The 63,883-nt window shown below is 47.0% G+C and overlaps 1 protein-coding gene across 2 annotated transcripts; it reads right to left on the bottom strand.

The window, feature by feature from the left end:
- Positions 1-10,907: 10,907 nt before the first annotated feature.
- CACNG2 (calcium voltage-gated channel auxiliary subunit gamma 2) lies at positions 10,908-63,682 on the bottom strand. Of its 2 annotated transcripts, XM_069856910.1 has the most exons (5): positions 63,372-63,682; positions 62,684-62,829; positions 15,862-15,945; positions 11,970-12,110; positions 10,908-11,494 (listed from the first exon to the last, which is right to left on the bottom strand). In XM_069856910.1, the coding sequence occupies exons 2-5, from the start codon at positions 62,823-62,825 to the stop codon at positions 10,959-10,961; spliced, it is 903 nt and encodes a 300-aa protein (XP_069713011.1). In that variant the 5' UTR covers positions 62,826-62,829; positions 63,372-63,682; the 3' UTR covers positions 10,908-10,958. The 2 variants fall into 2 exon arrangements, with proteins under 2 accessions (XP_069713011.1, XP_069713003.1); XM_069856902.1 differs by lacking the exon at positions 63,372-63,682 and having other exon boundaries at positions 62,684-63,365.
- Positions 63,683-63,883: the final 201 nt, after the last annotated feature.

Here is a 63,883-nt window from a genome sequence, read left to right as displayed (position 1 = left end):
CTTACAAAACAACAAACACACCATATGCCTGTGCCGCATGCTTTGGCTCTGCTGCCCCGCACTCCTTGACAAACCCAGAAACCAAGGGGAACAGTCTTCAGCCTTAACATCTTCTCCAGCAGAGAAGCCTGAGGTTTGCACACATCTTCAGGCCAGATTCTTCTTCCAAAGTCATCATCAGCTTATTTAAAGCAGCAAAACTCACCACTGGCTCCTGGGCTCTTGTTGGAACCACCTTTGGCCATAAATGAACCGACTCCTGCCACGGGCTGGGATTTACAAGCTGGGAAGGCGTCCGTCCTTTCCTGACCTTCCTCTTTGGATTCCATCTTTCCTGTCTCACTTTTCTCTGCCTTCTCAGTCTGCCATTCTCCCAAACCAGGTGCTTTGCTCTGACTGGTAGCCTCCTTTCCAGCTCCTTCATCCCTCTCCAGAGTTCACTGAAGGCTAAACTACAAATCTGTCTTCCTTGAGTGGCAGTAGTTGGTCACCTTTTTCAGGGAAATGCATGATCCGGTTTTCAGGAACCCTGGAAAAATGGACACGGAGCAACTTTAGTCTGCATGTGCTGTGAATCTGATTTTTAATTTGCTGTCTGTGCAGTCTAGCAGGGTTGGAAGCAGGTGGCTCCTCACAGATTTGCTGCTTGCATTCAGACCAGCTATGTCCGAACAGTAAGGTCCATGTAGGGAATGTGCTGAGTTTATTGTTCTTAGTAGCAGATAGTGCTTCCACTCCGAGGCTTTCTCCCTCTTTCTCCTCCTGCCGTGCTGAGCACTCCCCATAGCTGCTGGGCTAGTTCTGCTCATCCGCAAGGACAAACAGAAACCTGGCAAGGGCAGACTTCGCCTTCTTAAACCACGTTGCTCCTGCAGGCTGGGCTCAGAGCCTGGCCTTGCATTGTTTGTTCCTTTCACACTACCAGGAAAAGTCACACCCCAAAATTGTTTTTCTCTGAGTTAGTGCTGCCTCTTGCCTGCCTTTGACCATTTTTATCACCAGTGTCTGATCTGTCCCAAGGCATCTGTATCTTTGACCATCAGGGCTTGAACCACGTGTATCATCAAAGAAGTAGCACGTACCATGCTCCATCCTCATCCTTAGCTGCTGAACAGCCCTTTCTAGAGCTGTAGGAGGAGTCTGGGTCCAGCTGTCTCCCTGCAAACTATCAGCAAGATTGCCTCCTTTGATCTGCATTCAGTGCTGGATTTTATCCCAGCAGCCAACAGGCTAATTCCACAAGTTTATTCTACAAAGCTCAATTAGAGCAGCTGGAGCCGGCAGCGTCCCTGCTGGCTCCAAGCCTGCAGAAGGAAGGGAAGGCTGATGCAGTGCCTGGGGTATGAGCTTGGTAGTCCACAGGCTGAGCTATAAATCCCCACTCTGCGGCTGTCCTCTGGCCCACCCTGGAAAGCCTCCCCAGTGTCAGCTTGGTACCTCCATGCCATGCAAGAAGGAACAGTGTCTCCCTGCTTCACCGGAGGAGAAATACGTTTGACATAGAAGCTATCATGGTGATAGGGAACAATGTCAGCAAAGGCAGAAGCAGATCACAGCTACTGCATCTGGGAAACACTGCTCAGACCGAGCCAGCCCAGCAGCGGGGAAGACAATTGGGCCCTGGATGATGGAGGGTGGGGGGTGTGCCATGCCCTCCTGCCACCGAGTTGGCAGTTTGCCTTTCAGCTGCCAGAGCTCCACTCCGTGCCCTCCAGAATCCAAGTTATATTCAGTGCTATCCTGAAAAGGATCCCAGTGTGTATGAGAGCAGAACTGCAGGCAACATGGTCTTTCGTTACAAGGGCCCTTGCCCAGTGCAGAACCGTCCGCAGTTATTACGTGTCCGACTGAACATGAGCCAGCAGTGGCCCAGGTGGCCAAGAAGGCCAATGGCATCTTGGCTTGTATCAGAAACGGCGTGACCAGCAGGTCCAGGAAGGTTATTCTCCCTCTGTACTCGGCACTGGTGAGACCGCTCCTTGAATCCTGTGTTCAGTTCTGGGCCCCTCACCACAAGAAGGATGTTGAGGCTCTGGAGAGAGTCCAGAGAAGAGCAACAAAGCTGGTGAAGGGGCTGGAGAACAGGCCTTATGAGGAACGTCTGAGAGAGCTGGGGTTGTTTAGCCTGGAGAAGAGGAGGCTGAGGGGAGACCTCATTGCTCTCTACAACTACCTGAAAGGAGGTTGTGGAGAGGAGGGTGATGGCCTCTTCTCCCAAGTGACAGGGGACAGGACAAGAGGGAATGGCCTCATTCTCTCCGCCGGGGAGATTTAGGCTGGACATTAGGAAAAAATATTTCACGGAAGGGGTCATTGGGCACTGGCAGAGGCTGCCCAGGGAGGTGGTTGAGTCACCTTCCCTGGAGGTGTTTAAGGGACGGGTGGACGAGGTGCTAAGGGGCATGGTTTAGTGTTTGATAGGAATGGTTGGACTCGATGATCCGGTGGGTCTCTTCCAACCTGGTTATTCTATGATTCTATGATTCTATTTCCTTCAACATCAGCAGTGTTACAGTAACCTCTGTGAAAAATCAGAATTTTCTGGGGCTAAACATGCTCTCCGAATATTCCTGCCTGGCTGGTCCCTCCTCTAGAAAGCTTATTTTTCATGTGAGCCAGGCAAAGGAAGTATAAGCAGGACATCAGGAGGCAGAAAGAGAGTCTGAGTGTTTTCTGCTAGGGAGCAGAGTTGAAACAGGCTTGTGCAAGACCTAGTTATCAAGCCAGCAAGGAGTCGAATGCAGATGCGATGTATAACATGTTGTTCCCCTCCTAGGGACTCTCAGGAAAGTCCCCGCAAAAGAGAATAGGGGCAAGGGACATGCAGCAGTACAGCAAGCCTGTGGTTGCCTTTCCCTTCCCTGTCCCTTGGTAAATCAGAGACAGGGCTGGCCGACACGCTTGGATGGGGACAAATGTGCCTCTTGGGGTACAGGGAGTGCGGAGCCTCGGGGCTATTCCTTCCTCTCCTCTTGAGCAGATTTCAGTGCCATCTGCTCTCTTCTGTCTTTGGAGGAGTCAGCCGGGTGCTTTTGTCCCTTCTGGCAAAGCCATGCTGCGTATGTCCCCCACCGGGCACCAGGCACCCCGAGGGAGCCAGGAGGGATGCTCACTCAGTCTTGTTCCAGAAAGCTCCCACTGCAACAGTCCAAGGTCTTTCTTTTTCTCCTCTTCCCTGTCTGCTGCCTATCTCTCTGGATGAGGCATTTCCCAAGGTCGCAGCTGAATCCCAAGGTTGGGTCTGGACTTAGTTGTAGCCTCTGCAGGAAGGAATGGGGAGGGGTTGGGAAGGGACCTCCCATACACTGGTAATTCCCCAAAAGAGCCCATGAGCAGCAGCAAACCCTTAGGGAAGAGCAGCAGGGGCAGAAGGAGGAATGGGACCAGTCATAGGGCTCTGTGGGATTGCCCTTTTCTCTGCACACGTGAAGCATCTCCCCTCTAACCACTCCTGGACAGTCCCTGGCCAGGCACCAGACGGAGACTGGAGGAGCTGAAAAATTTAATGGAGAAGAGGCGAGGAGGCTTGCTTTTGGCTGGAAGCTTCCTGGGACGTTCTGCCTCGAATCTTGCAGCCACACCAGGCTCAGGGTAAGAGCTTTGTGTCTGTCCTCTCCTCCTAAAATCATACCTGCCCCTGGGCTGGCTGCAGCCTGTACCGGGTGGGAGCGAGACAAACCCCCATGTCCAGGTGAGTTACATTGCCCTCTCCAAGCTTTCCTGCTGGAAGGAGAGGGGCAGTGAGGGCAAGCAGGTAGTGAGGGAGCCACGGCAGGCTGAAGATGGTCCCTGGCTACCCCTGTGCACCAGTGGGACACTAAGTAAGGGTCCCACTACCGCATCTCTTGCAGGAGCTGTGTGGCTGCTCGGGCTCCTGCACAGTGTGGCTTTGAGACTTTGCTGCTGTGCCGAGCTTGTCCCACGGGATGGCACTGCCTGCTCAGGAACAGGCAGCCAGTCTGGTGCTCCTGGCAGGCATAAATTCAGCAAATTAAACGGTGATGGCAGATTCTGATTGACAGGTCCCTAGAGAGCAAAGTCCCTTGTTTTTTCCATCCCTGAGGGAATCAGGAGCAGCAGGAGAAGCAGCAGCAATGAAAACCCTTTCCCAAGCCCAGTGCTTTGCCCTTGTGGATCTGTTTTTTGGGACTCAGCCCATACCCATATATCTTGACCCCTTTGCTGAAGGCTGACAGTGCTGGGCCAGCCAGCTCCTTCACTGTGGACTTTCCGCAATGTCAAGAGCCGACTGCTGCAGAGGATGCCAAGGCCACCTCGTCTGAGCTGTCATTGCACACATGAGCTGTTACACCCGTGTGGCTCTGCACCCCGGGGTGCGAGGCCCGGAGGTTTCAATAAAGGGCAAGCAAAATGAGGCCAGCAGGGTTTGGCGTCATTCACATGTTATTCCTCTCCACAGTGTAAAACTGGCGCAAATGACAACGCTCTGCCAGAGTGGTTCACGTCTGCAGTGGCTCTGCCAGAGCCAAGTGGAAGCCTCTGCTGCTGTGTCCCTGGGAAGCAGTGTGGCCGATCAGGGTCCTGGCTTCTCCTGTGGACTCGTGCAGCCCCATGCCCAACAGGTCTCCAGCACTCCATTCCCAGCTAGTGGTTGATGGCTTGTGTCAGGGTATCCACCATGGATGCTGGGGCATTAAAGGCATCTGGCGCACTGGTGTAGGCAGGAATCCCTGACAAAATGCCTTTTTAGGAACGTATCCTGTGTGAAAGTTCCCTATCTCCTCTCAAGGGCTGTTTCCCCTCTCTAGGGGGCAATTTGGCTGCACAGTTACTCTGGAGCTCTGCAGAGCACCAAAACACAGTGCTAGTGTGCTCAGTTTGGTCAGGACTTCTTGTAACTGCCATGCCTGGGAGAGGAGCAGCATGTTTTGCAGTCCCCATGTCTCTGTGCCCAGCTTAGTGAGAGGTATCTTTATTCTTGAAGGGAAAAATCAGACTGGTGACATTTAATTCATACTCCCTTAATCTGTGTGCGTCCTTGGCTACTCTTAAAATTTACCCTCTCTCTGCCTCCCGTCCCTACCAAAAATGTTGCCTATTCTTTCTGTCTTTCCACAGAGTGTCCAGAAGGGCCTGGGGAGTGGAGAAGCCTTCAGCAGCTGGAGCACATCCAGGGAGGAGATGCCAAGTCATCTGGAGCCACCTCTACCCTTGGACAGATCTCTAGGACATTCAGCTGGCTTGCCTTTCGCCAGCCTTGCTCACCTAGTAGCTTTCATTAGGTACCTCTCCTCATAGATGCCCTTTCTCCATCAGCTATCCTTCCCAAGCCTCTCCCCTTCCTTGGCTTCTGTGCTTGGGTTTGGAAAGGTGAGATACGTGTCTATCTTCCTGCCCTGTGTCAGTCCTCACATGAAAGCAAGACAGTAGGCTTGTGTGTTTGACGCTTGGCCTCTCTCTGTAGTCATTTGGCACCAATAATTATCTGCAGAGAAAAGTACGGGGCTCCATACCTGGGTCTTAATTTCCTCCCTCACCAAACCATTATTACTAATTACTGCTCCTAGGTGTTTAAACCATTTCAGTGATGCTGTTAAATGCCCAGTATTAATATAAGAGCCAAGTATCTGGGTTTCCCCACATGCAGAGCTTGCAGAGCATCTCCCACGGAAGCCAAACTCTGGCTGTGGTCCATACTGGAAAGGCAGCAGAGGAGCAGCAAGCACATGTTTATGATAGACTCACTAGCCCTAGGAGCTGGGCATTACTTAGCAGGAAATGTTCCCTCGCCCTGTATCACCCTCCAAAGGCAGCCTTCTCTTCAGCCACGCTGCCTCCACAGCAAGGGAAGACCTGACATCACTGCCGGCACTGGATGGCATCCCTTGGGCAAAGCATGCCCTCTTAAGCTTCATCCTCTGATGAAGTCATCCTAGGGGATAGCTCCACATGAGCAGGGCAGCATCCTCCCTGGCAGATGCCCTGCCTGCCTTCCACCCATCCTTGGCCAACATTTGAGAGTGTGTCCTCACATTTGCAGAGGAGGCTGTCAGAAACCAGCTCCATGCAGGTCCAGGCTCTGCTTTCCTCTCGCACCTGAAAGCAGCGAATGGCCATTGCTCCTGGGGCTGGGGTGTGATGTGGACCTGGATGGAGGCATCAGAAGAGACTTTGCCTGCTGTATCGCTGCTCCTGCGGTGCTGCAGAGGGCCTGCTGGCTCTCCTCACCCACTGCTGGGGCTTGGCACTGCGACAGGCAGGCTTTTCCAACCTGAATATTTTAACTCGCCTCTCAGTCATGAGGTGGGAGGTTGCTGGCATCCCCAGGACCTCATCTGCCTCAGTGTTGTGGAGGAGAAGACCCTGGTGCCTTGCCTGCTCCTGGTATACACAGGGCCCAACAGATTATGCTGCCAGAGCTGGGGAAGGTGCACAAGTGGCACAGAAAGCACTGAGACCCAGGAGGGGCACAGGCATTTTAGGGTCTCACATCCACCCAACTGGTCATGTGCCCTAGGAGAGAAGGGGAATGAGGTCTCCTGCCCATGCACAAGCCCTTTACTTTCAATGCCACTCCTTTAAGACATCACTTAATATGACAGATTAATTAGTTAATGTTTGTAAAGTACTTTGAACATGCAAAGTACTGTACAAATGCTGAGCGTTGCCATTAATTATTATGGCACGGAGGTTGGCCTTTTCTGAGCAGCATTCCCCATGCCTAATTTCAGGCCAGTGCTGTTTCCCGGTCTCTCCCTCTCTGCTCCAGGCAAGGCATTGCATGGGAAGTAGGGCTATGTCTCCCCAGTGCCTCCCTGGCATGGAGGGGATGAGGGAGCACCCTCTTGTCCCCAGCTTTGCAGCGGGCCAGGGTTGGCAACATCGCAGGGGGGACGGAGAAGATGCTGGGGAGTCTCTCCAGCTCATCCCACCCAGGCCTGAATGAGGGCACCCAGCATGGTTGGCAGCTTCAGAGCCAGGCAAAAGGATGAGGAGGGGGTGAGAAGGTTTGGGGGTTGGTGAGCTAGATAAGGGAGGAGGCTGGCTGCATCCAAGACATGCACGCGGTGGGGCTGGGAGCTCTCCTGCGTCCCTTGAAGCTGGAGCCTGGCCTGCTTTGCTGCCTCTCCCCTCCTCCTGCCCTCTTTCTCGGCGAGGCTGCTCCTGGGAAGGGTCCCTGGAGGAGGCGCAGAAATGGGGCAGCGGGTGCCCCCAATTACCTTGGTGATGAAGTGTCCCGCCGGCTGGCCCGCAAAAGGCACGTGCTGACAGGCACACCAGGGAGTCACAGAATGGGTGCGAGGTGGTACCAGGGGCCAAAAGGAAAAGGGTGAGCTGGAGGGAAACAGGCTTGAGGGGAAGCCGAGGAAGAGGGGACCCACAGGTGCTAGCTGGGGGATCTGGATGCTGATCACTGGTATTGACCTGTGCAAGGTGCAGTGGGTGGCAGGGAGGACTGTGGTGCTGTTGTTGCACCATTGGTGTCCACTGGAACCCCTGGAGCTGGGGGTGCCTTCACCCCACTGCCCCTCTGCTGCTGCTGAATTAACTCCACTGGTCCTACCTGCCCATTCAGCTTGTGGTCTTCCTTGCCCACCATGGGTCAGACATGGGCCACACATTGCAGGGTCTTTGTCACTCAAAAGTGACAAAGACTTTCCCCTGCCACCCCTCTGAACCAGTGGTGACAGAGTCTGGTGGGGGGTACTGGTACCCCTGTCCTGCCCATGTCACCCATTTCTGGGCCCACTGCTCTGGTTGTAAGTAACCCCCAGCTCCAGGCTCTGACGCTGAGCATTCCCACCAGGCAGCCACTGCCAACCCAGCTACTGAGGAAGTCACCGGAGATCCTGAGTGTCTAAACAAAACCCCCAAACTGCATTTGCCCCACTTTGTTTTCTCTTTCCTTTTTGAGCCCTTGAGCCTGTGCACATTCTGAGGTCACTGGTGGCTTTTGGCTTAACGCCATGAGAACGGCTGTTGTTGGTGGGAGATGGGCCCCCCCGCCTTGTGCTGGGGACCATTCTGGGAGGAACAGGACAGGAGGGTCAGTGCTGGGGAATAAACAGGGGCTGGAGAAGATGTTTCAGAGGGCAACAGGGAGAAAACAGCACAGATGACTTGAGTTTACCTGTGCTTACTTCAGAAAAAGTTGTGCAAACCCATCTCCTCATGCCTCTTCCTCTCCCCTCGTGTCACAAAGACTGGCGTGAGGGGATCAGTTGAAGCCAGGCCAGCCGATGAAGAGACAAAGCTGTCCACAATAACTGACTTTTGCTGAGTTTCCAGGTGCTCCTCTGGCACAGTGGGACAATAAATCCCCCCTCAATAAATCCACATAAACGAGGACCAAGTTACAAAAAAAAAATCTTTATTTCATGTACCAGGATTTTTTTTTTGTCATTTTCTCTTTTTAAAATTTTTTTTCTTTTTAACAGTCTGAAAAAAACCACGAAATAAAGAAAATGGAGGTTGGTTTCTTGTACTGGTTTGAGCTGGACATGAGCAATACCCTTGGAAAAATGCTGCCTCCCACGCATGCTCTCCTGCATGCTCCCATGTGCTCCCATTCCTGCCTGGCCCAGGGACATGCTTGGCCCTGTGAATGCTCCCCAGCTCCACATGACATCAGGCATACAAGAGTGGCTTGGGATGGAAACCCCAACCGCACCCTCCCTCTCCATCGAGGTCTGGGAAAGCGGCTTTAATTTACTCCTTGCGGGGCATGGCAGGGCCGGGGGATGTCCCTGTAAATTTCTTTTAAGGTCTTGTGGGACACAGGAGGGTTTGGACACGCAGCCAAGCCGCTCACATCCTCCTCTTGCCCTGTGGTGCCATTTTTGGGGGTGACCTCCTCCCACTGCTGCCCCCCACTCTGCTCTGGAGAAGGGAAGGGGGGTTAAAGCAGGGAGTGGGGCGAGCACAGGGAGGATCAGGCTGCTTTTAAGCAGAAACCCCACTGGGACCCAAAGCAGGGGACCGTGCAGCTTCTAAAACTGGAGCAGCAGGAATGGGAACGGAAGAAAAGTCTGAAAGTGGGTCTGAGCTGCCGAAGGGCTCAGCAGTGCCATCCTGCCTGGGGTACTGCCGCTTTCAGGGAGCAGCCCCAAAAGGGTCCCTGCCTGTGCCCCAGGCTGGCTGGCAGCTCACGGGGTGTCACAGAGGGTCCCCATGTGCCCCTGCTACCACCTCTCCTCCCACTGGCATCTGCAGCAGCCATTGTGGGGAGAATTAGGTTAAAAGCAGTTCCTGGCACCTCCGCATGGCAAGGAGAGAGGAGGCTGTGGCCAGGCCAGGGGTCAAGCTCACCTCGCTGCTACAGAGGAGAAAGCAGCACACCAGGAACCCCCGGAGACAGGGAACGAGGACAGAACCCAACAGGCGTGGAGATACCTGATGGCTTCGCACCTCTCCCTGCTGGCATGGCTGCTGGGAGTCGGGGGGCTCCGTGGGATGGGGGCTGAGGAGGTGAAGACAGGCTGCCTGTGCCCAGGAGGCACAGGAGCAATTTTAGAGGGTGGCTGAGTGGGCTTTGCCGTGACCCCACGTGGCTGCAGCCCCACTGGAGGGACCTAAGGGGGATTCAGGCAGATTTGGGGAACACACGGCCGTACTGGGGAGCCTCTGGAGCATTCACAGGACAGCACGCGTGTGCCTGGGCAGGCATGTGCGAGCAGGGGCACGCGTGTGCACAAGTGCTGCCCCCCCCACCTCCCCTTGCAACGCTGCCCTGGGCTTCGACCCCCCATGTCCCCCCCCTCCCAGCAGCAGCAGCACCCTGAAGGGATGGGAGCCCTGGTTCCCCTCCACCAGCCCCCCACCCTCTGCCTGCGCGTCCCACCCCGCTCCCCACTCTCTTTTCCTTCTTTATTTTTTTCACAGTTTAAAGCTGGAGAAAACAAAAATGAAAAGAAAAAAATACTATCTGTTTTTCTTGCAAGTAAATCCACTTATTATATTTACATTTATTTATAGCTGTTGTTTTATTAAAAAAATCGCCACTTTTTTTTTAAGAAACCTTTTTTTTGTCCTTTTTTTTTTTTGTCTCTGTGTGTGTGTCTTTATTTACTGTGTCTATTCGATTTTTGCACTGTCACCGTTAATCCCAGGGTCTCCAGGGCCAAGGAAGCAGGGGACACCCCTCCCTGGGACACTGCAGAGGGGTGACTCGGTATCAGCTCCTGTGCTCCCTGGGGACAGGAGTCACTCTCAACCCCTATAGTCCCGCAGGGGATAAGCGGATCCCCATGGATCCTTGGAGAATGGAGCAGATTCCAACAGAGCCTGGGGAACGGAGTGGGTCATGGTTGACCCTGACATGCCAGGATCCTCTGTAGTTGGCCCAAGGACACCAAAGTCGCTGCTGTCCAAGCCCCCATCCCCTGTCCCCAGAGGAGCCTGTGCTGGGTTAAAGGTAAGTGGGAAACAAACTGTAAAATTAAAGAATAAATCCTCCCAAAATCCAAAGAGCTGCCTCCTCCTCGCACTTGCTTTATTATCGTTTGTTATTTCTTGGTTCCCTTTTCTTTTTTTTAAAGTCTGTTTTTATTAAATGTTAAAATAATGGTACATGGGAAATCATGCATTTTCTTTTAAATTTATTTCTATTTTTTAAATCTCTCTTGGTTTTAAAGTTTTTCTTTTTTTTCCTTTTTTCTTTTTCTTTTTTTTTAAGAATTTTTTTCACTGTTGTCTCTTTCCTTGCATTTCCTTTTTGTTTGTTTGTTTGTTCACTCACTTGTTTGTTTGCTTATCTGCTTGTTCGTTGGTTGTTTTTTTGTTGTTGTTTTTTTTTGTTTGTTTGTTTTGTTGATTTTTTTTGTGGATTTTTTTTTTTTTTTTTGCGTTGGGAAGGTCCCCACCCCTTCATGGGGTGCTTCTACCTCCTCCTTCCCACCCCACTGCTGCCCCCTGCTCCCTTCCACCCTCCCCACCCCACAGCCCACCCTGTCTCCTCCTGCCCACTCCTGCCCCATTTTCAGCTCCTGGTGACGGCTTCATACCGGGGTGGTCCGGCGGTTGGCTGTGTTGGTGTGGATAGAGTCCTTGTTCTCTTTCTGGATACAGTTGTGAACCTGGAGGAAACTGTTATCCCTGTCGGAGTTGTAGGTGGCGGTGGGGGTAGTGGTTGCCTTCAGCGGGTCCCTGGTCAGGGTGTACATCGAGATCTCTGTTGATGGGAGGGTGTTGAACCCTTTGATCCCGACGGGAGAGGCATCCCTGGAGTGTGAAGGCTCAGTGGAGCGGGAGCTAGAGCGGCTGCGTCTCTGATAGCGGTACCGGTAGCTGGGGATGCGGGTGATGGCGGAGGACTGGAGGTAGTCCGTGGCACGAGCGTTGGCACGCAGCTGTTTGTGCCGGTCTATGAACATGTGAACAGCCAGCACTCCCACCATCTCGGCTATAATGAAGGACAGGGCCCCAAAGTAGAAGGACCAGCCATAGGAGTAGCTGTTCTTCTTGGAGTCACTCTTGGAGGGGTCTCCAGCGTTGGCTGATATGTATACAATGATGCCAATTATATTACTCAGACCTGCCAAGCAGCCGGTGGGAGAGAGAGAAGGAGATGTCAGGAGGGCTGAGCATGGCAGTGGGGGCTGTGGGGTTGAGCCCCTACCCCCAGGAAGTGGGGACAGGAGAGCCCCCAGTCACCCATCCCCTCCCAGTGTGCAACTTCCCTGGGGAAACCCAGGCAAGACCCTCCTCAAGGTCCTGACACATCCCTGGACCACACTCATTGCTGGTCTCTGTGTGGTGCCAGACATACGGAAACCCTCTTCCTCCAACAGCTTCAAAGCAGCAGGAAAGCCCCTGCCTACAGGGTGCTGCTACCTGGTGAGCAGGCAGGGTGAAGTGGGTTCCTTGGGGGACTGCTTTCACCCCGAATAAGACTCATCAGGGTTAGGAAACATCTACACAATGATGCTTCCATGGGGTGCCCCATCTGGTCAATCCCTCTACAGCCCAGACCCCATCTCCAGGGCATTACACCCCATGCATCCCTTTACCTGCAGACACGAAGAAGATGCCGGCACTAAGGATGATGTTGTGTCGGGTTTTGTAGAACTCGCTGGCTGCAATGCAGAGTCCACCCATGAAAAGCAGAATCACACTCAGGATCGGGAAAATACTAGAGGCTCTAACAGCCCCTGCGGAGGAGAGAGGGAGACAGGCAGAAAGAACAGTGCAGGTGTGAGAGAGAGGAAAAAGGGGCATGGAAATAGCACCGGGGTGAGGGGATAGGGGGACACGAGCACATTTTGTGGGTGGGGTGAAGAGGAGAGGCAGGGAGAAACGTGGTACCAGGGCAAAGTAATTCAAGGAGGAGGATTAAAGGTAGCAGGGGACGGAAGGAGGGAAGAGAGAAACAATGTGTGTCAGAAACAGAGTGGTCCCAAGCTGTTCTTCTGTGCCCCGGCCACTGACACTGCTGCAAAGCCGGCAGCCTGGCATGGGGAGGCAAAGGGGCTGCGGGGCTGGTAGCTGAGCTGGGAGCCTGCCTGTGCTGCCCGTTTCCCCTCAGGCTCTCTTTTCCTCCACTTTTGGGAGGACTATGGGCTGGAGGGGGAGCCACAGCACCATCCGGCTTCTCCTCCTGTAGGGCACTGCTGCTCAAGCCTGCTTTTCAAAAAGCAGCAACCCAAATGCTTCCTGCAGAGCTGCTGAATCTCAAATCCTACTGAAAGGGCACAAGCATCTCAAGGAGAGATTTGTGGTGTTTTAGGTCTGGGAGGGAGCTCCTAGTGCCATGCACTGTTCTGCCGCTGCAGTGAGGTCTGAGAAGTGAAACTCCCAGCCCTACATGCCAAAATGCAAGGCTTATCCTACTGATTAAATGACTGGGCTCCTTCCAGAGGGCAGTGATGGGTTCAGATGTGCCAGCTCCCACACACGCACACTCTCCATCGGTCGATATAGTAAGAGCTCAGCCAGCAGAGGGCAATGGCAGAGGTGCACGTATATGCTCTATGCTCATGCAAAACATAACCCAAAGCTTCTGGAGGGAGGCTCGTATTCACGCATAGGAAAACCAGCACTGTGTATGTGCACACTCATGCACACATGCATGCACGCACACGCTGCTCGGGTACCAATGGTCTGCCTGACTTTGTGTTGCCAATATTCGTATTTTTAACTAGGAAGGCCTTCCCTCCTCTTTTTTTTTCCTGCCTCCTCAGAAAATAAGCTGTTAAAGTGTGAAATGAAGCCTTACTTGATAAAGAAAGATATCAGATGAGCTAGTGCAATTCTGCTTGTGGAGCAAAGATCTGGAAGGGGAGATGAAAGCTAATTCCTCCTTGCCCACAAGAATGAACCCTACTGAAGCAATCACAGAACTTCTTCCTAAGTGAGCAGAGCCTGTGCTTCAAAGACCCTGTTGTCATCAGGGTCTTACCAGGCACATGCAATCGGCTCTTTGAGAAGGAGTCCTAGCCCACTGCCTCTGCATGGGGAATGCAAAAGGCAGGGAGAAACCTCACTTGCTTGCTTTCCAGTTCTGCCTGGCTGTGTTTCAGGGAACAGGATGGTGATAATAACCATCTTAATAGCTTCTGGAAAGCAAGGCAGGATTTGACAATGTGAAGCTTAAATGACAGTAAGCAAACATCAAGCAGACATCTGCGATTTAGGGGGTTTCTAGAGGGATGCTCTGTCAGTCCCGCTGCCTGGTCCTGACCACACTGGTTTTATCTGGATCTTAATTCTGAAATTCGTATCTGTTGGGACAACACAAAGTTGCCAGCTGACGCAGGGAGCTGTGGGCATTATGTGACGAGGGAGGACAGCAGTCTCGCTCAGCCCTTGTCTTCTGCCCCTCAGGAGGACCATGCAAGGAAAAGAGGGGCAGAATATAATCTGGTCTTCCTGGATCTAAAGCCTTTGACCTAAAGGGTCACAATGGTGTTTGGAAGCTTCCTTGTATCGTCTGCCTACATTTTAGCTCAAGTGTCTCCTAGCAAAGAAACATGAGGATGCTTCTGTGTCCTCTCTGACAGCAGGCATTCGATTTCAAGAAGCCTAAGACACTTTATATAGATGGCTGCCAGAAATAAAACCCTTCTAGCCAGACCATGGACACTGCCCCACAACTGTCCTGGTCCCCTGAATGAGGGAATCACCTAGTCTACTACTAATAAACTATTTCCTGGCTGTTCTTACTGGCACCGCCAGGCGTTGCCCATGCAGAGGGACTCAGGTTTGGCAGAAGTCCTGGGAAGAATCTGTTCAGTGGGGTCCCTCTCCAGTCAGGCCTAAACCAGCAGAAATCCCACTTCCCTCAGGATTGACCCAAGTAGTCCTTTATTGACTTGCCAAATCCCTCTTTGAACCTGATTCTTTCTTAAAAAGGGCTTTACCCTGGGGACACCATTAGATCCTGATGTTAGGCCAATTTTTGTCTTCAGATCTTGTTCCCTCTGAGGGAACAGACCTGTCCTTCTTGAAATGTTCATCCCCTTCCCCCAACAATTCTTTCTGCAGTGTAGCTGATGCAAGCAGCTTCCTCTCTCCCAAACAACTCCGCAAGAACTGGTTTGCCCTCAGAGGGAGCCTGCACAGTAGCTGTGCCAAAATGGATCAAACCCCAGTCTTCAGCAGTGCCTTTGGGGTGGCCACACAGCGATTAAGGGATCGATGCTGCAGAAAGGTATCTGAAAGAAGCAATCTCCCTGGGTTATTTGCAATTTACAGTGGATGAAGAACTGTTTGAGAAACCAAGAGGAAGCAGCATAAGATCTGCCTCTTTTCACATACAAATGAGCTTCAAAGAGCCTAAATTATCTCTCTCATCTCTGCCGCAGGGCTGGGTCTCCACATCTGGCTTGGAGCATGCCCAGATGACGAGTAATTCTGAAAGACTCCTGGCCTTTGGAGGCCTCTGATGCTTAACCTTGGGAGGTCAAAAGCTCTTACCTCATTTTTCTGAAGGGAGAAGATCTCTTCTTACCATGTCAAAATGCATTGGGCTTGTGGAGGGAGGGCAAGATAGCAAGGTGGGGACCTTAGAGGAGGAGTGATCACTATTCAGCTGTGATAAAAGAGGAGCGAGCTCTTGGTTCTGGGACGTGTGGAAATGCTCACTTACGATCAGAGGGCAACACATGATGTGGATCTTCTCTGCTGGCTGGGTTGCTGTCCCATGCACAAAGAGGTGTGAGCTTTGCCCGCACATCCCAGGCTGGACTTGGAGCTCAGGTTGTTTCCTTAGGGAGATGCTGTGTGCCTGGGGTACAGCACCTCTCCTGGGAGCTCTGGGTGAGCACCAGGTCCTTTCTTCAAAGGGCTCTGACTGTTCCTACTTCTGTTTCTCATTCCCATCACTAAATCACTAAACCCAGCAAAGATCAGATCTGCAGCCTCTGTAGGCAAGTGGAGTTTGGGGAGGGCTGAAGACAGAAATAGGTGCTCATCATACACAGCCCAGCGACTTTCTTAAATCTAATGCAAACTGAATATAAATTTCACCTGCTTTAGGAGGACACACACACTCATACACACTCACACTGCCCCAGCTTGCCCCCAGTCCTGACCTTATGCCCACTTATCAAATCTCTAACAGTTTTGAATTAAGCCCTGGGGTTTATATTGTAATTAATTGCTGTCAATAAAAAATACCACCATTTGTTCACTGGTATGGTTGGACTTGATGATCCCAAAAGTCTTTTCCAACCTAGGGATTCTATGATTCTAAGTTCGAAACTTGCACTGTTTTATGGGCAGGACCACAGGGAGGTGAGACTGGAGCCGTTTTTTGTGGGGTGGCGAGGCTGTGGGGTTGCTTCCTCTGGCCTGCTGAGCCTCACGGGTCCCAGTGTCTCCACCACCCTACCTTCAGAAAGCAAAAAGCACCCGACGCTAGCACCTATGAGCTGTTGCGAGGAGAAGAGCCTGCAGACTTACGGAGGAAATATTCTGCTGTATCGGCTTCATAATCTGCATCCTCAGGGAAGTGATCGATTTGCTTACACAGACCTTTAAAATTCCCTAGGAACAAGAGAAAAAAAAAGAACAAATGAGAACACCACAACCTGCCTTGCAGGAGCAACTGCCCTCTGTGTTGCTTTTGATGCCCGCCCTGCTTTCTTTCCAGGCAGCACACCGGCTAGTGTACGGATGCCCATTAAACACCCAGGTATTTCTCCTCACAAGCTCACACAGGTATCTCCCTCTTATCGGTGCAGGAACACAGGATTCAGCCTGACAACCACCTAACTCAGCACTCCTCACTCCACAATGGAGAGTAACAGAGGCTCTGGCTGGCAGGTATGACTCCTGCCACAGACAGACAGGAGAATGCTGCCCATCTGCGGAGGAGGTGTGATAAGAAGAGGAGTCAGAGACTGGGTTGGGCTGTGAAACACAGGATCAGGACCTATTCCCTTAACATCAACCAGTGTAACTGTGGGTGTTTGTGTGTTTATGGAAAAGTCCACTTTCCACTCATGTTTCACCCGGTATGACCTTGGAGGATTCCAGCAGTGCTGCATGTGTCTGGGTGACCAGGTTTGGGTGGAAAAGCATTTGTTTCTCTCAGCTGTGAATTCACTGCCTGTTCATCTTAGGAACAGGATACATCCCGTTGTTCTGGTGCAGTATGAGAAGAACAACAGCTCCTAATCTGCTTTCTCTGTATGGCTGCTTGGGTTTGCATACTTTTATCAAGCCTCCTCTTGTATCCTCACACAAGCTAAGGCTGCAAGAAGTTTGGTGCCAGCATGTGGATGCAGCTCAGCAGCAAAACACCCTTTGCGCTGGGGGAGCAAAGTCTTCCACCAGAAGTGAAGGAGGCTAAGCTGGTCACCCTCAGTTTTGTCAGGCTGCTTTACGTACAGGGCCTCCTGCCAGCTTTAGTCATGGAGCACTCTCTTTCACACACACCACAACTGCAAAAGCCATCCCAGCAGGAGGCCAGAGACATCTTCCCAGTCTTTCATCATCTGGGATGTCTACCAGACTCTTATTTTCATCATTCACGTCAATCTGCTCTTGAAATCAGGAATACCACTTCAGAGAGGGAATCCTCAAGCCATCATCATGGCCACTGGTTGACGAGTATCTCCAAGGATCGAGTTGTTCATGCTCATACAGAGGTGACCATGTAGAAAGCAACTACCTCCCTCAAACTTTTTCTCCTGCTTTCTTACATTTCCTGCTGGACTCTTGCAATGTCTGGCCACCAACACAGAATTGATGGGCATAATCTGTCCAGAAAGGAGGAATGAGGTGTCCACATGAGGTGTGTGGCTGGGTATGGTGATCCCATGGGTCCATCTCCAGAGAGATTAGCTACCAAAGGGGCTCAGGCTGACTGAGCCCTCAGCAGGGGAGTTTGCAGCCTGAATCTAGAGTGACAAGTGCTGTGGCAACCTGGGAAAGCCATTTGCCACCCTGACCCTGAGCCCAACCATGGGATCTGCTGGGGGTGCAGAGCAAGGGCCAATGAAGCTACCACATGTGCGGCTGTTGCCTGCAGGATGGGTTGCTTGTGAGGAGCCCAGTGCTCCTCCAGGTCAATGCTTCCCAGGCTGAGACCTGCAGGGACCATATCAAGTCTCTGAGTCACATCTTGGAAGGTTTATTCCAGATGGATTCTAATGATCTTTTGGGTATTTGGGGACAGCTGGAAGAAGGACCAAGCTCAAAGGACTTTCCCCTGAGTTTCCTCGCAAGACCAGGCCTTGCTGAACCAGGGTTTGGGGTGCTTTGGGCGACAGCACTGAGCAAATAGCTGTAGGAGGCAGGTAGGTGGGTTCCTTTAGGTTAAGCCCCAACCTCAACTCCTTCTGCATCCAGTCAGCTCATGGCTGATGCTTCTGAGATACCAGTTGCCTTTAACTACTAGTTCAAAGAGCTTCCATGAAGAGGCTAGACACAGCAGAGAGGAGTGTGTGTGTGTGTGAACGTAAGAGGTAAGTAATAGGAGAACAAAGTAGGAACAAAGCCTCTCCAGGTACCTCTGAAGTGTTATTCCTACATTGAAACTGTGGGTTATGAAAGGAAGTTATTAATCACCCATCTTCAATCCAGTTACCTTATTCAAGAAGTGTCTGCTTCTTAGCCATGGCTCTTCTGGAAGGCAAGCTTCATAGCCAAGCAAATTCCCTTGTCACACTCCTACCCTCATACTTGTCCACTGTGAGAAAGGCAGACACAGGACGAAGCGGGTCCTTTCCCTTGCTTGCCCCGACTGCCTGAGGCCACCTGCCCATGACAGACAGTAGCTCATCAGCCTGGTCCTTTGGCTATGGTCACTGCTGTGCAGTGCTCTCTGAGACACCAAGGATGTCTCCAGCCTTTGATTTCAGCTTCTTGCCCAGCAGATCTTGAGCACTGAGTGCATCCTGCCTCTACATGCTAGGGGAGCAGGCAAAGCCTGCCTGCACCTGTAAGGCTCCCAGCACAAAGTCAGAGCCCTCCAGCTAGAATCAGCCAGAGCCCCATCTGGGCGCGTAGGGAAGGAGACCCTCTCACTCTGTGCCATCCTTTCCTTTCTTTCTTTTTTTCTCCCTCTCCCCTGCTCTGTTTCTTGCTGTATTTCAGCCTGTTTAATTCCTATGTGATGAATCAAACCGCTTGGGAAAGGTGCTGCATCTTGAGCAGGGTATCTTTTATATGGACTTCTGTGAGATAGCTAGTTAGAGGTTCAGCCACTTAGGCAGGGTGAGGGGACATGCAGGCTCTTTGAAAATCTTCTCCTGGTGCTCGATGTCCAAAAGCTCTTGCTGATGTGGCTCAGCAGGGTACTTGGCCCTTGGACTTGGTGGCCAGCCGTGGCTTGCTTAAAGTGCTATGGCACTGAGGAGCTGCCCTTCACTGCAGGCTGACACACAGCACCAGGCTCATCCCCCTCCCTGGCTCAACCCTGCTGGTGTTCATGAGGGCAGGGTGGGCAGCACTGGTCCCACTTTAGCTTCTGCTTTGCCTATGCTCAGCACAGAGGGCTGTGATTCTTGATGCTGACTATTTGCCTGTTACCACACCCTCTCTTCCAGTGCCTCCTCTGGGCGATGGATGGGGAAGGGATGCAGAATTTAGGTCATTAATGCGGTAACTGAGAATATAAGAGAACAAGATTTAGTTTTCACTCTGCCACAGGCATGCTTTTAAAACCACTTCTTCTCTCTGCCTTAGAGTCCCACCCTCTAAAACGGGGGTGACAGCCTCTTCTGCCTCGTGCCATACGGGCAGGTGTTAAAGAGGGCATGGTGTGGGTGCTCTGGTGCCATTAGCTATGCAAGCACACAATAGGTGAGGAATGGATGGCAGTGGTTCAGAAGCCATCCTGGTGCAGGAAAGGCCTCGATGTCACTTCTTGCGCTAAGGTCACTCGGCAATCCTCTTGCAGACATCTGTGGCCTGCTGAGATGCTGCAGCAGCCTCTCAGGCACCTGTGCTGGTGGAAGTGCTGCAGCCACATGCAGGGAGGGGGATGGAGCAGCTCAGCAGTGCTGCCGAGGTCTGACACAACAGCCTCTTCCTGTGCCACACGTGCAGTTTGCGGAGCCAGGGAGGGAAGAGCCATACGCCACCCTATCATTAATACACTTGAATTCCCGAGCAAGAGCAAACTATTATTTGGAAGCGTATGTAGGGCTCTGAGACCCCCTCAAGGGAGTAAGAGCGTTGTCTCCTACGTACTTGTGTCCCTTTGCCCTTTCCATTCTTCCTGACTTAAGCTATTTCATGCTGTGAACCCTGAAACAGGCAGGTGTTGAGTGATATTGATTCTTCTGCTCACCTCCCTGAGAAACTTAAGCTATACGGTTCTCCCTCCTCTGCAGCTCTTCCAGTACGGCTCAGGGTCTTCCCTCATCATCTTTCTTGTGCTCACCCACTAGATCTTCCCCCTGTTTCTCAGTCTCTTTCATTTATTTCAGCTTCCTCACTCTCCCTGATGTATCAGCGTGGGCATCCTTCAAGCAGCTTGCTTTGGGATGTGCAGGCTCCAAAGGAGGAGAGGAGGAACACTGACTTATATTGGGACAGAAAAGCTGGGGGGATGCTTGCATCTGTGGAAAAATCACACAGCAGCCCCCAAGTCCCCTGGATATTACTGGAAGTACTTAGATGAGATCCTCACTGTTTGCTTGCTGCCTGCCCAAGCTTTGGAAAATGCAGTCTGGAGGAGCCAGGACTGGTGCAACAGGAAGCCCCCCAGTTCCTAGACCAGGACAGAAGTTGTCCAGCTGGGGTATTAAGAGCAGAAACAACCTGCCGTGCTGCCAAAAGGGACTGAATGTCTAAGAGGCATGAAAATCAACATTAACTGCACGTTCATCCCTCAGAGAGACCTCCTCCAATGCCGCTGGGTCATCGTTTGGGTACATGCTGTCTATCCAGGACAGCTGGCAGCCACCAGCTCTGCTGCAGCGAGAGTCAGACTGAGTTACCCCCGACGAGAACCTGGCTTGGTATTGTTGGTGATACGGTTTATTTTTGTGCCGCTTTGTGCAGCCCTGTCATCTCTTGCAGAAGTCTAGCTTGCCTGCAGAGTGCAATCCATCACAAAATAGTAGCTTCCAAAGAATGAAAAGCTACTCCCTTCCTGCATGGTAGGAACACTTTTAAATGGTCAGGACCGTACATCTGAAAACTGGGAGCCAGAGGCAGAGGAAAAGACATCCAAAAGGAGAGAAGCAGACAAAGAAGGATGAGAACAAAAAGACCTGTTTTCCCAGAATGATTTGTGATATTTCCATTTATGGAAAAAAGCAATCCACTGAAAGCTTTCCTTCAGTCTCACTCTCTAATTTAGCAGAGGTTTTGGCATGATGACTTCTAGAGAAATAAATAAAGTGGGCTGGATATATATATGTTGTCTCCAAAAGCTCAAAAAGATGGCTTGGTGTTGGCCAAGGATTTAGTATCTCTTTCCACCACACACTTGCTGTATCATTATAAACAAGTTGCTTAACTCCCCTCTTCCTTCACTGATGGTATTTCCCTGCCTCAGGGAAACGGTCTGAGGATATTTATATTAAAAATACAGGAGTGATCAGACACTGGATCATTTGGGTCAGATAATTCTCCCCACCTTCCAGTTCAAACAAATTAGTCTACTATTTGCTATCTACCCATAAAACAAATGTGAGAAACAGTGCAGGAAGGGTGGGTGGTCAGGCACAAATATTTCTTTTTGCTCCAGGACCCCATTTCTGAGCAGTGGTGAAGTGGGGCTCAGAGCCAGCCTCTGGAATGGGAAGACAAATTCCACAGCTATGTGGCAAATTGTTGGTCTGTCTTTTTCACACGTATTGGCAAAGGACTTCCAAAGTAGGAGAGGATGCCTGCTGTCCCTGTCAAAAAATGACACTAGTGACACTGAGTTGTTAATGCCCAACATGACATGACTTCAAAAGGAAGAAGTGAGGTTTCATGAAGCGCCAAGGGAGGCGCAGGAAAAGCCCTTTGAAGGCATTTTGATTGCTCTCTACCCTTCCAGCAATGAAGCACTCGAGAACACTCATTGTTTTGGGGGGATTTGGAGCTCATGAAGGGCTCAGTGACAGGGAGCACAGATACTGCTCATGGGCATCTGCTTTTACCCACCTGTGCTGACGTGCTCAGAAGAAAGGCTGGCCTTTCGAAAGTGCTCATTGTCCCTCTTGGGGAATCTTTCCACAGATAGCACCTTACAAAAATTAGGCCATATTTTCAAGTCCCTCAGTACACACTTTAAGTGTAGGGTTATACCAGCAAATGTAGCTGCTGGGCCACAAGGGCTGGTCTTTTGAGGGGCTGAGCAGGTGCTGTTTTAGCAGCTCTGCACAGTAACAGGGGATGTGCTGCTGGTGGCAATACTTTTTGACTCAGGTAGATAATTTTAAGACCAAGGAGTCCACAGCTCTCCCTAGGGTCAGAGGAACTTCCCAGTGCAAGGTGAAGCCCAGTGAGACAGCAAATGGTGCCTGCGGGCGTGAGCCTGGGACAACAGAGATCCCATGGGAACAAAAGACCATCTAGATATCTCACCATCTTCCCGTCCAAATGCAATGCACCTGCTTTAATGCGGTCTTCTTCGCCACAAACGTGCAGCAGTGCGCATGTTTAAAAACCCAGATAATACCCCAGCAACATGACCAGTGTGTTGCGTACATAATTCTCTCCCTAGGGAGATGATAGAAGAATAAACCACATGTGGCTGTTATCAAGCCCCATCACTTAATGTACCACTGGAAATCATTCAGATATTGTGGTGAAGAAGTCTGTAAAAGAACTGATGTAAAATAGAAATTGATCTTACAGTTATGAAAGAATATCCCCCCTGCCTACAAGGTACAACCACTACACCAGCTCTCCTCACCTTCTTATTAATAATCATAATTACAGCTTTTGCCAGGGATTAGTTGATACAGGGAGTTTACTGCAGTAAAAATGGTACAAACACTGTCTTACAGATCATTGCTGCCTTGATGAGCATGAAGGAAGTGGTATATCACAATGCATTAGGAATGACTACAGTAATAAAAAGTCCTGAGATGATCCAGTTCTGGGGAGATGAGTTTAGTCAGGAGATGATTAATAAAAAAAAATAGCAGATATAGATTGGCAGGGAGAAAGAAGTGGGAGAAGCCAGTATGGGGTAACATGGTGAAGGGGATAATGAGGTGAAAGGAGAGAGGTAGAGTGAACACCAATCGTGCACTGGGGAGAGAAGTCCCATCCAAGCCAATCCCACGTTCTGCCTTTTTCAGCCTTTACTCCTCGCTTGCTCTCTGCAGCCCTCCCTGACAGTCACCCCGTGAAAGAGAAGGGGCTGATGACAGAAAAAGACACCACATGTGCTGCTGGAGGTGGCTTTGGTTCCCCCCATAGAGCCTTGGCAGTGTGGGAGTGCAGAAGAGCCCCATCACTTCCTGGCATTACCCGCATGGTTCCCCTGCAGCGCTCCGCCTGCCTGGCGCTGCAGCTGCGGCGGAGAGCAGGGATTGCGCTGCATTACAGCCGGACCCTGCGCTTGCTCTCAGCCTTGAACTGCTTTGCATTTTTTCCTTGGAGGCGGCAGAACTCCTCTCCTTCCCACCCTGCTCCGTAACGCTGCTGCATGCTGTTAAGTAGCCGATAGACTCTGCCTCAGAGCTAGCTATAGCTATTCCTTGTATGTGGGTGGAGATGCAGCGGAAGCAAAACCTATTATTAAGATTATATGAAGATTTCCATTTATAAACACTCTCTTTTTACAGGGTTGTAACTTTTAAAAATATCCTCACTGTGGCTTGAATTTTCCCATGCTTTTTCACAGGCAGAGAGTGAGACTGGCTGGGAAAATTGGACAAAGGCTCTTGAACGCATTTTGATGCAAAACCAAATCCAGCACATTGAAGCTTTATAAGCTGAAACATTGCGGGTGGCTGGTTTTCAGGGATTGCTAGACATCTGTCCAAGTTACAAATGAAAAACCTTAACACAGCAATAATGAAAATTATTTTTAAAAAAATCCTTTTTGCGTATGTCCAGCACAAACATCTCCCCCGGTAAACAATTGCCTCTGTTTTCTAGACTTTACCAGAGGCAAACCTGAGATGAATTTCTTCTGAAAATGGTACTAAACACAAAAATGTATTAGGCTCATCTAAATAATCTAAAGCTGTGGATAACTTTGCTCCTTCTAATATTCTCTTTCTCACATTTCCATGCTGTGCTGGCATTCTGGAATTGAAAATAGTCTTATGCATACATATACAACAACTGCGTGCTATGATTTTGCGTATATATCAAAGAAATAATTTGCTTTTTCTAACTTATCTTTTCCTATGGGACTCAGTGAATGTGAAAGCATTGACAATATCTCTAATTCCTCAGTAGAGCAGTTAGAAGCTATTTATACAGTTGTTAGAGTGGTAGGAGAAATAGAAGAACTTTCAGGTGCATGAACCCAGTTGCAGAGTTTTCAAAGTATTTTGGCATATACTATTGCCTTTGCCTTGTGAGAAGAGGCAGAAATGAGCTAGGAACCAGAAAAGAAATGGAAGCAAGGGTTTATAAATAGTTGTGCTCAGATGCTGTAGCATGATATTGGGATTTAAACTGTAGGAGCACAACTTAAGTGCTGGAGCTACTTAAGTGCTGGGTGGAGGATGGAAAACTGATGGCAAAAGTCGATCAAGACATGGAAAGAAGTCCAAGCAAAACAGAAAGGGCAAGTGAAAGAAATCAAGATATTACAGAGGATTAAAACAAAAAATCTGGCAATTTGTAGCAAGAACATTTGTGTGTGTGTGTGTAACGAGTCAAATGTGACACTACAACTGTGAGCCGAGTGACTGGAAGGGTGATGCAATTATCTGCAGTGAGAGAGAAATGATGTGCATAAGGTGTGGGAGGAGAGGAGGTGCTTCACAGCTACCACAGGCAATCCCAACCCATGTCTGCACATCCAGATGTCAGAGAAAGGGAGATACTAATCTAAGCCTGGAGGGAAAGGGGTGCATGGGATGAAAAGAGTATTTAAGAGCTGTTGCTTCTCTTTTCTCCTTTTTTTTCCTATCCCTGCAAAAATAGTGTAACTAGGACAGGTTTTGCATATAGGTTTTCAACATCAAACTCTTAGAAATCAGAACATGTAAACAACATCCTAACTAGATGAAGACATAGTGACTAAACCATCTCAAACTTGACCTCAAAGACCCAGAGCTCAGCTGGCCTAGTCTGTCAGAATCAGGCAGAGGAAATCCACATGCCTGAAAATTTTTATTTCAGCTCATTCTATGTGGTTGCATTTTTCTCTTAAAATGTAACTGCATTGCTGATTTGTGAGCATGCATCAGAGGACAGATCCAGGCTCACTTGGTACAATAAGTCATGTTTTAGGTCAGTGATAAGGTGGTTGGAAGTTACCATGCACAACCATGGATTTACCTGGCAAGAAAAGAGAGAAAACCAGCCTTCGTTACACTGTGAAAAGTGGCCTGTGCTGTCTGGGACACAGCCATGAACTAAACAGACGTGGGTTGAGCCTGTATGTTGAGCCCGTACGTGGTTCAGACATGGGTTGAGCCCGTACCCCAGTGGGAATTTGGGCTTGGCTATTCCTAGACTCCAGATCTTGAATATTGTAATTGTAATGCTATGTTCACAAAGCTTTTTGAATGCAATTTCCTTAGTAATTTCTTAAATTACAGAGGAGGAGAAAAGGCAATTGAAATCTTTCATCTCCAACTCCACACTGCATTTGTCTCTGACATATCCAGCCAGATCTATAGGGAGACAGTGTCCTTAGTTAAACTGGTGTAAATCTAGTGTGACTCTGAGCTGCTACTTCAGCAGATATGGGCACAACTGAGAGAGGAATTAGGCTCGCAGCTGGTAATTAGCTTACGAAGTATGTGGTGTGCTTTAGGGTCCTTCAGAATGCAAAACGCTATATAGAAATTATTATTAGTTATTAATAATAAAAATACCCAAGAACCCCAGGGAAATAATCCAAAGAATAGAGCAAGTCAATGGCAGAGGCAGCTTTCAATCCATCCTCCCTCTTCTGCGCCTTTTAATTTTTCCTCCCCCTTCTTCTCTAAGGCTTAGACACGTGGAGGAAGGGAGAGACCCCCATCACATGTGTTTAGCAATTTGGCAGTCTCAGCAAGTCTCCTGTGTTCTCCCACACAACATCATCAGCCTGCAGCAGGAACTGTCAAATCTGTAACATAACTGACAGCCAGCAGTAGAAATTTTGGGGAATAGGAAGGCGTGGGAATAGCAAGGCGTGGGAATTCCTCAGCTTTCTTCCCATGGGAAAAGTGCAACCCCGACCTGGTGGTCCTCGGGGTCTTTCACCTCAGTGCCCTCCCTGCCAGTTGGGAAATGGCTGGGCAGGTAGGCACCGCTTGCTTTCTTTAATCATCTCTGGGTGAGAACTGGGGATCCGGCCACGGTCGCCCCAGTTGGAGTGAGTGGCTCCGCCGGGCATGCACAACCTGATTTGGCTATTCCAGCCTAGCAGATGAGTGTGAAGTTTATTCTAGGCGAGGAAATGGAATGAGGGAAGGGCTGGGTTTTCTCTAGCACTTTTCATACCCCAGGGAACCCAAAGCCCTTCATGCAACACTGAGAAAGATCCCCCAGCGTGGTGGCTCCGCAGACAAGCATGGCAGCCATTACGCGCTCACTGAGCTTGCACACACTTGCCCTCAGAGAGTGGAAGCGGCTTTACACAGGCAGGGAATATTGGTTATTCCTTACTCTCTTCAGCAAGCATGCTGGGATTTTTTGCTGTCCCTTCAGGCAGCCCCACCAGAGGTGGCCAGGAGGGAACTCAGTGTAGGATTTCCTTGGCAGAGAGCCCTGCTGACTGCAGTGCTTCGGGTTGAGCTGCAATACGCAAGGCCGTGCACTCGTGGAGCTTTTCTGCTCTGTGCCCTTTATGCCCTGAGATGCACCACCTACAACCAGAAAATGAAAGCACTGAGGAAGAGATCAGGACTTTCTAATTCTGCATTTCCCTCTAGCAGCTGCTGCGTCTCGCCCTGCAGCTCTGGTGTTTTGGGAGAAGCCCAGCCCAGAGCAGCTCCTCGGCCAGACCAGGGCTGCCCAGCACCCTGGTCCGGGGAGCACCCTGGGATGAGGGCAGTGTGAGTATACCAGACTCATTTGGGATGCTCACTCATGGTAAATCCATTCCAGAGCTCACAAAATGATCCAAAGCACCCCAAATGCTCCTAAAGCAATAAGGAACAAGAAACTGTAGGGAAGACGGGGCAGGAAGGAGTGGAGGGCTGACCTGATGTACAGCAAACTCCTTTTAACAGCAGTGGGGAGGAAACCACTAGTCTCTCCAGCTACCCTAGAAAGGCGAGCTCTCTGCCTTGGCAATGCCTCCAGTGTGGGGACAGTCCCCGCTACAGCCCCTTTCCAATCAGCCTCAACACCGAATCCAAACGTGGCTTGTTTATTGCATTTTCCAGCTATGCTGGGATTTGGGATGTGAAGAGTTGCATAGTTTGTATGTATAGGTTCTAAATAATTTTAGGTTCACGCTTTCCTGGGATTATTTTGGTGCAATCACTGGACAGATATCTGGAGTCAAAATTGGATGGGTCTGTGAAAGCTGTAGGAAAGCAGTGCTCTCTGTACTAAAAGAGCCAGGACGCAGAGTTTGCTTTGTTACACATGAAACAAACATCATGCTATTTTCGACTTGGGTCGCAGGAGTTCAGAAAGTGTTGGTAAACACAGCCTACATCCCATAGGGCTGAGCAGGGTAGCTGGCCCATGTTAAGTCTGATCAAATTGCATTAGCACAGCTACGCTGCGGCTCTCAGTGTCTCCAGACAAGCTGCTGCTGTTCCAACTTGCTGCTTTACTCATAATCCACATCAAACATTGGGTGTTAAAGTAGATATTGCATAGATTTGATTTTAGGTCCCTTTTTATGCAGCTGAAAGAAAAACAAATGCCAAGCCTTACCAGTGGTGTTAGCTTTTAGAGGCTGTTATTAGAACATTAATAATTTTATTATTGTTATTTCCACTGGATTGCAGGTACCCCAGTGATTTACAAGGAAACAAAGTGACTTGGCCCTTTTCTGAAGCACTTACAACAAAAGTTAGACTTAAGCACAGCACTGGGCTTATTTAACAAGCAAACAATGCCAGCAGGGTGTGTGGAAGAGGGAGGTTTATAGCTGCACAGGATCATGAGACATTTGTGGTTCTCTGTATTTGTGTATCCTGTTATTTTATGCTGGCTTTTAAAAAGAAACACACAGAGGGGAGAAGAGTGCTAAATTCAGGGATAATGCCCACAAGAAAGGTGAGCAGCGGTGAGTGAGGGAAGGATGATTTGGAAGGGGGAGGTTGAAGGGGAGGCTGTGAATGAGGAGCATGAAACTACCTGTGGCATAGCCAGAGAAGGCATATGGGGCAGTGGGTACTGCTGCTCAGTCATAATAACCCCCTTGAAGCTTGACTGCAAGCCATGCTGCTGCACCGATATTGTTTCATCCATTGAGCATGCTAATTTATTACAGAAGAGTCTGTAGGTGTGAGCTATGTGCTAGAGCTAATCTCTGAAGCGTTTTCAGCTGTTCTACACATAACATTACTCTTGCATCCTGGGGAGGAGGCTATTCGTAATTGGATAAAATTTACTTACAAGACCAGACTAGGGAATATTATTTCTAGTGTGCTCTGGTCCAGTTACACTCAGTTAGAAACCTGAAAGGCTGTTTCAGGGTTTTGAATCATGTCCAAGCCCAGGTACCAAGCAACATTCTGTGACCAGGATTGTATTACCTGGAAATATGCCCATCAGAGCTTCTTACACCAAATCGTACCTCCCTGCCTACCACCTCCACAGGGTAATGTAAGTCCTAGAACTGAAACTTCCCTGCTTTAATGCCCATAAACCAAGAACTTGTCTCCTAAAGACTGCCAAACCCCAAACTCCTTCCAGATTTGCCCACTTTTCCTTGAAAAAACTACCAGTTCTCCACTGGAATCACTGATCGGAAATCCCCGCCCCTTCCTTAGTTTCTAATTTACTGCTATAGCTACAGCAGTCTATGAAGCAACATCAAATGCTGTGCTACACCTTTAGATCTTAACCTCATTATCTTACCTTTGCACTGGAGTTACCAGTCAGGAAATGTGCCAAGATCAAAGAACAGCAGCAACTCGGTCTCACTGTGTGTTTGTCTCTCCATGAGTAAATCCATTTTTTTAAATTTTTTTTCCTGCCAGTGCTACAGCCACAGCAGAAAGTCTTTCTCTCTTGAAATTATTCAGAGTTTTTCAATGAAAATTTCTCAGAGGGATACAGAGATTTTGACCTGATCACTTGCATCCCAGGTGAATAAGATGAATACCTGAACTATTGGCTTACTGACAACTCCAGTGCACCTACTTCATAGTTTAGGTCTAAAAAAAAGCCTTTTAAAACCATCTTTGTACTACTCTAATGTAGAATAGGAAGCTTTATGATTTCAGAGTTTTGTGAGACAGGAAAATAGCTATCCATGTTTTTCCAGCATGGTCTCTGCATATCTACCTGTCTTCGTGTTAGCTACCACGCACCTTACTTAGCATATATTTGCATCTTCCCTGGGTCCTGCTGGGACAGCTGTGGCTGCTTGAAGGCACAGCTGTTGCTCAGGGACTGCTTGTCCATTTAACTCTACCCACAGATGCCACGTCTCAGTCTATCAGTCTGTCTCTCCAAAACCAGCCTCTGAGATACATTGTGCGCCAAGACTTTGTCCTCTTGGCCCTCTTGTTCAGGACAGTCTTAGAAGGCTGTGGCCTTGGTTTTGTCAAGCCAACATTAGAGTCATGTCAACCTCAAACATGAAATTCAGTCTATGCATTAATCTCTGCTCCAAACTGTCTCGCCTGGAGCCACTTCTAGTGAACACCAAAATGAGTTTTGGCCAAGATAAACCCAAAACCATGCAGGTTTTCCCCTTGGTCCCTCTGTGACAAATGCCTTGTGTAAATGCCTCTTCAGGGCTGCCCCCCATTCCTACTGAAGGGCTCCTCTTTTCCTGTAGTGCACTTCATCGTGTGCTGCAGAGCAGAGGTGGTTAATATATCACAGCAAGAATGAATGACTCTGCCTAACCACCAGGATCCTGTAACAACCCCGGCACTCAGAGATTCCCCTGCAGGGGGGAGAAGAGAGAGAGCATTTCTCGACTAGCTGGAAGCCCTGTGTACAGAATACCTGTGGAGACTGGCAGGGAAAGCGAGTGAGCTGGGACTGGATGCCTTCCAAGCAACAGAGCAAAACTGAGTCTCTCAGTGGAGGATGCTAAATTTCGACAACGGGGAAGAAACAGATAGACAAAGGGTGAGTGGGATGGGAAAGCCTTTCCCTGCTAATGCTGTCTGCTCATAGTGTTAAGCATAATTATGTATTTCCACATGCCATCACGTGTACACGGCATTTTACTGGCAGCGAAAAAGGCAGAATCATGTCCCTGGGATTTTACAGTACAAAGACCCCAGCCTCTGAGGCACTAGCAAGTGAGAACGCTCAGCTCTTCAGAAGAGGCTCTCAGCAGCTGTTAGGCAGCAACTACAAGACTTAGATTCTGCTTCTGGTGAGGTCAGCCTGAGAACAGTGGGGACAAGATTAGTTGTGAAACGTGCAGGCTGGAATGAGGGAAGCAAGTGCCTGAGAAAGGTCACAAGCTGAGCTATGGCATGTTCATGTCTTGTTTGCTCCTGGCTTTAGCTGGGTGTCTCTGAATCATTCCTAATTCTAAAGATGTAATATAGTAAACAAAGTTAATAGTCAGAAGGGGCAAAGCTTGCCAAGGGCGTAGGAGAAGTGGAAGTCATTAACGCAGGAAGACTAGCTGCAGTAAATGAGTCCTGAGGGCAGGCACGGGGGAGGTGAATAAGGTTGTGTGGTGAGAGGAGGAGAGAGGGCAGCAGGAGAGGAACAGAATCATTGCTGCAGGGAGAGGGAGGGGGCCAGGGAGGGGGAGATGTGCTGAGTGAGCATCAGTGGGGTGGGAGAGGGAGGAGGGAGCAAGCTCCGACGGAGCCACGTGAGGCCTTGAAGATGAAATGAGGGATTGAACTTTGATGTAGAAGGGAACGGGAAGTCAGCACAGGGATTCGAGAAGAGAGGGTGACACAAGTAGAACAGCAGGTAAGGAAAAGATAATGTAGCTCCTGCATGCTGGATGTTTTAGTGTGAGTATTAAGCCTTTCCTATAGTCCTGCTGGGCCTCTCTGGCTCTGAGAATTGACTGGGTTTGTGCTTTCGTGACCTGGTCTCAATAGCTTGGTAAAGCATTGTCTCTATATTGCTTTTGCCTAATCAATCAGCACACATCAGGAGTATTAATTGGTACGGGGAGGCAGCTGCAGAGAAAAGGCCATCTGCAAGGAGTGGGACACTGAGGGGCTGAGGATCTCTCAGCATACAGGTTGTAGGGTGCGGACTATTTCTACGGAGGGGAAAGCAGTGGGATTGTCTCCAGCCTGGGGACCTCCTCAAAACGTGACCAAGGGGATAATCCCGGCAGTGGAACATTTTCCACACTCTGCAGGTTCCCAAGGAGATCAATACTGCTGTCTCTGTTGTGTATTGCAGCTTCCCTAGAACGTGTCTGACCAAGGATAGTTCCCAAAGGCTAGAACTTCCAGAATGAGCAAGAAGCATTCTTGTTCCTGTGACTCCCCGCCAGGAGAAGCCCCATTTCCCATCTCAGAAACTCTGAATAGATCCTGTGTCTTTTTTCTTTCTTTCTTTTTTTTTTTTCTTTTAAACACAGTGCATCTACCCTTTCACTCCTGAAGCAATTTTCTGCTTGTGAATTTCTTCTGTTTTCTTACCTTCCATGATCTTTCAGACTTCTTACAGTCTTAGCTTTATTACTCTAACTGCAGTGACTCTTTCTTGATGCTGCTCTTTCCTCTTCCTTCTAATTTTTGCTAACTATTGACATACAGTTTCTCACCTTCAATTTACTGATCTCTGGGACTCTGTTTTAATGAGCCCATTTTTTTCCTCCATACCCAGTGATGCCTTGCTTAATTTGCACCAATCCCCACTGTCTCTTCATCGCAGGATTACACTAAACCTTTTATTCCTTTCAAGTATTCTCCCCACGTGCTTTTTAGTGCTCATCTGCAATTTGACTGGCTTCCTCCTTTCCTCTCTCAGCCCATTATGACAACACCTGCAGTGCTGTGTTAAACTCTGTTTCTGCCCAACATCATCTGTATTAAAAACCAAACCCAAACAAAATCCAGCACTTCAAGATCTTTTTCACAATACTTTGTCCAGACTCTAATTTTGAGTCATCTGGGTCATACTTCTAGAAACAACAGTATGAATCCTTCCTCCATGTACAGCAGGAGTCATAGGGCAGCTTATTATGAATAGTCTGGTTCCTATTCCTTCTTCATTTCTCAAGCCACTATTAGCCCTTCTTCCCTCTTCCTCTAGTACTGGTGTTCTTCACAGCACACCCATGTTGTTTGCATCTCCTAGCCCTTTTCCAGGCGAGTACAATATAATTTTTTCATCTTTCAATCACAGATTGCCCTGATTTATCTCACTTAGACTTAACACCCCCTTTTCTTGAGCCTTTCTCATGCCTCTCCTCCTACTCTCTTTGCAGCCCTGGAAACATCTGACATAATTCAGTCGCTCAAGAAAACAACTACTTCGCTTGACCCTGGTACCTCTCATCATTTAGGCCTATCTCCTTACTCCAGCTTTTTACTTTACTCCTGTTTCCAGTAATTCCTTAGCTTCTGGTACTCTGCTCAGCTCTTTGAAAATAAGCCATTATCTGCTGTGTCCTCAGGCTCCTCCATCGACACCACCGTTCCATTTAACAAGCACCCAGAGCCTCCTTTTTCTTCATAGAGTGCTTAAGAGAGGCGTTGCTTCTCATCTCTCCTACAAGACTGTCCTCGTCCATTTTTTGCTGTGGGTTCATACAGACTGTAGTGCAGAAATCTAATGATCTCCTTCCTACTAATGACGCCTGGTCCCATTTCTTTTTTACCTCGTGGCTGCCTTGTGAAATGGTTGCCCACTCCATTGGGGTATTCATTGTGATGAAGGTACTCTGGTTTCTTAGCAACTGCTCAACTTTGAAGCAGTTCTTCGGACAAGGGTGCCTCTTCTGTGCTGGGATCCCTTATCCAGGGATAAATGATCCTTTAAATCTTTTTCTAGTAAAAATTGTAATCATACTTAACATTCATGCTGCTTTTCATCCGTAGAGCTCCAAGTATTTTGCAAAATCAGTAAGCATCGTTTTCTCCATTGTAGAGATGGAAAAGCTGAGTCACAGAGATATTAAGGCCAATTTTTTTCATGTGTTCATTCATTTTATGCATCTTCATTTCTGGGAACCCAGTCTGAAATAACTTAACCTAATTGCTTTGCTGTAGGACTTGAAAGAGAGCAGTAGGTCTTCAGCACCTTTGAACAAGGCAGAATAGAACAGTAGGTGCAAAAATTCTCTGAGAAATGAGTACCTATGAAAATGTAGTTGTATACCGTCTGATCAAGACCACACAGAGGTCAATTACTTCTAGCATCAGAACCAGAGGTCTCCATTCATGAGGATAGTGCTGCTTCAGGCTCTTCTTTCTGACTTAAGTGATGGAAGGATGGTGCAAAGCATCAGGGTGTTTTAGAAGTTTCAGGATAAATCTTCAGTTCACACTGTGACTTATCCATACCTCCTCAGTTGTTTTCTTTCTGTGACAAAGGGAGAAATCAACCCTATTCTAGAACTAGTGATTCTAAGCTAAGCTTAATATTGAAATGGAAATGTGTTCAAAGTTCTTACCTAGCAAAGATTTCACCTTGGATTTCCTGTATTCTATATAAGCTAACTAATTACTTGACTCTTCTGGTTGCCTCTTCTCTTTCTCTTCTTCTGACTAATGATCCCATCTCAGATGTAAGCCATCTTTTCTGCTAAGACTAGAAAGTATGTTCCTGTAGATTGTCATCTTCAACAAACTGACATGCATAGACAAAAAAATACATTTCAGTAAAAAATTCCTGTGAGCTCTACCAGCCATTTTAATATCCATAGTACTCTAATGCACATACCTTTTACAACTGCACTGGCTCTTTCCTGCTTAGCTGCAGCCTCTCTTGCCTAAGAATGCTTCTGGATTTGTATCAGCTTTTCTCAGTTGATTCCTTCATAGGTAGAATGATTCTACTTAATTTGAAATGCTTTAAATAATCCATTATTTATTTCCTGTCCTTCTTTGAACCCATTCTGCATGTGCTAGGCACAACCTGCGCGTTTTTGTGAATTTTTAACTCATCTTCTCTACCCAGTATGTCACAACAACAAATCTACCAGTCATAATGTCTACAGCATGGTCTGACCTTCAAAATGTTCTTACTCAGGGCTTTTCCAAATTTGTGCGCAACTTAACGCAGCTTGTGTTACATCTTCAACTTCTCATCTCATACTTTTGGTTTTCCCATTCATTTTGAGGCAAATTTTCAATTTCCTCTCCTTTATTTTCCAAGCTGATTTGCTTCAGTCTGTGCCACTACTGATATTTCTCTGCTAGCGCCAGCTTCCTCAGTGTCGCACAGCTCCAGCTGTTGACATATATTTTTTCCAATACTGCTTCCTCAGCCTGGACTAACATTTCTGTCTCTTTGCTTTTTGGACTCTCTCTTTCCCCTCTGTCTTGATTTCAATTGGTCTCAGATTTGTTTTCAACTGTTTTTGAAAACTTCAGTCTTGTATTTTTCCACTGTGAACCCAGGCCAGCCTTTATTCTTGTTAAAAAAGGAGGGACTGAAAAGCAATGTAAAAGTATAATTCCATGCATGATCAGAAATAGAAAGCCCTTCTCTTTTTTTTGAAGAGCCTGAGAGATATTCACTCCATCAAGACTATCAGCCCTCACTCCCACCTTTTTTTCAAATAATTCCTGGAGGAATATTATAATTTCCCTTAATTTGTTTGTTCTTTTCATTTTTTTGACAACACTAGGGCAATTCAACCTCTGATTTGTTTGCTATTCCATTTCTGCCAGTGTTACTTTAAGTATAGGAGACATGAAATTCAGTTCTTTTCTGACTGGACATGTATATTAAATTACTGTTATCTTATGCCATCAACTGGAAATGGAAAATGTTTCAGTTTCCATTGCCTCCCCATAAGGAAGAACATATCAAAAATACACCCAGAAAAAACAGGTACTGTTGCAGCTCTTGTCATTGTGTCTAAATTCTAAGTTTCTCTCAGAAAAAAAAATAATCTAGTAACAATTTGGTAGTGGCATTAACTCATTAATAGTAGTGTCTCATCAGAGTGAATACTTTATGATTACAGATTCAACATTTGCTTTTTACAAACACGTTCCCTCAAATGTTGTTGTTTGAGTGAAAATCCATGCCAGTAAATATGTTGCTGGAACAGTCACAGAAGGCAGACAAATGGAATGGGAACACAATTGAAGCAAATTTGTTTAAAGTAAACTGAGTGATCACACTCAAATATTTTATCTGATGTTTACGAAAATCTCCTTGCCCATCTGATAACCACCACAGAATTTTTACAAAGTAAGATACAATATCCAGACAACAGGCACCTCAGAGCGTAACATTTCCCTTCAAATGGTAGGAGTTAAGCAACAGTGGGAGATGCAACGTGCTGAGTTTTCATTCAAAGGGTAGTTTTAGAGGTTAGTCTGAAATTCAGGTCACATACACTTCACTCCAGATGCACGTGTATGCTCAGTCCCGGTTTGACTGCAACCACAGAATCCCTCCTTGATGAAATAAGCCATTTAACAAAGAAAATGTGACTGGAGAATCAATACTTAAGGATAATGATAGGTAGAGAGTATGAATTGCTACCTTCTCCTGGTGGAAATATATCAGCTTTCTCAATTACTGGTCTATCCAGCTATGTTTCCTTTCTTGGCTGCTCCAGGAATGCTACTGTTGTAGTATAGGAGAGTCTTACAGGTGCTATTAGGAGCACCACATCACTATCCTGTTTATTGGGCAGCAAGGGACAAGTGTGTGGGAGTCTAATGGTAGTTAAGATAGTTTAAATTGTGTGAGTTATGTGCTAGTAGGACAGAGAAAATGACACATTACAGCAGCTCGCACTGCCTCCGATTCACTCAGCTCAAGTTGTGAATGCGGCCAAATGTATACAATTTGCTGGCATTTTTATTAGTTATAAACTTCCATCTTCTTCGTGTGAGCCAGTGAAACTGCTCTCGTAGCTTGCTGGATGTAAAGGTCTTTGCTGCTGAGTGGAGAAGGCTTGAAATTAAATCCCAGATGTTTGGTGCAGTGAAATGTCTGCAGTGCAAAGTAATGGCTGCAGATAAGTACAGTTGGCATTGGAAATTTATATATAATATAAATATAGCATATTTATATATTATGTTTTATTCATTCTTCTGATGAACTGTTTAGAAGAGAAATGTTAGAGATGACAGTGTCACCACATCTAGCTCTGGATCAATCATGCTACTGTACACTACTACATGCCTAACATATAGATTATAAGCCAGCTATAAAACCAATAAGCAGCCCTGGGAATCATGCACATTTCAAAACCAAAAAAACACCAAGTGCTCATCCACCATATGTAGCGCAGTGACACTCAGTGCCACAGGGCGTACTAGTGAATACGAGCAAGTAAATTTGGGGCCGTTTGCAAAGTCATTTGACTGAGTTCCTCAGGCTGCACAGCGTTAGGTTTGCAGTACAGTATCTCTCTCGAACACAGCCCCATTTCCTAGCTGGCCTGGATGTTCTGCTCCAGGAAAGTGGGATTTATAGTAACCGATATGTGTGCGTGCAAGGAATTACTGGAGGTCACAGTAAACAGGAGATGCCTGTGACCAGTTCAGCCACTGACGTGGCAAAGGGGAAAGCTTCTGATCATACAAGAGGCCCAAGCTGTTACCAGGGGTCTGCAGAAAGCTCTTTGCAGCCCTATGGCCCTATGGCTGATATCTCTGGAGCATCAGTAGGCAGTACCACCCAGAGGTGCGGGCTCCCCCAGGAGCCCAGAGTTTGGGAAGGCTGTTCTGGCTGCAGGTTTGGCTGCCAGGACTGGACTAGATCCAGTGGGCCAGCCTAAAGCCTTTCTTCTGCGTTTGTCTAACATGTATCACAGCAGGAGAGCCGAAAGCCTTTTTTGTGTATTTATCTAACATGTATCACAGTAGGAGGTAACTGCTTTATGAAATACTTACTGTTTCTAATTACAACCAAGGTTTTTCCAGAACAGTGGCACTGGCTGACAGATGTTCAGATGGTCTCAGATTTCCTTTTACTCTGCTTCTCATCCTCTCATTTGTCCAGTGGGTCATTGAACTATTGAGCAGCCCTGGATGACAGTTTTGCAGGTCTGAGACCTACAGCAGCAGATCCTCTGTGCATTGGGACTATGATCCCTTACCGTGTTTAGGGAAAAAGTAGTAGTTTTTATCTGAAGCAGCTAAATCGGTTGCTGTTTCTGTTAAAAATTTCTTGTCTACTTTGCACCGCATGAGACCAGTGAACCCTCTGAACTGTTGTAAAATTTTCTGAATAAGGAGCCAAACAAATGGGATTTCAGAAGGATATTTTTCTCCTTGTCCCTCCTGACTTCAACAGGGCATTACATTCTGGTGCAGGAATTAAAATCCAGTATCATCCATGCTGACTAGAAACATCTTCACTGGGTTCAAGCACCTGCCCCCACTCCCAGGACTCTGAGGATGGCCCAGATGGGTTGTGAGGTAATGATTCCTCCAGACTAACCCTGAAGAATCTTGGCAAGGGAAAGGTATCAGTTCTTGTTATGTGTACAGAAGCCGATAAGAGGTGGCTCTACAGATGAGTTCATTCATCCCCAGGACAGAGAGGAGTCCCATCACCTGGCTGCAGGGACTAGAAATAGGGTGTGTGGGATTTTATTTACTGGTACAAAGAGGCATAAGAGATGCTTCCATGGGCTCACAGCCTTCTTATGTGCACACAGTGAGCCCCCTAAGAGCTTGATGCTGGAGATCACATTTTTCTACATGTCTTACTCTGACCAGTCTCTAGTTGACAAGGCAGATGAAGCACTGCTTTCTCTCTGCTTGTGTGCACCACCTAGGAAAAGTCATACAAGGTGCTTCTTTAGGCTTTCTTACAAATATATGGCACAAGAAGGACTTACAGCTTATATTGATTCGACATCTAAGATGGGCTACTTTCTGTTCTTGATCAGCACCTACTGAGGATTGCTGGAGTGAGGAGCTGAGATAAGTTTCAAAGATGTGATGCACAAACCACTAAGACTGAAGTATTAATTTTTAAAAAGCCATATGCCTCTGGAAGTTCAGTCATTGCAGTTCTTCAGTGATATACCATGTGCATTTGAAGTTCTGCTGGGATTGATATCAAACCTGACCCTGTCTGGATAAAGCCCTGAGCAAACTGGCCCAGCCGCATAGCTGACCCCGCTTTGAGCAGTAGGTTGGACTGGAGACTTCGTGAGGTCTCTTCCTATCTGAATGCTTCAGTGATCTGATGATTCAAACTTAACTAACACAACTGTCTCACCGACCTTTTCTTTACCAATACCCACTAGCCTGTGACTGGAGGGTGTATCTCAACAAGCACAACTGGAGGTGAAAGTCAGTCCTATGTCATTGCAAAGCCTGACAGCTATTGCTAAAATATATACACAGCATGATAATGACCAGACTATAAATATCCATGGAACAACTGTAAAATTTCATCCTACCACAGGATCCAACTGCTGAAACTCATATTATAACTAGAATTTAGGAGGAGGAAAGGAATCAGATTGAAAAACATGTACAGGAAAAAACAGGCTTTCCCAGACTGGCAACATGTTAACATATTTCTGTCAGTGCATCCTGTATTAAAGTAAAATAAACTTCCATGCTAGTCTAAACATAGGAAGAGGCTGAGTGCTCCAGTGGATCCATCCCACTGGCTGGTCACGATATTCTTCATAACTCGTAAGCCTCTGACAATGTTTTGGGATGGAAATCCAGATTTCATCTAAGATTGATGATGCATTATTATTTCCAACTTACAAGTGAAACTCAATCAGAGAAAAAAGACTGAAACTGAAGTCTACCTCAGGCCAGGGGTGTTTTCTTTGGCTTGGCTTACCATGGGTCCCGCTATGTTTGAGAAGTGCTGTGTGCAGAGTAGGAAAACTGGAATCTTGAAACCCCAATGAAGCAGTTTCAACAGCTGAAAAGCAATGTATTTCACTGGATGTTTCTGCATTCTTATGGAAAGCTTGTAGTTCACAAGAAATTGCAGCAAGAATCCCAAAATCCACTAACTGTTAAACCCACCAGTAAATTCCAGTTTCTTCCCTCCCCAGCCCTAGGCATGCTGCTTCCTCAGAGGCATGCCAGGTAATTTCTGAGCATGCACTTGCTGTAGAAGGGAGGATCAGGATTATTAGTTTTGTCCCTTCTCCAGTGGGGCTTGTACAAGTTCATTCCATTACTGCACTGATGAGGCTGGTGCAGGCAACGGGGTCATGACTGCAGTTACCTTGGACCTTCGAGGGTCTCTGGGGAATTGTAGCCCTTTTCTCTAGGAATGCAGCTGCACGCTTTCAACCTGCATTTATCTTACAAAGCAGCGTGTCTCAAATTGAAGTTCTGCACAACAGGATTCTTCATAATGGACTTGACAAATCTGGGGCAGTGCATAGAAAATCTCCCTGCAAGGGAACAGGTTCAGGTGCACTGACACCGATTTTCACTCTTCAGCAGATGGAAGGCTATTTAGAGGTGGAACACTGAAGATAGCATTATTGCCAGGACTTGCGCCCTGGGGCTGAGGGGAAGGGAGTTGTCAGAAAGAGAGGTTATGCTGGTAAGAAACTCCCAGACCACCCCAACTCCATTGCAGCAAGAGGACTGAATGATCAACGACCTTGAGCAGATACTTCTTTTATGGGCGTAGAGAGCTTCATAAAGAATTGTTGTCCATGTGGAATGTGTCCAAGGAGAGCTATGAACTATGAGATGCGTCTAAGGAAAGAATCTAAGATGAAACAAGAAGCGTACAGCCATACAAGCAGATGAAAAGAGGTAGCACTGACTGTCCTGACAGACTCGTGTTTTTTTGTGTGGTGAAGCCTGGACATGAGCTGCCGGGGATGGCTGAGCGCATTCACTCCCCGAGGACTTCTGGATGGGATTCTTAGACTGGGATCTCCCTGTGAACTCAATAAAGTGTACACCAGGTCCAGACTGTGTTGCCATGCTCAACAGCTTGTGGGAGAGGAATAGTATAAAGACAGTCTTACCACTCTATAGACATTAGCGGATACTTGAGTGAGATATCAAGATCTTCACTCTTACACTGTAATGGAGGAAATGTGCCAGGCAGGAAGAGACCTCCAGAAGGTCATACACAGTAAAGCTAAGATGTGCATGCTTCAGCCTCTGATGAATGGCAAAAAAAGAAGGATGAAAAGCTTTTCCTTTTGTTGCCCGGTCCTGCTGGTAGATATTGGACTCTGTAAGGCTGCTGAGGTATTGCTAACTCACTGTGTTAGAATCTGCTTGTTGAATCACCATGGATATAAAAGAGGAATGAGGGCTCACTTGGGAAAAGGCAGAAAGAGAAGGAGTAAGGAAAGGATCTTGGAAGCAAAGCCAAGGACAATCAGATATAGTCATGATGCTTTGGCTGAGATGTATATTGAATAATACTTCCAAGTTGCCCATAAAGTCAAGAGCCTGGCAGAGGATGGATCTGAATGCTAACTCAGCATTTGTGTGCTATGGTGAGAATGCCATGGGGACTTAGTCCATTTTCCACATAGAAATTATCGACTCAAGTGAATTAACTTGGTTTCTACCTCAACCAACCTAAATAATCCTCCTTTGAAGTTCTCTTTCCTCATTTATGTTATGTCTATGCCCTATATATAAAATCCAATGTGTCTCAAAGGCAGCTAGAGTAGAAACCACAGAAGGGACACAGAGGACTTTTATCACAAACAGACCTATACAGAAAATTAATCCCATTTTGGGACACTGTAACCGCTTTCAGATTAGAGAGAAAGAAAACAGTAGCATGGTTGGACTGCTGACTATACCTCTGCTTGCTGCCCTTGAAAGAGACTGATTCAAGGGACTTTGCTCACCCACACTAAAATACTTGGTGAGTTAGAGGAAGGCAGAAGGTGGATAACCTTGTCCTGATGCTACATAAGCACATCGTGTAACTTAAACCAAGGGATCAGTTCAACTCTGTAACTGTGAGCAGGCATAAGAGTAGAGAAATAAAATTGTTATAAGGAGTGAGAAGGTATTTAGGGACTGACTTTTTTGTCATATCTCTCAGGGAGAAAATCTCAAAGCCACTAGCATTAATGAAAGCCAATTGGAACTTGATAGGAATTATTGTGCTATTTTGTCAGCATTGCTTGGAACACAGGGATTTAGGAAGATTTCCTTTCTAGAAGCACATCTAGGAATGCTGCACTGCCTCCTCTGAGCTGTGAGATGCACAAGCCTTTGGGAATTTTTATTTCTCGCAGGATCTGGTTTGTATTCAGATTTTTATGGGAGACCAAGAAACCCACATTACTGGCACCCATTAACTGGAGGACAATGCACAAATACAGACACAAATCCTACCTACATGCTTTGAGGAAACCAGAAGGATGGAAGGGGAATTCAGGTTGCCAGCTCTAATCACTGAACCTCTTCTAAAATTCTTCCCTATAAGCTAAAGAGTGGAGAGCCAGGAAAGATAAACACGTACGTTTTCACTGTGATGTAAACTGCCAAGTCCCAATAGGTGGGCTTTAAGGAAGTCCTTCTCAAATCATTTAACAGGTCATATCAAAGAAATGGCACATGACAAAGAGGTCTGTGTTGTCCACTGTCATGATGGGTCCAGGAACTGGAATGGGAAGGAGACATGGTAAGTGGAGACCAGCACAGCATGTAAGGGTCCTAAAGAGATGTCCACGCTACAGCTGAGACATTTCTCAACTGTATTTGCTGGTATTGGACCTGGCTGTGACCAGAACTATTTGTTGCTTTTTCTCAGGAGCACACGGACACTCCATCCTATTTACAATGAAGGAGAAGGAAGAGCTCAGCTGCAGACGAGAGAAATCGGAGAGTGAGGGAGGGAGCAGCAAGGAAAAGAGCAGGTATAGTGCACGTCTGAAGATGTCCATCTGTTCCTCATTAACCAGATGTCCCCCACCCACCTCCTGAAGTGCTGTTCACTGTATATTGTCAGGACAAGAAGGGGATAACAATGCCACCATGGCGCAGACATTCATACACCAACAGGAGTCCTGCCATGCAGCCATCCCTCCCTCTACTACTCTTCCAGATTGGAAGCCAAGTGCCTATTTTTCCTAATCAACTTTTAAACAGTTACATCCTCATAAAGCTTCTTGCATTATAATTGCCATGTGTTTCAGTCCACTCTGAAAATGGCAAGTTATTTCAGCCCTGTTTACCAGAATCAGATCTTACTTCCTGTGTGTCAACACTTCCTGTGGTGTTTAAATGAGAGAAAAGTGAATCCTTGATTTAAAAAGTGATTTCTGCTTGCCAAACTTCATCATTTTAAGAGTCAGAGAGTCCTTGGGTTCACACCTGTATCCAAAGAACAGCAATAGATTTATGGACAGTTCAACCTACTAAAGATTATTCATAAATGCAGGTAGAGCCATAAATTACTTTATCTATGCTTTTAGCCAAGGATCATTTATAATAAGAGCCCATCAAGAAATCCTTACTCCAAGGGTGATCTGTGCATTGGTCTGTGTGTGGGCATGTCAGTGTAGGAAAATTGTCTCATACCTTAAGCTGTATCCACAACCTGTTCATGGGAAGCCTTCCCTTACCTCCATGTCCCTGATGAAACCAAGGTACTCTGTCCTCAACCCTCTAAATCGTTGCGCAGCACAGCTCATAAATTGTAGTGTGCCAATGGAGCATCTGCTGAGCCGCAGCCACAGATAATGTGATGCTTCCACCTATTTCCTTCTATAAAAATATACAGGTTATGCTGTGCACTGGATCCCTGACTCATGTGACAGCTGGAAGATAACTTGTGTCCTGGTCTTGTCTTTGTGCTCTAAACTCTTGTGCAAGGAACTTGAATGGGTGGAGGAGATCCAGGTAGACAAGTGTCCTCCAGAACCAGCAGCTCTGAACACTTGCCAGATGAGCAGCTGAAGGCCTTAATCGCTTGTTGAGACAACTATCTCTACCTCTTTCAAAGTCATTGCACTTACTGAGCCTGCAACACCACTAGAACAGCACGAGGTTTAAATACCTCTTCCCTGGGTGCCAGCTGTTGAATAGCTGGTCCTGAGCCTCATGTTGATGTGGGACCTTTGCATGAGTTGTGCACTCTTCTTGATGTCATGGTATTATTAAGTTGCTGTTATTATGGGAGTAGTATCAGTGCGGATGCCTGCTCACTGTTAGGCAGAAGGGTCCTTCATACATCATTGACAATAGCTGGTCCTTGAACCCTAATGGGTGACAACTGAGGCTGAACACAGGGGTGGTGTGGTTGCTGAGGACTACGTTCATTTCAAAAAGCTGAATAAAGCCAGGAAAGGATGAAAAGGATTAAAGAAAGGCTTGAGCGAGGAACAAAACAGGAAACTTCATCAAGAGACAGGAGACAATGTATGGCAGAGAGGGGTTGAATGGTTTTTGAAAGAAAAAATCCTAATTTAGTGAAGGGAATAACCTTCTTGTGGCCCCTCACCACAAGAAGGATATTGAGGCTCTGGAGCGAGTCCAGAGAAAAGCGACGAAGCTGGTGAAGGGGCTGGAGAACAAGTCTTACAAGGAGTGGCTGATGGAGCCGGGGTTGTTTAGCCTGGAGAAGAGGAGGCTGAGGGGAGACCTCATTGCTCTCTACAACTACCTGAAAGGAGGTTGTGGAGAGGAGGGAGCTGGCCTCTTCTCCCAAGTGACAGGGGACAGGACGAGAGGGAATGGCCTCAAGCTCCACCAGGGGAGATTTAGGCTTGACATTAGGAAAAAATTTTTCACAGAAAGGGTCATTGGGCACTGGAACAGGCTGCCCAGGGAGGTGGTTGAGTCACCTTCCCTGTAGGTGTTTAAGGCACGGGTGGACGAGGTGCTAAGGGGCATGGTTTAGTGATTGATCGGAATGGTTGGACTCGATGATCCGGTGGGTCTCTTCCAACCTGGTTATTCTATGATTCTATGATTCTATGATTCTATGATTCTATGATTCTATGATTCTGTGTTCAGAAAAAATAAATTATGAGCTGGCAATGTGAAGGCAGGAGATCCCCCACTGAGACAACGGGAGAGGGAGAGGTGGGTGGGAACATGTTTGCCATTTTCTCATGATCTGTATTTTCTGAGAGATGCTAGATACAGACAATATGTGCAAAGTTCATCTTTATCACACATTTGTTACATCTAGAAGTCCCTGATGAATTAAAATATAAGCCAGAAGGCTCATATGTCCTAATAGGATTCTGTGAAAGACTGCACTTCAGCTACCTAGGGAAGTTGTGCTAGACTGCAGGGAGAGGCAACTGCAGTAGGAAGTCAAGTTCTCAGAAGAGGATGGTTGATAAAGGCTGTGTGCATTTCTGGAGGTGTCCAGGTAGGTGTAGTGCTTTTGTCTCTCTTTATGCTCCGGAGGCTAAAAGCACATTAGAAACTCAGCAGCTGGATTCTGTGGTAGCAGTCTGATGAATGTCCAACAAATGGCTCCCAGCCAGGTTTGTGACAACCTGATCAATCAAACTTAGAAAATCCCTTTTCAGCTCCACAGCTGACATTAGGAAAGATCAGGGAACATGCTTGGGAAGTGAAGGCACTTGCTGAACATGAATGAGAAATTAATAAACCAGAGATCATAGAATCGTAGAATTGCTTGGTTGGAAAAGACCTTTGAGGTCATCAAGTCCAACTGTACCTGTCCACTAAACCGTATCCCTGAGCACTTCATCTTCCCATCTTTTAAATTCCTCCAGGGATAGGGACTCAGCCATCTTCCTGGGCAGCCTCTGCCAGTAACTGATAAACCTTTCAGCAATGAAATTTTTCCTGATGTCTAATCTGAATCTTCCCTGGTGCAACTTGAAGCCATTTCCTCTTGTCCTTTCACCTGTCACTTGGGAGAAGGCACCAACACCCTCCTCACTACAACCTCCTTTCTGGCAGTTGTAGGCAGTGATAAGATCTCCCCTCTGTCTCCTTATCTCCAGGGTAAACAACCCCAGTTCCCTCAGCCACCCTTCATAAGGCTTTTTCTCCAGCCTCTTCAGCAGCTTCATTGCCCTTCTCTGGATGAGCTCCAAATGAGCAGGTGGAGAAATAAATGAATGGACTGTAGTGAGATAATTCTTTGTGCTGGTGTGTGGAAGAAAAGAAGCGATGTGAGGAGCCCAACTGTGTCTTTGCCTGCATCACACAGCACACATGAGGCTGTGTTGCTGTGGCAAGTTAATATGGATGCATTTCCATGTCTCGTTTTTGCAGTAGAAAAGCACACCTGAGAATTTCCCCAGGTGAGTCACAACTGACATGGAAAGCCTGAGGATGAAGCTGGAATCCAGCAAGATGTGGAAAGGCATACCCACAGTGACTGTAGTTGCTATTAAACACCATCTGCCACAGATGTACACAGGAACTCAGTATTGGATCCTTTCTACATCATGAAGGTTAAATGAGATAATCTGTGTCTTAGCCTCACATGCATCATCACTGAACATAAGAATCAGTGGTTTGTGCTCACTTTTGTCAACTTTAGACCTTACTTCCCTGACACTGCCTGAGACTTCAACAGCACGGATTTTCTTTTTCTTTTTTCCTTTGCTATTTTTCTTCTTCTCACTCAAAGCATTGTAGACTTGGTTTGTTTTTTAATAAAATCTTTTTAAGGTACCAAGTATGTCTGCAGTTGCAGTAAGAACAATACCACAGTGTTCTCTTTCCCCCCTTTGGTTCTGACAACCTCTGAGCATCAAACAGGCCCTGCTTTGGAGAGAAAAACATAATAATGAATGACTTAAAATAGCTCTGCTGAGGAAAAGATGAGTTTGATTTCAATTGCAGAGGGAATAACTTTTTTCCTAGCTCACTCACTGACTCCATTAGAAGACCAGCAAGATCTTATGTGACTCCTGCAGAAACCTCCCATGTTCAAAGGATCTGTGAGCTTGCAAGAAGTACTGTAGAGTTTGAATCATCTCTAATACACTACTGATTGTAATCTACGACATTTCCACGGTGCTTTAGAGTTCAGCTATGTACTTCACACTTGGAAAACTGGCAATGCCCTTCTGTGGAGTGATAGGCAGTAGGGCCAGGTAGACAGCACTCTGGAAAGATGGTGGAGTGATCTGGTTATGGACCAAGACTTGGCAAAAAGTGCATATAACTCTGCCACTGTCCTTGTGTATACTTGGCTAAACACTTAACCTTCTTATGTCTGAAATTTTCCAAGTACAGAATGGGCATGGGAGCATTTTCTCATGCTGCAGGAGCACTGCATGATGAAATTCATCAAGGACTGAAAAAACCTGCAGAGGCAGAAGAACTTCTGTTGCTGTGGGGTGAGGACACTAATGACATGCATAGAAAGCACAAGTTGAAACCTCACAAGCAACATTGATTCTACTGATGAATAATCAGACATTTCCTTCAGTAAATCATCTGTCATCTTGATTTGTACCAGTAAAACTTCGTACCACAATTTTCCACTCTCTGTTCTGGAAGTGCCATGTGTGTAATGGAAAACAAATTTATTTTGAGAGGTTTAAAAATGTTATTGAGACTATTCTGATGCTCCTTCTGTGTGAAAGCAAGCATCAGTTACTACTCACCTAACCAGACCTAACAGACTTCACAGGTGGCCACAATGATCTTCAAGAAAATCTCATAATTGTCTTTCTATGCATAAAATTGTCAGCATTTTAAACCCTTACATTCAAAGCAGCTTCTGTAGGGAAGCTGTGGCTTTCCAGTTTTCTCAGTTTTATCTGAAATGAGGTGGGTAGTGTGGAGGTTAAAGGTAGTTTTGTATTGCAGTTGTATCTTTTCTGGCCATCAGACCAGAAGAGATTGGCTTAGTCTCTGATGCAAGTTAGAGACACCTCAGGGCTGTTCTAACATATACCTGACCAAATCACAACTCAAAACAAAGTAGCAATGAATCAGGGGACTCATGGAACATAATATCTTGTTACTTATAGTATTGTTCCTTTGGCCACATCCCCTAATTGAGGGGAGGTTTATTCATTTCTTGGCTATGTGGGAGTTTCCCTGTAAAAGGATGATCCCCAAGTAGCCACTTAAACCAGTAATGTGCAGCAATGTTAGAAGAGGGCAGGATCTCTTTCTGACTCTGTGGAGTCAGGCAGCAATATAATTAAATGGAATAGCATGATGTTTTCTGTTCTGAAAAAAAAAGAAGTCACTGTCTCAAGACTAGATCTTGCCTGTTTTGAGCCTTGGACACGTGTCCTTTTGGAGGAGACAAATCACAAAAGTCATAGTGGCTGTTTAAACTAATAAATGAGACAAATGCACATTTTCCAGAGAAGAGGTACTTCATCCGTGAGAAGAGGCCATATCCAGGTGCACTAGAAGGCTACACAGCAAACCCTGCTCATCATTCTCCTGATGTACTCCTGCAGGGCTCCTGGCAAGTTCAAGAGATGGTATATGAGGAACCCAGCACAACCTCACAAAAACCTGTATGACACAGTAGTTCCTGATATAATCAGTGCAAAATCACCACAATAACCTAGCATGACCCACCAGATTGACCCTGTGACAACATTTGATTTATTATAAATGACATGTATTTAATCACTCACCAGAGAATGCCAAATGACGCAGCACAGCATTGCTCACTGTGGCTCTACTGAACTGGCACGCTCTGATTGGCTTTGGGGACACACGCATTGGGTGATTCATCCAATTAAAGAGTAGCCAATCTTCCCAACACTAATGAAACACATCTCTGTTTTACCTGTAGCACTTACTAACAACCCATTTAGGCTTTTCTGCTGCTCTCATCACCCTAAGGTATGAGCATGTTGTAATTAATGGACAAGCTGACTTGCAGTTGAGGTTAAAAGAAAAACCTCGTTCCTAATGGGATTGGGTTGAATAATTTGAGAGTTTATAATCAGAATACAAATGTTCGATCAACTGATTAATTACCATATTGGCTTAGCACAGGTTGGATGATGTGTCCCCCCCCCAATAACATTAACATGGAACTGTTGAGGACAGTGTGTACTAAGCATACCAGTGTTAAAATGTTGTTGTAAAATGTGTAAACTATATTTTAAATATGGTTTGAGTTTTCCTGCAGAATGTGAGAAAGACACTGCTGTTCTTCTGCATTGGAAGAACAAGTAAAGATATCTTGAAGTTGCATAGCAAACTGCCCAGTAAAGTCACTAGTGTATTTCGTGTATGTCAGCCAGAGCACAGATATAGAGCTTGGTCCTCAAATTCACTCCAGTTGTTTTGCCCCATTTAATAGTGTAAAACACTGAAGAATTTGCTTAAATTCCTCCTGAAGACATTCAGTATATAAGAGGAATCCTGGATGACATGTTCAGGGACATGCAAATGATGTGGCAGTTTAAGACTTTCCTCCTTCTCTGTCATTCTGGACTCAGTATAATCCAGACACATTGGAAAATCAAGTCCACATGTGAAGGACAACAAATGGGATCTGTCATGAACTAAACTGATTAAACAATATTGCCTCGACCCTCATAATAAACCTATTTTTTCCTATTAGAGCCTCAGTTTACGCTACTCCTTTTGCATGTCGCTTGGTCTAACATCCATGAGGTCCCAGCTCACTTCCTTCCTTGCACGAAAATTAAATCTCCCTTCAGCTGTAGGCTCTGCCCCAATTCCCCACTCATTTTGCTGCTGTACAATTAAAAAACAGATTCTCCCTCATTTGCTCTCACCATCCTCCTAATTTAATGGTGTGGTCTTTTAGCAGCATGTGGACACGTGAACTGATCTGCCTCCCATCTTGTCATTTTCTCTCACATATCCGACCCAGTTCCCAGGGTCTGATTTTGTACAACTATGACCATTTATTCTTGAAAATTGATCACTGGCCCAGAGGCTAAATGTTTATTATCTGGAAAAAAAAGACAACATTACATTTACTGTTATTTTAGGTACTGAAAAGGGCAGAAAGTCTTACTGTATTAGCAATGAAAGGAACAAGGGTGGCTCAAGAGGGTTTTGGCAGGTTCATGAAGTCACAACATTTGAAAGCAAAGTCCACATTTGATCACCTATCAACAATTTATCAATAGCTCAGTGATTAAAAACAAAGCTCTTTCACTTCATTAAACACATTCAGTGCCATTTGCTCTACATTCCAAATGGCTGAACTGATGTTCCAATGCAGCCTATTTTTAGTATTTCTCATTAGTTCATTATTTGGGAAAAGCTACTGACTATGTATCTGTTGCAGAAATCTCATTCTTTGCATAGATCCCAAAGAAGAGTAGGGCTTCATATAGGTCCTGAGAGTTTGTTTGCATGTGGGTTCAACCTCTGTCCCTGCTGTGGTGCAGCTCAGTGAAGTGAAGGGCATGGAGCCTTTCAGTTCCTTGAGTCCCTTCTTTTGTTTTTATTATAGGGAAGAAGCCATGTAATGTATTACACCTTTTCCCAAGAAAACTAAGATCAAGAATGACAGAAAACTAGCAGTCTCAGTGAGAATTAAACAAGATACTCAAAATAAGTGATCTCTTGGGTGCCTGAGTAAATTACCACCTCCAGATCAGATTTTATTTATTTTCAGAACAAACTATTTCTTTGCTGGCAAATCCTGCAGTTTTCTCATGAATCCAATGAATTTTCACTGGTAAATGACAGCCCCAGAGAGAGAAGTGGCCATGTATCCCCAGGGCAGATGCCACATGGGCAAAAAGCATTCTAGCATTGCCTTTTCAGCAAGCTTCAGCCCTCATGTGAAAGGACAGGATCTGCAGGTCACATGGAGATTAGTCTCTGTGTCCTTCAGCCTTGCCTGCTAAAATGGCAAAGGAGAAATCCAGCTGTGATGACATCTTCTGGCTCCAGGTTTCTCAAGCATTCAGAAACACATCTGGGACCAAACTTTCATTCAGGACCCCAAACAGTACAGTAACCCTCTCAAGGGAACCAAAATGACATGCGTTCATTCATTTCTTTCAGACCACCTGCGGTTACCTAGTAGGGGGGAAACCCCCTCCAATCACATAGTCATGCTCTTTTGGGGATGAAGGAATTATATTTGGATTGAGAGCTGAGAGAGGCTCGTACTATAAGTCTCCATGGCACAATGTAATATGACCTCGCATGGGCCTTGGAAGCAGCACACCTGAGTAAGCGCCACATCCTGACAGCTCTCAGACATGCTGCTAATTTGCCCGTGCAGAGCACCACGCTTGAGCAGCCATCAGGGCTTGAAATATCTAAGCTAGCTTGCTTAGAGTTATTTGGGTATGTCCTTCTGGCGTTGCCTGGTGCTGGGCAGACATGGCGTATTCTGCATTACGCTCTGCCTGGAGAACAAGGTGAAGTCAGTTCTAGGTGTAATACCCTCTTATTGATGTCAAAAGCAACAATGCAGAAACAAGTTCTACACATTTTCTGTCTTCTGCTTTGCTGCCTTTCATATGTCATTTGTCATCTTAGATTGTCACTTCTTTGATGTAGGGCCGACAGCTTTTGTGTATGTATGGTGTCTAGCATAAGGGTATTTCCACCCTACATGAAGCGTTTTGGTGCAGCTACAATGGCAATAAAATATGAAATAGTCAGAGACCCCGTGCTGAAAAGCAGCAGCCAGAGATGAGCATTAAGTTTTGGTTCTCCTGCTTTACAAACATTGATCTAGTCAAACCATGGGTCCTCTGTCACAAAAACTGTACCCTCCAGAAGAACAAATTCGTGTGCTTATCACTGTGAGACCAGCAGAGAACCTCAGTGTAGGAGGTGCCCATGTCTGCCTCGAGTTTCTTACACAGATAAATTCCTTGACATGACCAATTCAGGAAAGAAAATTATATTCCAGCTTGATTCCTCTCTTCAGCTTTCCTTTGTCAGTCTTTACCACAAGGAGCCATGATCACTGGTCATACTTTCCAAAGTGGTGTGGGTCCATGGTTGGTTGGTTTGTGTCATTGATCTTGCTCTGTCTATGTGTGTGTAAACCCTACCTTCTTCCATGGGCCAGAGCAGCGGGGGGAGGGACAAAAGGGCATTAGGGGTGGCAGATGTTGGAATCAGACAGGAGAAAATCCATCCCATTCCACAAGGCAGAGAAGGTGGATGAGGATGTCTGTCTCTCCATCCATTTGCTCCAGCTGATATTCCTACTCCTCTCAGCAATTCAAGTCTTTGCTACCTCTGATTCCCAGGGTTTCTCCTGACTCACACACCTCTTTCAGACCATATTTCTCAATTACCTCCTTACAGCACTTGCATTGCACTCCTGTTACATCGCCACCTCGCCATGCCATGCCACGGCCGAGTCCTGAGTACCCTTGTGCCTAGTTTTTCTGTCTGGTCAGCTGTGCTTTCCAGTTGCCACAGACCAGTGCAGCCCCAATCATCCTTCTGTTTCCAGCATGCAGAGATGCTTTCCTCCACGGATGAGTCAGTCTACTCCCAGAAACATCCCATACTTTCAATTTCTGCAGAAGAAAATAAATCCTCCCTGGTTCCAGTGCCTTTGCATCCACACAGTGCTCTTTCTCGCAGTCTTGCTTTGCTCTGCATGCTTTTCCCCTCACTGTTCCTGTAAATGTGGGCCAAGCTATAATGATGCAGCATACAGAAAAACACCTTTCTCCTGTTATCTTACACAGCCCCTGGAATTAATTCCTGGAAAGCTGTTCTTTGACTTTCTGAGTTATGCTTTCCTGTGAACACACAGACAAAGTGATATCTGAAAAGGGGAAAAGTGGTGTGATGATTGGAGAAGAGTGGTGCAATGATTAGGTGGTCACCTGAAATTTAGGAAAATTGTCATCCCATGCTTTTCCCGGGTGCTGTGCTGCCGTTTGCATTGCAGCTCACTCAGCAGGGTAGACATATTAGTTTCTCTGTTTCCCCCTTCCCAACAGCAAAACAGCTGCACTGCTCTGCTCTGCTCTTGGCAGCTGTTTTCTTCAAGACTACGAGGTGCTAGAGTATGGTTGTAATGGAGGTAGTTTCAGCTGGAGGACACTGTAATGTGCATCTCCAATTAATCCCCAACACTAAGTCTGTTCATAGCTGCTCTGCTACCCCAAATTCTTGCACTTCATGACAGAATCTGTCATCCTCCCTAGTTTCTTCCCAAGCCTCCTATGGAACTTCTCTGTGATTTTTCTCTTCCTTGAAAGGGATACATGGCTCCTGCTTTTTGAGAAACAAGAAGAGCAGGAGAGATTTAAACAACTCCATGTTGGGTCTAGCCCACTGTGCGATCACTTCCAGAGTGGAAGTCACGAAGGAGTCTAGCCTTGGTTATTTCTTGAGAGAATGTCTACGTGTCTCCACTTCTGTTGTTTTACAGAACAACTTATAATTTCTCTTTGTGCTGCATAAACTGAGATGACAGGTCTTCAGGCAGGCAAATTATTTGAGGACAATCTGGGATAGAGGCTTCTACACTGAACTGTAGCACCTGGTCATCATACACTGCAGGGGTGCACTGAAGCAAGCTGAAGGAGACAGGGACCTGGAGCTAGCTATCTCTGGACTTCTCTTCCCTGGCTGCATTTCCACAGTGTGTTTGGGATATCTGTCTCTCACTCAGCTATTTCCTCTGGACATCAGCCCCTCTTATCAGTCCCTAAAATACCCTAAACCACATTCTTCACTTGGCCCACAATATTCCCACTGTCTGTGGCCAAGTATAAACTCCCAAATGCAGGCAAACCTTCCATCCTGTGGCCACACCATTTAGTAAAACTTCATAGTTGCCTCAATCTATTCAGTGTACTTTATTTCACCTTTCAAGGACCATTCTTTAGTCTCTGAATATTTGATTTCTATCTCACCTCCCTCACCACTTCACTCTGTGTGATATTCTTTCCTGCTCAAGTCCTTTCAGGCGCTGCTGATCTTGAAGATCCCCAATTACAACCACTTTTCTTGTGCTGGTAACACCTTAAGAGACAACAGCAGCTGCCTATAAAGGGCCTTTGCCATCTGTTTCCTTTGCCACTTCTTTGAGACAGCTCTATGTACAGAAAAATATTTATCACAGTTCATTCACTCCCTCACTCGAAAATGAGCAAGAGAAAAATGTCTTCTTTCATGATTCTTCCACTGCCCTTCAAAAAACCATGACCCTCAGCCTAAGGAAAAGGGCAATGTTTGAATCTAAAAGGAAGCAGCAGAAATTCTTGATGATTGATCCCTTGAGACCGTGTACTCTGAAGGCAATTCTAGGGGGCATCTGCATTTGGAAATGACTCCTCATGTCTGTCTGAAAGGCAAAAGTCAGAGCCAGGCCACTTCATCTCAACCACCCAGCTTTCATACCAACCATATCTGAGAGGAGATGCACATGTGCATGTGTGCGCACACACACACCCACACACAGGCACACACTTAGTTGTCAACCCTTTTCCACCACCTCTCCATAGAGGCTGAACAGAACGGGATCAAGAGGGATGGTTCCTACTGAGAAGGACTGAGGGCTAGAAATGTAAAGGGAAGAGAAGAAATGTCATCAGGGTCACGGGCTGGGGGAGAAAATGGCAGATGTGCGAGATGAAGTGGAGAAAAAGAGAAGAAAAGAACATACAGTGAATTCTGAAGAGGAGCCTCGGAGAGAATGAAGAAGAATTGAAACCAAGAAAGAAAAGTATTAGATAAAATCTTCAGAAGGAAATATAGCTCCAGGAGCAGGTTCTCAGAAATTTGCTGTTCACAATGGACAGATCACAGTTAGGTTACAGAAGGCAGCAAATAGGGTTGGGTCAAAAGTTGTTTGATTGAGAGTGCTTGGTCTATGACACTGAATGAACATGACCATAAACCTGGGAAATATTCAGTGTTCAAAAGTAATCTGTCACACTGCAGCTACGCTGGTGGTATGAACAAAACCTAAGAAAGACAGACGTTCTCTGAGCGGTAGCAAATTTAAGAATGAAATGTAGTTAGGAAGCAGTGGGAGGAGAAAAATAAAACAAACACTAAAAAAAAATCATGTTCAGGGGGAGAATGAAAACTGAGAAATAAGGAGAGAAAAATCAGAAAGGGATAGAAAATCCAGGGGACGGAGGTGGATAGTGTTGTTCTTTATTTGACAGAATGTGTACTTTATACAACAAGCTAAATCAGAAACTTATAGTTGTTTGCTTCTAGCAAAAACACACATCAGAAAAATTCCTACTCATGGACAGAATGGCATTGCATTCTCAAGATTTTGTATACCATCCTCATTTTCTGTTTTTCACAGCTAGCAGGCAGGAGTACATGCTCTGGGGGAAAAGGAGGTGCAGGATAAAGTCCATATGCTTCTCTAGGGAGTTATAGCTTTGATAGGAAGCTAGTGTAAAAACTTCAGCAGCCTGTGCCACAGAAACAGAAATGGATTTCACCTATCCTGCAGGGCTTGTTATGAAAACTCTGATCATGTAGTTTGGAATTTTATGGGAGAGCTTTTCTGTAACACAAAGAGGGTAAATGGGACTGGGAGACAGAAAGCTGTCAGTGAATGAAACAGATTCAATGAAAGACAGAAATGCAGGAAGAAGGAAAAAAGAAAGGTGAATGCGAAGGGGTTCATGGTCACGTCTGCCATTTTACGCACTCATTGATCCCAAGTGAGGAGTCTGTAAGAGGTTTTTTGCCCCACAGGGAGGGCAGCCAGGTTGAATTTTTCTAATGAGGGTTTAAGACTAGGAAAGTGGAAATAGCTAAAAAGGGGAATTGCTGGACTGGGTGAACAGCTGGCATAAATAAGTGAAGAGTCTCATTAAATTTGGGACTGTTCAACCCACTCACACTGGAAGTGAATTTAGCCCCTAGTTTATTTGGTACGGCATTGGAAAAGCAGGGACATGCAGTGACCTTCGGGGCATGGCTGTTTAAAGCACACACAACCCTTCCTCAGCCTCATTCTCCCAATGTGTACGCGGACAGGGTAATCAGTGTGGCTCCATCCGAATCAGTGAGGTTGCATCAGTGCAAATGAGGGGAGGATCGGACCTTCATCTCTTGTGCATAGAAACACTATAGTTTTGTACGTCATCAGATGCCAGTTCAGTAATCATTTCCAGAGATACAAGAGAAAAGAGACAACCTCATTTCTAATTTAGTCATGATAGCATCAAAGAGACCCAAAGCCTATTGCTTTCTGGGAAGCAGGGACTTCAACAATAATAATTCTTTGCACATATATAGCACCTTCATTGCTAACTACTTACTTTATACCCTAGGGTGTAAAGAAAAAGGACTCCACCTAATTCCATACGCTCTTAATTGGTTTCTATCCCAGATCCTTCCTGGCAAAGTGTGATAGAAATATCTAAACTTGCTGTGAATTTGTCAAATTAGGGCAGTCATTGACACCAGAAGAAACGCAGGCCCTAGTTTGCATCTTATATTGCAACTGCACAGCGTAGCACCTAGAAACAAAAGAAATGCCAGACTAAGTAAATCTGAGCTCCATTTAATCCCTGACAAATGTTTCAGGGAAGAGGCAAGAAGCACATGGCAGTCAGATAGGGGATAGATTGCCCTTGTGAAATGTTATCCTAGTTTTTATGGCGACTGGCTTAATTGCTGAATTATGAAACATCCAAAATACTGTTCACATCCATTAGGAGGATGCTTAGTTTTTGTGAACTCTGTCGTAAAGGCCCACTTGCTTACTAAATGTTGTCAAAATCTTGGCCACAGGAGCTCCAGTGGCAATGAGCTCCACTGCCCTGATATGCATCAAATGAGAAAGCTATAACTGGGTCTCCGGTGACTCATGTCAGGTCCTCTTGTCTGTGTGTTACAAAATGGGGAAATCAAGAGCTACTGATCCATCTTCCCTAGCCCATTCATTATTCAATACAATCCAATCACTTCCCTCTCATTCACCTCCTTTTCCAAGCAAACATGTCTAGTGTTGCAGGCTGCCTTCATACACCTGGTCTTCCCTACTCCTCCTTGTTCCTGTCCCCCTTTTATGAAAATTCTTTTGACTTTGCAAATCCCCTCCTGGGACAACACTTGTTCCTGCACTCTCTGTTATCTCTCTGCTCTGCTCCTTATGCCTAGGGACTTACTGGTGGTGGGTTTTCTATCTGCAGCTGTGTGCTGCACTGGGCCAATGACAGCGGTATCTCTCTTTCTGGCATCCATTGAGCTGCCATGGTTCATGTAGAGCCCTGCATGGTACAAAACCCCCATTTTCCCCCAAGTCAACGGTACAATCTGTCCTGACTCACTGAGATTCATTCAGATGATCATCAAGAGACCCCCAGCCCCATTCACCTCACCCCCTGGAGCGTTCCTGAGAGTCTCAGAGAAAATCATCCCCCTCTAAACATCTTGAAAAGGACCACTGCTTGCTGAGGCACTTCATCCTGACAAATGGAGATCTTTCACTGTAGTGCACAACAACTGCCCCAGGCTTGTGACTACAAAGACCCTTATTTTCCATTTGGATCCTGTCCTGATCCATGTCTGAGGGTTGCCAGGGAGGGTATTTAGGGCTGCCGTGAGCTCCTTCCAGCCCAGTTGCTGGCTGCATGCAGATGAGCCAGCTCATCAACTGAGCTGCCAGTGAGCCCTCCGGCCACGGGAGCTTGAAGGCAGCAAAGTGAAGGGATGTTGGTTTGACCACGGGCAATGAGCAATGAAGGGAACAAAAGGAGGGACTTGGGTCTCACCCCCATCAGAGGTAGCTGGGCTACCCTGAGGACAAGAGAAGACAGTGACAGCAACCAGTGTCAGACAATGCTTCGAGAAGGGGGGACACTGGCCAGAGAAAGGAGGAGCAGGAGAGCCAGGGAGGGGTCGGAAAAGAGTTGCTTTAGGAAGGAGAGGCAGCACAGCTCCAAATGGATGGGGTCCTTTGGCTGGCAGGGGACGACTGTATGTGAGATGGGGAAAAGCCAGGGGGAAATGATGGCAGAGAGAAGAGGAAAGAGAACAGATAGATGAGATGGCAGGAGCAAAAGGGACAGAGGAGAACAAGGACAAGATAATATAAAAGACGAAAGAGCGAGGGGGATAGGCCTCACAGAACTTGGAGAGAAACTGAGAAATAATGAAGGAAAAGCTGCTTTTGAGAGAAAGCACAGAAGAGACATGAAGATGAAAGGGAAAGAAAAAATAGGAAAAACAGGGTAGGGAAACAAGAACAAATTAAAATGGAGATGGATAGAATGAGTCAAAGATGGAGGGCAAGGAAAAAGCTGGGGTCTTACAGGCAAGGGAAAAATAACTTTTAGGTGTATTGTATTTACAGTATGTTCTGTGTATCCCTGACCTGTTCTGCACTGTGTTTCCCCTGCTGGGTAGCTGTCACCCTGGGATGAGGGCTGCAGGGGGAGGAGACGGAGTGAGAGCCCCACTGCTAACCCATTTCCCCAGCAGCACCCCCTTCCCTGCCTAAGAGCCCCCTGTAAGGTGGAAGATTTTGTGCCGTGAAAGGCAGCAGCACATCTCCTGACAACGAGTGCAATATGGAAGGGAGAAGCAGCACAGAATGGAGCAGCGAGGGCTCCCTCTGGGATAAATCGGGTATGCTTGATTGGGAATCTGCTCTTAAAACAGGGGCAGGGGGCAGAGCCATGTGAGAGTCTGAAATGTTCCCTGCTCCCCACGGCAACCTCCTCGCTACTGCTTTTAAATTAAACAAATATGGAGATTCTGCTGTTAAGCCTCAGTGGTCCTCCTCCCCCAAAACTCTAGCTTAGATCATAGCAAAACACAGTGAAGTGAGACAGGGGCTCAGAAGGCGGCATGGGGAAAAGGATGGGTTAAAATGGAAACATTGGATAGGAATAGCTCCTGGTCTCCCTGGCAAAGAGACATTTGTTCTGTCTCTGTGTAATTTCTTTATACATTACTGCTGCCACACTGCATCTCCATGTCCCTCCCACTGCATTTCGCTCTCACTCTCTTCAGCAAGGCAATTTCTGGTGCATTTCAGGACAATATTAACCCATTCCTCTTTTTCTCTCAGTAGGAAGATTCATAATTTAAGAGCAATTTAAAAGTCAGTTCTAGCAACTCGTAGCGAGGAACAGCATTTTCTTTTCAAACCTTACACAAGAACTGAGCTTGCAGGTCTCAGCCCCTCAGATCCCTAGCTTCTTGTTGACTTACAGTCAGGTGTGAATTTAAGCTGAGAGGAGAACCAAACAACCAAACCCACCAAAGTCTAGTGTCCTGAGTAATTCTCTCTTGCCATCTGCCAACACAAATTTTTAAATCCTTTGTCTTCCTCTTCATTCAAGGCCTGTCCAGCTCTGCATCCTCCTTCTCCCTGGCAGATGCAATGCCAGCAGCAATCAGCTATGTGCCGGGCCATTGCCTCCTGCTGCATCTCAGGGCTGTGATAGGCTGTTCCTGGTCCTGAATTGCAAAGACATGGAGACCCTGACTTAATCTACTAATATTTTCACTGCATATTCAGAAAAACCCCTGGGTTAGGACAATAAAAGTCTGGGGAAAGGACCCCGGCAAATTTGTGGGTCCTTGGAAGTAGGATGGCAGGCAATTCTGCAGGGTGAAACTAGGGATACTGACAGAAATGAAGGCTAAAAGAAAGGAAATTGGGAAAGGTAGTAGGGGGAGAGAAGGAAAAAAACTCTCATAAGATGGGCGTGAAAGGAAAGAAGTAGCCCAGGAGCAAACAGCAGTGGGAGAAGTCAATGTGAGGAGAGATGCAGCATCACAATTTTCTGGCAGAAGCTTGTCCACTGCCTGTGCCCTGCCCCGCTTTGCTGTCAGCTCTACATTTTTGCAAACACTGAAACTGCACTTAACTCTCATGCGCTGTTCAGATATAACAAGCTGAAAAGGGAACAGATCAGCTCATTAATTTTCCTTGGGAAGGGTCTCTAGGCAGGAATTATTTTCTGCACCAACATCCATTCAATTACTTGCCTTCACACCAGTCAGATCTACAGGGATGTCTAACCCCATGCGCATCACTCATGCCTGCCTGCCCTGGACTCTCCTCTTTCTCGTTCTTGGTATAAAAGCCTCCCAGACCTATCTCTTTCCTAATAATAATGACAACATGCCAAAACCAATAACCTACAGATATAAAATACATTTCATTTGCTTGCTTCGTAAGACCTTGATAAGGCATCGTCGCTCACTTTTTGAGATACTGTAGGGGATCTACAGGACCTAATGAAAGAATTAGACAAGGCATCACTCATAATAAAAAATGGTTTTAAAGCATTTGGTGCCAAGAAGGAATTAGGCTGGAAGATCTGCATCCATTTCGAAGTTGTAAGAGGTGCAGTATCCATGTGTGGCATGAGCTTGCAGATTGCAATTGCTGGGTGTACATCTGTGTTTTGTGCCTAGCTAGTTAAAGGGCTAAGAAAGGCCATTTCTCTTGAGGGACAAAGATCTTTTAATGGCCTGGGGACACATTTGGGCAACCTCAGAGTCTGAGAAAGGATTATCTTGAAGAAAATTAGGAAGAAATATCAGAAGTATGATGTGCAGTAATGTGAACTGACACCACCTTTCTCCTTCAGGGACGTGGGCTCACTCTAGGACACAGGAAAGGGGCGTAAGAAATCTTGATAGGGGAGGAACATCCTAAATGACATTCCCTCTGGAGCAATACAGAGATCTGAAAATGCTGACTGAAAGCCCACTGTGAGGAACTGAATGACTGGAGAGAGAGGAACCTGAAAATTGAAAGCCTTCAGACCAAATGCTTCAGGAGGAGCTTCTGACCACAGCGTATCTGTGCCTGCAGCCCAAGACCAAGTCCCCATGTCAATGTCTCCTCTTGGATATCTTGTCCAAGAAAAGAAAAGGCAATTTAGCACAATATTTTGAACACGAGGAGTCCACCGACTCTGACAGCCTACAGTATTGACTAATGCCACCATTTCCCCACATCCCCCAAAATGAAAACAACCCAGTCAGAGGCTTCCTACCAGTAGCAGGAGACGGTTTGGACTCCTTGTTTGATTATTTGTTTGCTAAAAATACACCTGTTCTCCTCTCCACTACCTCCCCTCACCCTACAGAGCTGCCCTGACACCCATCCCAGGCAGTAGAAGCATTTCACACTCTTTGTCAGGTGCCTTCGCCACACCGTGGGCAGAATGTGAGCGGAGTCCAAGGGTTTTGCCCTTTTTACAGCCTCCTGGGACCAAGTTATTACCTCCACAAATCTGCCCACTGTCTACATCATGAGGGAAAAGACTCTCTGGTGCACTCTTCTCCCTCCCACTCATCAGGCAGGTAGTTTTTACCAGGGAAAGCAAGTCAGTCAGGGACACCTTTCTGATTCCTTTTGCTGAGAAAGAAGAGAACCCCCCTGCAAGCAAATCAGGCATGACAGTAAAAAGCCTGCTGTCCAGGGGTTGGTGGGGATATTGGGCTGTGCTCATCAGGGAGCAAGAGAGTGCCAGTCACCAGCCCATGCAGGTTGTGGGGCTGCAGGAAGACAAGCAAAGGCATCCTGGCAGCGTCAGTTCCAGACCTGTGCCGTGTTGGCCCATGAGGTGCATCCGTGTCAGGCCCTGCTTGACATGCGGCCGTAGGGCTTTGCCTTCTGAGGAGGTGTTCTTTCTACCTGGCCCTTGTTCAGGTTCTGGTGCAACCTGTGCCCTCAGGCTAGGGACTTGGAGCCCATCTCAGCTCCTGTGCAGTGCATTGCACCTTCCAGCCCCACCTGCTGCTTCTGCCCAGCGTCCAGGGGGTGGGGGAATGGGACAGGTCATCCTTCATATGATTTGGGCAAACCAGAGCACCCTGCCATGCCATGCAGCTTGCTTTCAGGCTGCATTTCGCACCCCTAATGCAGGGCTGCAGTTTGAGCCTACTGGAGAGCATCAACAGGGAGGACAGGAGGACTGGGCTGACAGCGCAGTGTCCGGGCGGGAAGGGCTGAGGGCACTTTGAACCTTTTAATTGGAAGCATCCTGGCACTTTCCCTTGCCATGCAAGCCACTTCTCCACAGTGCCTGTGGGGTCCTGTCAGATGTAAAGGAGAAGGAGCCCCAAGCTCCTCCGATCTGACAAACCTCACCCGCCCCTTCCTCCTCCCCTTCAGACCATGTCCCTCTGGGTACAGCTCTGTAGGCAGATAGACATGATCTGAATCCACTGCTGATCCTAACCAGGGTCCTCATACCTGCTGTCTCCACCCCAGCCTCCCTCCACCCTTCAGCTTGGGGACACAGCTCAGAAAGGGAGCTCTTCCCCACAGCCTCCCTTCCCTACACGACTTTGCATTTGGGCTTCCTTTTTTTTTTTTCCCCCCTTCCTTCTCTCATTAATTTTTAATTAAGAAGATGTATCCTTCACTGATTGTAATGAATAGCTGTGTGAAAGGCTTTTAATTTTTTATTAATATATATCTATATATTTATCTATTTGGAGGAAATGCGTGTGTGTGTGTGAGTGACTGTTTAAAACATCCCCCATTAATTTACTGCTATTGATTTTCTGGCGTGGAGACAGCATATAGTATTCAGCATAGAGCTCCTCTGCAGGATATGTTAAAAGGCAGCAGTTTGGGTTGACAAAGGGCACTAAATGCAGTATGCGTCAAATAGACCATCGCTCAATGAAGTCACTTAGCTATTCAAAACATGTCCAGCCATCACTCAACCGTTTGCACCAAGAATGGGGGGGAAATTCGTGCTTCTTCCCAGACACAACCATTTCCAAACAGCAGCTTTAGCTTGCTTTGGTGAGAGACACCAGGACATACATAGTTTATTCCCCCCTGCCACCCCCGCCTTCTATCTCCCAGCACCGGTCTTAGAAAATCAGTTCTGCGGTACCGACTCCCCGTTCTCTCCCACTGGGGAGCTCCAGGCACACCCAGCTCTGGTGGACACCGACAGGCACAGACATTATGCCTTTCTGTCCATAAACCCCCAGCAATCCACCCTCCAGCTGGGAGCTGATTCACAAACAGGGTTTTACAATGGGCTGTAATGTGCACGCCTGTGCTCTCGCTCTCTCCTTCTCGCTACATGTGTAACATAAACCATGCATTTACATCAGTCGCCCCTATCCCTCCAGCGCAGGCTGAAGACCACCTCCCCAGCCCACACGTACGCCAATAGCACTACCGAGCAGCATGCATTTAAAAGCGAATCACTGGCCCCTCTTTTCTTTCCCCCTCCCTTAGGAACGTCTGATTCCAGAAGTTGGTTGCGGCGGTGTCTCTTCTGCCATCAGACATGTCACTGAGTTGCTGTTCAGTTTCACCACATCACACTTGGGCTGATTTCTCCATTCAGAGACTTGTTTATTTTTAGCCTTTACCATAAACCTTAAAAAATAACCCCAAACAAACCCCAACAACCCGACAACAAACAGGGGAAAAATCCCAGCCCCAAACCAAACCAATTGGCCACCAAATAGACTCCTCTGCACCCAGCCCAATGCTTATAGACATTACGAAATGCTCTGAACTCTGCTCGAGATGACTGGAATTGTTAGATATACCGTACGAGGCATTTTGTACATGTCAGGGTTGCCTCTCTTTCTCTCTTTTTCCTTCCTAAAGTGAACTAATAATTGCATTCAAACTGCTTCACAGTCACCCCTCCCCACATCACCCCTCACTCCCAGTCTTCTCTTTGCAAATAAGCCATTTGCAAAGAGAGCAATTACTTCACTCTGTGCTTACAGCCAGAGCACAGCAATAATACAGCATTTTTGGCACTGCTTTCCCAGGCAATACAAACAAGCTGAAGACAGGCAGACTGCACGGTTGCTTTTTGAAAGGGTCTCTCGATGTTTTTGTAATGCACACGTTATTACAGCTGAAGGGAGGAAGTGAATTTTTGGGGAAGGTGGTGGAGGCTGGGGGGAAGGGGGGTGCGGAAGGGGAAGGAAGAAGAGAACAGAGAAGAGAATGTTTTGCCTGTCTTCTTGCCCCTGTGCCCTGAGAGCTGAGCCCACTGCTCTCGATCCATGGTGAAAGGAATGAAGTGAGAAAATGGTGGAATGTGGAGGGATTTACTTGGGGCGGGGGGTGGGGGTTAGAACATGGGGTGGTGGGAGAGGAAAGGGTGAGTGTGTGGAGATCCGGAATCAAATACCTTCCAGGCAGCAGGTTCTCCATAATCCAGAATGGGTCATGACTTCCTCGTTCTTTTTGCTGGTTTCGTTCTCACTGACAGTTTTAGTCTTGCAAACCCCTCTGGAGTAAAGCCAGTAGTCGGTCCCCACAGCTATGGTCATCAGGCTGAAGGCAGCGAAAGCACCAACGGTGGTTAAAAGCATCTGAACACCTCTGTCAAAGAGCCCCATAATTCTTCATTATACAAATACCCAACCGCCTTCTGATTCTTGGGGTGTGTGTGTTTAATAAAATAAAAGAATAATAATTCCGACTAATAATATAATGGGTATATATAGAGAGATAGATATCAAAAAAGGGAGGTAAGAAAGCCCACGGAAAAGAGTGTAAATTAGAAAGATCACACAGGAGGAGGCTTGCCTTTTAAATCGGAAACGTTCTGGTTGAAATATAAAAAAAGGAAAAAGGAAAAAGAAAAAAAAAGAGAGAAAAGAACCAAGAAAAAACCAAACAAATAAAGAGAGAACCCCCCCCAAAACGAGACGCCTTAATCCCTTTTTCTAAAATTCTGGTCTCCAGTTTCCATATGTAATGGCTAATTTGGAGATGGCTTCCACAGTGAACGGGGGAGCAGCAGCAGCATCCTCAACACAATCTCTCATTATCTGGACCTAGACAGTTAGAGACTGTAAGAGCAGAGATGCAACCTTCAGTCTTCTTGCTTAGCTCTGCAGCCTGCGCCATGAAAATCCTTTTCCTTCCCAGTTATCTTCCTTGGTTTTTTATTTTTTTTTTCCCGGCAGCGGCAGTTGCTCCAATCCTGTCTCACTTTTTCTTGCTCGCTTCTCCTTCCTTTTGCTCGCTTCTACCACCAAGCCAGACTGCCCAGTATACTGTAAGCCCTTGATTTCAGCTGAACAGGTGCCGAGGTCTCGCCTCCCATGGCTTTTCCGCACAGCCGCGACGCTCACTCCCGGCAGCGGCGGGCTCGGAGAGAGGGGGGGACGGAGGTGGAGGTGTAGGGGTGGCGGGGGGCGGCTTCTCTCCCGGGCTCGGGGCGCAGAGCGGTGCCGGGCTGCGTCCCCCCTTGCCCCGCGGCGGCCCCCGGCGACTCCCGGGCCCCGCTACTGCATCCAGGCGGCGGCGGCGGCGGCGGCGCTGCTGGACGAGTCCCCCGCGGCGGTGGTGCTGAAGGACAGCTCCCCGGGCGGCGGCGCGG

This window comes from Phaenicophaeus curvirostris, chromosome 1, assembly GCF_032191515.1.
Source record: "Phaenicophaeus curvirostris isolate KB17595 chromosome 1, BPBGC_Pcur_1.0, whole genome shotgun sequence".
Taxonomy (NCBI): Eukaryota; Metazoa; Chordata; class Aves; order Cuculiformes; family Cuculidae; genus Phaenicophaeus; species Phaenicophaeus curvirostris.
This window is presented reverse-complemented; position numbering and strand designations above follow the sequence as displayed.

Coding starts and splice junctions, on each gene's coding strand:
- CACNG2 (XM_069856902.1), bottom strand. CDS start 62,894: ATGGGGCTCTTTGACAGAGGTGTTCAGATGCTTTTAACCACCGTTGGT. Junction 15,946..62,683: donor GAGAACCTGCTGCCTGGAAG/GTATTTGATTCC, acceptor TCTTGTTCCTAG/GGAATTTTAAAGGTCTGTGT. Junction 12,111..15,861: donor TACAGCAGAATATTTCCTCC/GTAAGTCTGCAG, acceptor TCTCCTCCGCAG/GGGCTGTTAGAGCCTCTAGT.